Genomic DNA, 72,089 nt, shown 5'->3' with positions numbered 1-72,089 from the left:
TTTTTTTTTTAAAACGGTTATGTCCTCTCATTACCATTCTCATTAATTAATGGGAGAATCACAATAAAGACTCTCGAATTAGCAAAATCACTCTATGGTCACCTGAATATGCCAAATTACCATGAGGGACTTGGTCTCAAATTGTAATTATAAAATCATGGCCAAATTACCAAAATACCCCTCTTCATTTTTTTTTTAAAAAAAGAAAGTCACTGCCTCACCGGAATCCGGCCACCGTGCCGGAGCTCCGGCGGCCGCTTCCGGCCACTGTTGACGGCCGGACGCCGAGGTCCGACCGCCGGAGCTCCGGCACCGGCGGCCTTCCTTTGTTTTTTTTTTGCAACTTTTTTTTTTTAAATAGTGGAGGAAGTGAGGTTGGGGGGATTTGATCCCCCAACCTAATGCTTCCCAAAATAAAGAATGACCATTGAACCAACAAATTTTTGTTAACATTATGATGCAAAAAAAAAATATAAGTTAACTCATTTACTCTTGTTACAGGTGATGACACAATACATTAAAATAACAAGTTCTGATTATAAAATAACAAGTTTGGGATTAATTTTAACAACATGTTTTTTTATAACAAACACTTTGTTTCAAGTGATAACAACAATACATTTAAAATAACAAGTTCTGATTATAAAATAACAAGTTTGGGATTAAAATTTAACAACACGTTTTTTTTATAACAACACACTTGTTTCAAGTGATAACAACAATACATTTAAAATAACAAGTTCTGATTATAAGATAATAAGTCTGAGATTAAAATTTAACAACATGTTTTTTTATAATATAAAATTTATACTATGATTAATAGATTAAAAATGCCTTATTATAAATACTTTATAATTTATAAGAAGTAGTTTGATTTATAATGAATTGTATACATCTACAGATTAAAAGTATTTTTTAGAGAAATAAATATATTTAAAATATTTTTTATAAGTTATAAATAATTTATTTTTTAAAAGTATAAATAATTAATTGTTATAAAAAAACGTGTTGTTAAATTTTAATCCTAGACTTATTATCTTATAATCAGAACTTGTTATTTTAAATGTATTGTTGTCATCACCTGAAACAAAGTGTTTTGTTATAAAAAAAACGTGTGTTAAATTTTAATCCCAAATTTGTTATTTTATAATCAGAACTTGTTATTTTTAAATGTATTGTTGTTATCACTTGAAACAAAGTGTTTTGTTATAAAAAAAACGTGTTGTTAAATTTTAATCCCAACTTGTTATTTTATAATCAGAACTTGTTATTTTTAAATGTATTGTTGTTATCACTTGAAACAAAGTGTTTTGTTATAAAAAAAACGTGTTGTTAAATTTTAATCCCAACTTGTTATTTTATAATCAGAACTTGTTATTTTAAATGTATTGTTTGTTATCACTTGAAACAAAGTGTTTTGTTATAAAAAAAACGTGTTGTTAAAATTTAATCCCAAACTTGTTATTTTATAATCAGAACTTGTTATTTTTAAATGTATTGTTGTCATCACCTGGAACAAGAGTAAATGAGTTACTTATATATTTTTTTGCATCATATGTTAACAAAAATTTGTTGGCTCAATGGTCATTCCTTATTTTGGGAAGCATTAAGTTGGGGGATCAAATCCCCCCAACCTCACTTCCCTCACTATTTAAAAAAAACAGTTACAAAAAAAACAAACAAAGAAGGCCGCCGGAAGCGGCCGCCGACAGTGGCCGGAAGCGGCTGCCGGAGCTCCGGCGCCGGTGGCCGGATTCCGGTGAGGCAGTGGCCGGATTCCGGTGAGGCAGTGGCTTTCTTTTAAAAAAAAAAATTAAAGAGGGGTATTTTGGTAATTTGGCCATGATTTCATAATTACAATTTGAGACCGGGCCCCTCATGGTAATTTGGCATATTTAGGTGACCATAGAGTGATTTTGCTAATTCAAGGGTCTTTATTTGTGATTTCCCCTTAATTAATATTAACATGTGGGGTATAAGTTATTTGTCCTTTTTTTATTATTTAATCTTTAAAAGTGCTATGGCAAAATGTCAAAATTGTAAAACTAAATAATTGCCTTATCTCGAATTTGAAAATAATGATGAAATATTCTTTGAAAGAGTTAATGAGAAACTAATTCGCACGTCCTTATAATTTATTTCAATTTTAAATCAAGTTATTGTATTTGTTTCTTTTGAATCAAGTCCTTGTATTTTGATCTATTAAGCCATCCTTTACTGAGGTTAACAACCGTTAACTTTTGATGTTGTGGCTAACATTATACTTGTATGGCTTGTTGACATGTTAAAAATGAAATATTAAAATTATTTCACTTTTAAAATTAACAGTGTTAACCTCAGAAATGGATGGATTTAACTAACCAAAATATAATAACTTGCTTAAAAAAAACTCTATGGACTTGATTTAAAATTGAAGTAAACCATGAGAACCTGCAAATTAGTTTTCTCAAAAGGTAATTATTAACTAAGAGATAAATATTTTATTTAGGTGACACAATATGCTATGTTTCTTCGCTAAAAAAAAAGGCAGCAACCAAGAGGCCCAGATTCCTTTTACACAGAAAACGTTGTCATATGTTGCAGGTAATTAGTGGGTACGGTTACTAATGGGTCATGTTTGATTTTTATAAGTGTTAAATGTAATGTTTTTCTTACTGGGTAGGCATACACGATGAGATGTGAATTTCATTTCAATTAATAGGTAAAACATTTTTAAAACATTAATTATTGGGGTAGGATTTGTTAGGTTTGCCAATCTAGTTTGAGATTTTCCCATTTTAGGTGGCTTTATATGGGATCTTTTTTTCCAAATCAAATGAAAAATAATTAGAAAACAGAACAGCGGTGCAATGAATAAACTTTTAACTTTTCAACAACTAACAGTGGCAGGGTCAAGTAAATAAAGATAAGAACAGAACAAAACAGACCTTACATATAATTTTCTTTATTTACACATATTTAATGTATTAGCGGCCGGAGGAGGCAAATGGTTCTGTAAAAGTCAAAGAAGCAATAGAAGTTTGGGCAGTAGGAAAATTAGAGGATAATGAAGAACTGGCTTGACCAGACCAACCACTGAAATTTCTGGACTTGATTAAATCCAATAAGTTATCAGGCAACTGAGAATCTCCATCTAAGAATTGCACATACTAGAATAGTAGGCCTAGCTGAAGCAATAGGATGTGAACAAAGCAAGCCAAGTGTAAGCACCAATTTAGCTTCATCCACCACATATTCACCCCCCAATCTGCTATCCACTGCTTCACAAATGTCTCCTTTATCCCAGCAATCCAAAACCCATTCGATCAACAACACTTTCTCCGGCGAAGTCTGAGTTTCGACCGGCCTTCTTCCACAAGCACCTCTAACAGCAAAACCCCAAATGAATAGATATCAGTACCTGTGTTGATTTTCCACTATGTACAATTTCTGGGTCTATGTAGCCTGGAGTTCCTGCAACATGAGATGTTTGAGGATCATTTCCATGGTCACATAGCTTGGCGAGGCCAAAATCTCCAAGTCTAGCATTCATGTCATTGTCAATCAGTACATTGGCTGATTTGATGTCCCGGTGGACGACAACTTGAACCCATTGGTGGTGAAGATATAAGAGTGCAGATGCCACATCTTTGATGATCTTGAATCTGTGTTTCCATTTGAGTATGCTGTTGTTGGGCAATCGGTAAAGGAACTTGTCTAGACTTCCGTTGGGCATATAGTCATAGACTAAGAACAGTTCTTTTCTTCTTTTGCAGTAGCCAAGAAGTCTTACCAAGTTTGGATGCCTGAGACGGCCGATGGTTGAGATTTCTGCCACGAATTCTTTCATCCCTTGTTTTGAATCATGAGAAATTCTTTTCACAGCTATTTGAACATTGGAAAATGGTAGAATTCCCCTGTATACCCTGCCAAAACCACCTCTACCAAGAAGTTGGCCCTCTCTAAACCCTTTTGTTGCAATGAATAAGTCCTTGTAAGTGAACCTATGAGGCCCATACAAGACTTGCCAATCTTCAAGGACTTGAATAAATTTTCTTCTCCTTACAATCATAACCACACCATAGATCAGGAGTAGAAGGATAACAGCACCCACTATTGATGATATAGCCATCAACATTTTCTTGTGTACTTTCCCTCTTCCACCCCTTTCATTTGGATCTAGAAGTCCAGGAATGTCAGGAAGGCGAGAAAGATGAATCTCCTGAGCTTGACCGTTCATCCTGAAACTCCAACCCAATATATAATGAGATGAACTTGGCCCGGTAGAGGATGTGAATCCAACATACATAAAGTCAAAGAAATAAGAAGAAAGATCTCTTTTCAGCGTGAGAAGAGGCATCTTAGTTTAGGCATGTTTATTGGATGAATGGTGACACTGAGTTTTCTGATCTGTACTATCATATTCAACCCAACCTGCATCGGTTTGCCACTTGAGAGATCTAGGTTTCTGAAACGACCACGATCAGTATAGTAACCTGCAGAAGAATGATTGGCAGAGTGCAACCCATTGATATCAATCCCGAGATGGTTGTCATCAATATCACGAAACTGAAAATCCTGGTCAGTGTCAAGCTCTATTGCCACGACATGATTGGAACTTTGACCATTGGAGGTGGCATTGAAGAGGCCAAGATATTGGTTTGGCTGAGCTCCAGGAATTCCTCTTTTAGGCGAGATAGCGAAGGCGAGTCCATGGCCGTGAAATGTAGGATCGGTGGCTACTACTGCAAAGATGAAAGTGGTGGAGAAAGAGAAGACAGAAGTAGTATTGGAATTCTTGAATTGAAGAGGAAGATTGTAAAAGACTTGCCCGGCTTCACTTAGGCCGCCATCAGTATGTATTTCTTGTGCTGACATGTTGGAATTTTTGAGCTCCTGATCACTGGCTGCTCCCAACTTGAAGAATCCATCAAACATGAATCCGACATCACTCATGTTCTTGTCGGAATAAGCTGTGTTCAGGTACAAACACAGCACGAAGATGGTGATAGACATGGTCGGTTTCCTCAACACTGTGGAAGTTTCTGTTTTCTGGTTTGAAGAGAAGGATGCAATGTTTATTTTCAACAAAAGCTTTCATATATAAGAAATAAATAAAGAAGAAAATGATTAATTTCTGATTCTTGGTGGATACGTGGGTACCGGGTTTAATGGCGGTGACTTGAGTGGCTGTGACTCGCTGTTGACTTGAATATGGATAAGCTCTTTCTTCTTCAATATCAGCGTCTTATAAAAATCAACCCGTTCCTTCACCCAAAAAAAAAAAAATCAACCCGTTCTGTCTGACTAATTCAATTGATTAATTTAATAAAGGATCATATCTACATGAGGTTGCGTATAGGATGTCTTGTTAACGTTAAAAAAAGAAAAGAATATCTTGTGTTTCAAAAAAAAAAAAAGATTAGACTAAACAAGTGGTTACCTGGATGACCGCTCAAATCTCATCTGAACGGTCCAAATGAAATTTTTTTAGTTAATTATTTTTAAATAAATAAAATTATTTTTTAAAAGTGATAGTCAAGAAATTATTTTTATTCCAGATTATATGTTTATTAAAATAATTATTTCAAAGAAATTAAAATAAAAGAATATTAAATCTACACTGTCTAGATCACATTAAGATGATTTAAAGAGAATGAGTTTTGGGCGCTTTTCCACGAGTTCTGTTACTAATGAGTCTTGTTTAATAGGTATAACAGTATTAAATGCAATGTCTTTTTTTTCGCTGATGATGTAATGTCTTTTTAATTGGGCATGTAACGTGTATGCTGGAACATTTTTTTTCCCCTCAAAAGACTTGGGGAGTCAATTATGATCTAGAACATATATACATAGAGAATATATAAAATATTGTTGAAAGTGGTTTTATGTTTTAAAATTAATTTTACATTTTAATAAAATATTTTTAAAAAATTGTAAACCATCATCAAATGAAATGCCTTACTAAAAGAATTGTTTTGGATGTGTGTGGTAATATTAGAGTAAATAATAAGTAAAAACTTTTAATAACCCCATGAAATGATTTGGATATTAGCTATATCTAATCAAATTTTAATACTTAGATCACTTTTAAAATAAATACATCTAAGTTTTGATTTTATAAAACAAACAAAATATCATTCGAAAAATATTTTTAATAACTTAAAAAAACGGGTTAAGATGTAAATTTATCCCACGCAAAAGTCTTTTTAGATGCAAATTTATTATAAAAATTTAAAATTGTAACAATTTTGTCCCCTACTGCTGAAAATGCTAACGGTTAACGTCACTATTTTAAAGGTTAACGTTAATTTTTTAACAGTAGGGAGACAAAATTGCTATGATTTTAAATTTTTAGGATAAATTTATATCTAAAATTAAAAATTTTCAGGCGTCCAACACTCATACATGAAAACTTTTAAAATAAATCTGTACCTTGACTTTAAAAAAAATCTAAATGTAGATTTATATTTCTTTTACTTCTCTCCCACGCATGAAGCCGCCTCTTCCTCTTGGTTTTATTTCCCTTTTCCTTCATCTGCCTCTCACGTCACATTATCCACCATTTTTCCTTTTTGGCTTCTTGCTCTTGCCTTCTGCGTGCTACAACGTCCTTTACCCACCACAATTTTGGTTTGAATCACTATCGGACCAACAATGGCCACACCTTGAAAGGGATAATCTAGTCTCATGGGTTAGTTTTTGTTAAATCATGTACTACCTCCGGTTCTAATTATAAGAGCTAGTTGACTAATTTGAGGAGATTAAAAAAATAAGTTAAGTTAGGTATTTATAGTAAATAGGTGTTGTCTTTCCTAAAATATCCTTACTAATCAAGTGTATTGGCTAAAATTAACATTGTTAGTCAGACTACCTTGAAAAAAATACATATATATGAAAGAAAAAGTGGATTGGGTTCTTATATTTAAGACTAAAATAAATGTCAAATAAGGTCTTATATTAAGGACCAAAGGTAATATTAGCTTATAACTTCAGTTAGCAAAAACAAGAATGAATAATATATAAGAGAGGTTTTATATTACTTACATTTGTTCATATGTAATGTAGATTGCAAGTGAAGTCTGAGGATTTGATATGTTGTTGAATTAAGAATGAAGTTGAGATATATGCAAGGCCCATAGAGTATATTTTATAAATATAATTATAATAGGTTTGACTTTATACACTTTGTGGTTTTACATTTATGCTTTCTTTTAAAGTAATAATGATTTAAAGAAGGCTTTCAATGTTTTCCAATTGGTTACTTACAATTCTGTACTATTTGGATTATATTTTTCCGTGAATTTTTTATAAAGTATTTCTGTTTGGATTAATATTTGAAACCAAGCCTCCAAATACATGTATTTTAGAGAGGAAAAAAATACCACTTCTTTTATATATATATATATATATATATAAGTTCTATTAAAAACAATTTTGTTTGATACACTCTATGGTACTAAATGTGCACAACCCTAGTTTGTTACATGTTGAGGAACTAGCCTCTTCCACTGATTAAAGGTGGAGACTATTTAATGTAGTAGGAATTAATATTTTCATGATTTGCCAAATACAACTTTTTCCAACGGGAAAAAAATATAAAGTATTACATTAAAAATAAACTAAAAAGCGAATGCAACAAAGTCAAAGTCACAGATATATGTATTGTTCTTAGTGAGCCCCACAAAAATTTGAAATCATTTTGCACGTCATTAGCACCAAAGCAGAGTCGCGTGACATACATCATCACGAAGACTTTGGATCAAGGGGATCAATAAAAGAGAAAAAAACAAACGCCTATTCTGCTTCATTAATGTTACTTATTTGGACTATTTTATACAAACATACACAACACACACACACACACACACACTCCCTCCCATTTACAATATGTCACTTTAACTAATTATCAAAACCAAAATAATAGTTAGCTCATTAAATTTATTTCACAATGATTTTTTTAAAAAATTTAATCATTTTAAATGAGATTGTGAAGAAAAGGGAAAAACACAAAAGTTGTATTTGAACATTAATTACAAAAATAAATTAAAAAAGTACTAATTACCTTTTAGATGAATTATACCTGGAATCAAATTATTCTTCTAAAATTAGTTGTGATATTGACTATATGAGTGTTTGGGCGGAGACGAAATTATAGTTTTAAAAATAATTTTACAGTATATGAAGTAAATATGTAGAGAAATTTACCTGAATTTACAAAAAAGTATTTTTTTAAAGTATTTTTATGATTTTCCAAACACTTCGGCGGTGTTGAATTTAATTCTGAAAGGTGCACACACCCATGAACGCGTGTTCCATTTTTTTGGGGCCTGGGGTTGTTATCTTTCTTAGGGTTTTGGTCTACGTGTTTGGGCTTGGCCCCTTTGCATTTCATCATGATGGATAGGGGTGTTCAAGGCCGGTCCATCCCTGTCAGTCCGTTCCGGTCCCAGTTTTATTAGGACGGGACGATTCTGTCTCAAAATTTTTTAGAACGGGACAAACCGGGACAAAACAAAAAAGGGGACTGGGATGGGACAGGACATGGGACGGCCGTCCCATCCCATCCCGATCCCTTTTATTTTCTATTTTTTATTTTCTATCCTATTTACATAATATCATTTTTTTTTATTTTTTTAAGATTTGAGACTATTGTATGGAACTATGGATATATTTATTTAGAGTTTTTATATTTGTTGATGATTTGAGACTATTGATGATTAAAATTTCTAGTAAGTTTTTATTGTGTTAAAAACTTTTCTTTAGAGTTTTTAATGACTACGATATGTAATATTTTGGGCTTTTGTTTAAGGATGCCCCAAGAAATAGAAAAGAAAACAAAAAGATGTTTTTACATGGCCTAAGTCTAAAAAACTACAATTAGAAAAAAAATCAGATTTTATTAAAAAAAAAAAAAATTGAGACGTCTCGGTTCAATCCAAGTTCTGTCTCGTCCCGACTGGGACTGGAACAACACCGGGACAGGACGGGACATGGAACAAAAAATCTGTCTTGTTACTGTTCATCAAGACGGAACCGAGACGGGCTTGTCCTGATCACGATCCGTCCCGTGAATAGTCCTAATGATGGACTAGTTTAAGCACACAATCACACAGCACATGCTTGAACTTTGAACTCAAAAGAATTCATTTTGTTTTAATGTGCCTTTAAAGTGTGCCTAGGGACCTTCATGGAGCTTGACTGAAACTATAGGACCCATAACATAGTTTGCCTAATCAAGAACTGCATAGAACCAGCAATTTTATCTTTGTTCTTTAAGTTAGTGTAACTGTAATCAATTTATATGTGGCGTCAATTGATGTTTGGAGATGCTGTTTCATACTAGCTTTGAGAGGATAATCACTGTATTCAATTTATGTGGTTCTATGCATGATTGTGGGGGCAGTCTATATATATGCTGTTTAAATTTCCTTATGTATAGTTAATTATTTAGTTATTTTTTTGGACCCATTAATTTAGTTATTGATAGAATTATTTTGTCACTTGATGCAGCAATTGGGTTTAATGTTGAAACAGTTCAAGTATGGGATTGAAGTGGGGACTTAAACAATTTATTTACTACCGCCTCAATTCTTTTAGTCTTTAGCATAAGAACTAGATAAATAATTTGTGAGTATTAAAAAAATTAGTTAAGTTAGTTATTTGTAATAAATAGGTATTTTTCTAAACTATCCTTGTTATTCATGTGTATTACAATATAAATCTTTTAACATATACAATTACCATATGGACTATTTTGGAATAAATGAATAAATATGTGAGATAAAATAAATTAAAGACGATCAAATTAAATCTCTAATTAGCTTTTATATTTATGACTGAAGGCAATAATATTAATGGTGATGATGATAATATAGAGTTGGCAATCGTGGAAAGGTGATCCCAATAATGAGTAACAATAGTATAAGTAATATTAATATTATAATTTTGAAAATAATTGAAGAATAAATCTTTTGACATATATACATAAATAGCGATATGGGAATCTAGCATTTCTACTCCTTAGACTAAATAAGAATAAATGTGGCCAAAAATTAAGAATAAATATATAAGAATGCAGTATTACCTACCATGAGAATCTAACAGTTTGAAACGAATATAAAGACAGTCTATCACAATTCCTTGGAGATTCGTTCTGCATTTTGATGAACGAAGTCCAACATAACGCAACTCAAAGAACATATTCTCGTCATGAAGCACATCGATGTTGAAATATCTTATTTATTTATGGTTGAATTAATAATTGTATAATAACACTAGACTATAAAGAATAAAGGAAAAATACCTACAAATATTGTTAAGAATAATATAAGATGATTCATCCCCCCTTCCACTCCCGCTTTCACTTCTATTTTTATTATTCTCAGAAATGCTCCAATGCCTTATGCCTCCACTAGGAGTCTGAGAAAGACATTGCATCCTATAAGCCTTCATTTTCTAGGCAAATATTGGCAAGTACATATCCATGAACATTGATGTTTTATATACAATTTTTTTTTTTTTTTGGTTTCTAGAATGTTTGTTACGCAATTTTTATAGTCATGATAATCTGAATAATTATTATATTCTATATGTTTTAATTTTATATTAATTTATATTAATATATTTAAATAATTTATTATTAACAATAACAAACTATGACTATATATATTACTTATCTATTCACAAATTTACTTTAACTTATAAGTGGACATATACGAACATATTAATATTTGTTTTTATCCATTTGATCAAGATTTGTTTTGTCTAGTAACTTGGACCAACTCTTTGTTCCTAATTTGTTATAACAAGCATGCTCAATTTGCCTGATTGCCTCCCGTGGAGGCCGAGTCTGCTCCAAACAGGAATCTTTAAATTGGATAACAACTAGAATCTAGCCAGTAATGAGGCATCATGGATCATAAAAAATTTTCTAAATCAATTTTCACTTTTTAATAAAAATTGTGATTGTTTTGTGGATTTCTTGATGGTGGTGTTCTATACAAAATTCCAAACAATTTATTTATTAACTAAGGTCCCGGGGGATTTTTTTTTGTTGGCATCATTGTAGGGTAGATCCTATTAGCAAAAACTAAAAATTATTAAATGATATATTAGAAAACTTAGCCTGTAATCTATGTACTACCTCCGGTCCTTAATATAAGACATCATTTGACTTTTATTTTGATCCTAAATATAAGACTCCAATTCATTTTGTCTCTCATATTTATTTATTCTTTTTTCAAGATAGTCCTTCTAATAATAATAGTTCTAGCCAATAAACTTGATTAGTAAAGATATTTTAGGAAAGACAACATATATTTATTACAAAAAAATAACTTAACTTATTTTCTTAATCTACTCAAGTTAGTCAACTGACTTTTATATTTAGGACCGGAGGTAGTATAATACTACCTCCGGTTCTCAATATAAGATCTCATTTGACTTTTATTTTGGTCCTAAATATAAGATCCCAATCTATTTTGTCTCTCATATTTATACATTTTTTCCTAAGGTAGACTTTCTAATAATGATAGTTTTAGCTAATATACTTGATTAGTAAGGATATTTTAGGAAAGACAATACCTGTTTATTAAAAATAACTAATTTAACTTATTTTTTAATCTCCTCAAATTAGTCAACTAGTTCTTATAATTAGAATCGGAAGTAGTATAAAATATACCCAGAAATCTCGCTGTGCATGAGTATAATGTATTTCATTTCCCGGGGGCAAATATATATATGTGTGTGTGTTATTTCCCAGCCTCTTAACAACGTACAGACATGATATTATGTTCTTTAAATGGCCCATTACCCCATGGACACTTTAGAAATGTTTAATATGTGTTTGCGGGTAAGGATGGACCGCAAAATGTGCTTCGGTGGCAAAGTTTTGAACCTTAGTTATCAACAGATGTAAAATTTATTAAAAACTCGAAAATATAATTATAAAAAAATAACATACTGTTTTGAAAGTGATATAATATATTTTAACTATTAGTATAATAATCTTTCATTTCTTGTGGAATAAAATTTATTTCTATCTTTTGTAAAATAGTGAAATTCTTTATTATAAATTTTTCAGTATATCTTTTGAGAAAAAATATGTTATATAAAACTGAAAGTATGACCAAATTCAAGTCAAACAAGAAAATAATTTTTTTGGACAGAAATAAATTTTTATTTGTGAATATTAAACGTAAATAATCATGTATTGTTTTTTTTTTTTTGAAAATATAAAGACTAGAATTTTATTTGACAAGCTTAAAAATATTTATTAAATTTTTTTTATTTGATAACATCTATTTTTATATTGAATATAAGTTAAAATTCATGTTTTTAAATATAAATGTTTGGCTTTTTCAAAAAATTAACTGCATGCAAATGAAAATTTTCTAGAATGTTGGAATGAAACATATTTAATAATTTGACAAAAACAGATGGGGGGACACACCCAAACGCGGGATATTTGCCTAATTTTTTAAAATAAAAAAGTAGTTTTTTTCCTGAAGTCAACTATAGATGACTTGTTTCCTTTTTATTTTTACTTCTTCTTACAAGTTTGAATTTGTTTTTAATAAATATATTTTTATTTTTATTGTTAAAGGAGTAAATTCCCTTGTTAATCATCATGTTGGAGAGCACTACATATTAAACGTCAAGTAAGTTTGAAAATGTATGATAAAATATTAAAAATATATAGTTTACTTTTACTTCTGTATCTTTAAGACTCAACTTCCCCATAAATTTAGCCCTCTAATGATGAATCGATCAATTAGAATGGATTCACTTTAATATTTTGCAATTTCATGGAGAATGACATTTGGGTCTTTTGCAAGAGAATTATTAATACTTTTTTGCTTTAATTAAAAAGGCTATTAATACAATATATATTATACTTGTCAATTTCAAGCAGATCATATGCTTAATGAACCAAAATATTAATAATTTATTTTACATGGAAACCAAATGTCATTCTCCCCCAGATATTTCCCCTAAGTGACTTTTTTTTTAAATAGTATTTTTAAAATTGAAAAAAAATTAAACTTTAAAATACTATCTAGATCATTTAAGTGAGTGTGTATTTTTTTAATACACCAGGGGCCTCCGTATTTCCATTAATTTTTTTTCAATTGACTAATGACTAGAAAGAATTGAATGATAAACAACAATAGTAAATAACAATTTTTTGTGTGGAGAATGTGAGTGCAAAATATTTGTTTAATTAGAAGAGATTCCCTAATCCAAAACGCGTGATATTTTATGCTGATTCTGACATGGTTCTTTGTTGAGTTTATGATGCATAGGTTGGAGTGGCCATTTTGTATGACCCTTGTACATTCAAATCCTTGGTTTTTCTTTTGTTATGCCCTAAATCTGGGCACTGAGTCACGAGAGCCGCTTCGCCTTTGAAAATGCACAAAGTCGGCAGATCAAAATTGTACTCTCTTCCACTTAGGCAGTTAAAAAGATAATCCTAGTCATGTAATAATGTAATACAAAGTGCATAAGACACCCAACTTAAATTGTTAGGTTTTTAGTTGTATATGAAGCAACCTTCCATCCCTAACATAAGAGCGAATTTAGGATTCGTTTGGTATCCTTTATCCCAAAAACTTCAATCTGCTATCCACTGCTTCACAAATGTCTCCTTTATCCCAGCAATCTAAAACCCATTCGATTAACAACACTTTCTCTGGCGAAGTCTGAGTTTCGACCGGCCTTCTTCCACAAGCAATCTCTAACAACAAAACCCCAAATGAATAGATGTCAGTACGTGTGTTTGATTTTCCACTATGCACAATTTCTGGGTCTATGTAGCCTGGAGTTCCTGCAACATGGGATGTTTGAGGATCATTTCCATGGTCACATAGCTTGGCGAGGCCAAAATCTCCAAGTCTAGCATTCATGTCATTGTCAATCAGTACATTGGCTGATTTGATGTCCCGGTGGACGACAACTTGAACCCATTGGTGGTGAAGATACAAGAGTGCAGATGCCACATCTTTGATGATCTTGAATCTATGTTTCCAGTTGAGTATGCTGTTGTTGGGCAATCGGTAAAGGAACTTGTCGAGACTTCCGTTAGGCATATAGTCATAGACTAAGAACAGTTCTTTTCTTCTTCTGCAGTAGCCAAGAAGCCTTACCAAGTTTGGATGCCTCAGACGGCCGATGGTTGAGATTTCTGCCACGAATTCTTTCATCCCTTGTTTTGAATCATGAGAAATTCTTTTCACTGCAATTTGAACATTGGAAAATGGTAGAATTCCTTTGTATACCCTGCCAAAACCACCTCTACCAAGAAGTTGGCCCTCTCTAAACCCTTTTGTTGCAATGAATAAGTCTTTGTAAGTGAACCTATGAGGCCCATACAAGACTTGCCAATCTTCAAGAACTTGAATAAATTTTCTTCTCCTTACAATCATAACCACACCATAGATCAAGATTAGAAAGATAACCGCACCCACTAGTGATAATATAGCTATCAATATTTTCTTGTGGACTCTCCCACCTCCGCCCATGTCATTTGGATCTAAAAGTCCAGGAATGTCAGGAAGGCGAGAAAGATGAATCTCCTGAGCTTGACCGTTCATCCTGAAACTCCAACCCAATATATAATGAGATGAATTTGACCCGCTAGAGGATGTGAATCCAACATACATAAACTCAGAGAAACAAGAAGAAAGATCTCTTTTCAGCGTGACAAGAGGGGTCTCAGGTTTAGGCATGTTTATTCGATGAATTGTGACGCTGAGTTTCTGATTCGTACTATTATATTCAACCCAAACCTGAAACGGTTCTCCACTTGAGAGATCTATCCTTCTGAAAACACCACGATCATTATAGTAACCTGCAGAAGATCGATTGGCGGATTTCAGGCTATTGATATCAATGCCAAGATGGTTATCATCAATATCACTAATCTCAAAGTCCTGGTCAGTGTCAAGCTCTACTGCCACAATATGATTGGAACTTTGACCATCGGAGGTGGAATTGAAGAGGCCAAGATATTGGTTTGGCTGAGCTCCAGGAATAAATCTAGTAGGCGAGATAGCGAAGGCGAGTCCATGGCCGTGAAATCTAGGATCGGTGGTTACTACTGCAAAGATGAAAGTGGTGGAGAAAGAGAAGACAGAAGTAGTATTGGAATTCTTGAATTGAAGAGGAAGATTGTAAAAGACTTGCCCAGCTTCACTTAGGCCGCCATCGGTATGTATTTCTTGTGCTGACATGTTGGAATTTTTGAGCTCCTGATCACTGGCTCCTCCCAACTTGAAGAATCCACCAAACATGAATCCGACATCACTCATGTTCTTGTCGGAATAAGCTATGTTCAGGTACAAACACAGCATGAAGATGGTGATAGACATGGTCGGTTTCCTCAATACTGTGGAAGTTTCTGTTTTCTGGTTTGAAGAGAAGGATCCTCTGTTTATTTTCAACAAAAGCTTTCATACATAAGAAATAAATAGAGAAGAAAATGATTAATTTCCGAGTCTTGGTGGATACGTCATACGTGGGTACTGGGTTTAATGGCTGTGACTTGCTGTTGACTTGAATATGGATAAGCTCTTTCTTCTTCAATATCAGCGTCTTATAAAAATCAACCCGTTCCGTCTGACTAATTCAATTGATTAATTTAATAAAGGATCATAGCTACATGAAGTTGCGTATTAGAATGTCTTGTTAACGTTTAAAAAAAAAAAGAATATCTTTTGTTTCCAAAAAAAAAAAAAAGATTAGACTAAACAAGTGGTTGCCTGGATGACAGCTCAAATCTTATCTGAACGGTCCAAATAAAATTTTTTAGTTAATTATTTTTAAATAAATAAAATTATTTTTTAAAAAGTGATAGTCGAGAAATTATTTTTATTTCAGATTATATGCTTATTAAAATAATTATTTCAAAGAAATTAAAATAAAAATATTAAATCTACACTGTCTAGATCACATTAAGACGATTTAAAGAGAATGAGTTTTGGGTGCTTTTCACGAGTTCTGTTAGTAATGAGTCTTGTTTAATAGGCATAACAGTATTAAATGCAATGTCTTTTTTCCCTGATGATGTAATGTCTTTTTAATTGGGCATGTGACGTGTATACTGGAACATTTTTTTTTTTCGTCAAAAGACTTGGGGAGTCAATTATGATCTAGAACATATATACATATAGAATATATAAAATATTGTTGAAAGTGGTTTTATGTTTTAAAATTAATTTTACATTTTAATAAAATATTTTTAAAAAATTGTAAACCATCATCAAATGAAATGCCTTACTAAAAGAATTGTTTTGGATGTGTGTGGTAATATTATAGTAAATAACAAGTAAAAACTTTTAATAACCCCATGAAATGATTTGGATATTAGCTATATCTAGTCAAATTTTAATACTTGGATCACTTTTAAAATAAATACATCTACGTTTTGATTTTAAAAAACAAACAAAATATCATTAGAAAAATATTTTTAATAACTTAAAAAGGCGGGTTAAGATGCAAATTTATCCCATCCAAAAGTCTTTTTAGATGCAAATTTATTCTAAAAATTTAAAATTATAACAATTTTGTTCCCTACTATTCAAAATGTTAACGGTTAACGTCACTATCTTAACGGTTAACGTTAATTTTTTAACAGTAGAGAGACAAAATTACTATGATTTTAAATTTTTAAGATAAATTTATATCAAAAAAATTTTCAGACGTCCAACACTCCTACATGGAAACTTTTAAAATAAATCTGTACCTTGATTTAAAAAAAATCTAAATGTAGATTTATATTTCTTTTACTTCGCTCCAACACATGAAGCCGCCTCTTCCTCTTGGTTTTTATTTCCCTTTTCCTTCATCTACCTCTCACGTCACATTATCCACCATTTTTCTTTTTTGGCTTCTTGCTCTTGCCTTCTGCGTGCTACACTGTCCTTTACCCACTACAATTTTGGTTTGAATCACTATCGGACCAACAATGGCCACACCTTGAAAGTGATAATCTAGTCTCATGGGTTAGTTTTTGTTAAATCATGTATTAGCTTATAACTTCAGTTAGCAAAATAAGAATGAATAATATATAAGAGAGGTTTTATATTACTTACATTTGTTCATATGTAATGTAGATTGCAAGTGAGTGAAGTATGAGGATTTGATATGTTGTTGAATTAAGAATGAAGTTGAGATATACGCAAGGGCCATAGAGTATATTTTATAAATATAATTATAATAGGTTTGACTTTATACGTTTTACATTTATGCTTTCTTTTAAAGTAATAATGATTTAAAGAAGGCTTTGATTGTTTTCCAATTGGTTACTTACAATTCTTTACTATTTGGATTATATTTTTCCGTGAATTTTTTATAAAGTATTTCTGTTTGGATGAATATTTGAAACCAAGTCTCCAAATACATGTACTTTAGAGATGAAAAAAATATCACTTCTTATATATATATATATATATATACACACACACACATATAAGTTCTATTAAAACAATTTTGTTCGATACACTCTTTGATACTAATAAATGTGAACAATCTTAATTTGTCATGTGTTGAGAAACTAGTCCCTTCTACTAATTAAAGGTAGAGACTATTTAATGCAGTAATGTCAGCTTAAAGGAGGAATTAATATTTTTATGATTTGCAAAATACATCTTTTTCCAGCGGAAAAAAAAATAAAGTATTACATTAAAAATAAACTAAAAAGCGAATGCAACAAAGTCAAAGTGACAAATGAGACGCACAAAAATTTTAAAACCATTTTGTACGTCATTAGCAGCAAAAGCAAGAGTCGCGTGACATGCGTCATTACGAAGACTTTGGATCAAGTGGCTCAATAAAAAAGAAACCTATGTGTGCTCCCTCCAATTTACAATATGTCACTTTAACTAATTATCAAAAACATAAAATAATAGTTAGCTAATTATGATCATTTTTAATTAATGCACATGCTGCTATTTGTTATGTATAAGGAAAAGTTGCTTTGTTAATATCAAATTTAGACTTGTCATCCTCAAATAAATTGTTATCACGAGCTGAAGTCACAGTAAAAGAGTTAACTTATATTTTTGTTTGCATTATAAGGTTAAGAAATCTTTGATGGCCCAATGGCCATCCTTTTGTTGAACCAATATTATCCTATTCCCAAAAAAAAAAATCTTGTCACAAAAATCCTTCACAGGTGGCTGGCGCCGGTGGCCAGAGGCGGTCGGCGGCCGTCGGAGGCCAGTCGCCGGCGATGGTCGTTGGTCGCCGGCCACCGGTGAGGGGCTGGGTTTTTTTTAAAAAAAAAAGAACAAAGGGCATTTTTGTCATTTCACTGAATTTCAAAATTCCAATTTGGGAAGGACTTCCCTATGGGTAATTACATTTCCTTAGCTTCCCAAATTGGCATTTCACATTTTGGAGCTTCTTTATCTGTCATTTTCCCTTAAATATTCCACAATGATTTTTTTAAAAATTTTAATCATTTTAAATGAAACTGTGAAGAAAAGAGAAAAACACAAAAAGTTGTATTTAAACATTAATTACAAAAATAAAATTAAAAAATAAGTATTAATTACCTTTCGGATGAATTATACTTGGAATCAAATTATTCTTCTAAATTGATTGTGATATCGATTACAGGAGTGTTTAGGTGGAAATAAAATCATGGTTTTAAAAATAATTTTATAGTATACAAAATAAATATATAGAGAAATTTAACTCAATTTATAAAAAAAAATATTTTTTTAAAAACACTTTTATGATTTTCCAAACACTGCTTGCGGGGGTCTTGAATTTAACTCTGAAAGCTGCACACGCCTATAAACACGGGTTCCATTTTTGCTTTTTGGGGCCGGGGTAGCGATCTTTCTTAGGTTTTGGGGGTGTTTGGATAGAAACCAAACCATGGTTTCAGAAGTGCTTTTACGGATTACGAAATAAATATGTGGAAGAAGTTATCTCGTTTTGCAAAAAAGTGATTCTGAAACCTTGGTTTTGATTTTTCCAAACACTCCCTTGGTCTACGTGTTTGGGCTTGGCACACAATCACATGGCACAGGCTTGAACTTTTTTGAATGAAAAGGGAGTATTATTAATGACCCGAAAAGGTACAGGAGAGAGAAACTAAAAACAACAGAAAAATACAGAGCACAGGCTTAAACTTTGAAGTCGAATGAATTCATTTTGTTTTAATGTGCCTTTGAAGTGTGCTTAGTGAGCAACTTTTTTAATCCAAACAACTTCCCAATTGCTTAGGCCGTAGGGTTATTAATTTCTAATGCATTTAAAACATTTGCCTCTTATGTTAGGACTGGATCGGGGAGGCCATTTTATTGGGTGGAAGGTCAAGAATAAACTACAAGGACCCATATCTTAAAAAACAAACCCTAGGAACCTGCACGGAGCTTGACTGAAACTATAGGACCCATGACATAGTTTGCCTAATCAAGAACTGCATAGAACCAGCAATTTTATCTTTGTTCTTTAAGTTAGTGTAACTGTAATCAATTTATGTGTGGCTTCAATTGATATTTGAAGATGCTGTTTCATACTAGCTTTGAGAGGATAATCACTGTATTCAATTTATGTGGTTCTATGCATAATTGTGGGGACAGTCTATATATATGCTGTTTAAATTTCCTTATGTATAGTTAATTATTTAGTTTTTTTTTTGGACCCATTAATTTAGTTATTGATCGAATTATTTTGTCATTTGATGCAGCAATTGGGTTTAATGTTGAAACAGTTCAAGTCTGGGATTGAAGTAAGGACTTACCTCTACTCTTTTAGTCCTTAGTATAAGAACTAGATAAATAATTTGTAAATATTAAAAAATTAGTTAACTTAGTTATTTGTAATAAATGGATATTGTCCCAAACTATCCTTGTTAGTCATGTGTATTACAACATAAATCTTTTAACATATACAATTACCATGTGGACTATTTTGAGATAAATGAATAAATATGTAAAATAAAATGAATTAAAGTCTTACGATCAAATTAAATATCTAATTAGCTCTTTTATTTATGACTGAAGGCAATAATATTAACGGTGATGATGATAATATAGAGTTGGCAATCATAGAAAGGTGATCCCAATAATGAGTAACCATAGTATAAGTAATATTAATATTATAATTTTGAAATTGAAGAATAAATCTCTTGACATATATACATAAATAGCGATACAGGAATCTAACATTTCTACCGCTTAGACTAACTAAGAATAAATGTGGCCAAAAAATTAAGAATAAATATATAAGAATGCAGTATTACCTACTACCATGAGAATCTAACAGTTTGAAACGAATATAAAGACAGTCTATCACAATTCCTTGGAGATTCCTTCTGTATTTTTATGAACGAAGTCCAACATAACGTAACTCAAGGAACATATTCTCGTCATGAAGCACATCGATGTTGAAATATTTTATTTATTTATGGTTGAATTAATAATTGCATAATAACACTAGACTATAAAGAATAAAGGAAAAATACCTACAAATATTGTTAAGAATAATATAAGCTGATTCATCCCCCCTTCCACTCCCGCTTTCACTTCTATTTTTATTATTCTCAGAAATGCTCCAATGCCTTATGCCTCCACTAGGAGTCTGAGAAAGACATTGCATCCTATAAGCCTTCATTTTCTAGCCAAATATTGGCAAGTACATATCCATGAACATTGATGTTTTATATACAATTCTTTTTTTTTTTATTTCTAGAATGTTTGTTACGCAATTTTTATAGTCATGATAATCTGAATAATTATTATATTCTATATTTTTTAATTTTATATTAATATATTTTAATAATTTATTATTAACAATATAAACTATGACTATATATATTACTTATATCTTCACAAATTTACTTTAACTTACAAGTGGACATATACGAACATATTAATATTTGTTTTTATCCATTTGATCAAGATTTGTTTTGTCTAGTAACTTGGACCAACTCTTTGTTCCTAATTTGTTTATAACAAGCATGCTCAATTTGCCTGATTGCCTCCAGTGGAGGCCGAGTCTGCTTCAAACAGGAATCTTTAAATTGGATAACAACTTAATTAGAATCTAGCCAGTAATGAGGCATCATGGATCATAAAAAATTTTCTAAATCAATTTTCACTTTTTAAGAAAAATTGTGATTGTTTTGTGGATTTCTTGGTGGTGGTGTTCTATACAAAATTCCAAACAATTTATTTATTAACTAAGGTCCCGGTGGATTTTTTTTGTTGGCATCATTGTAGGGTAGATCCTATTAGCAAAAACTAAAAATTATTAAATGATATATTAGAAAAGTTAGCTTGTAATCTATGCACTACCTCGGGTCCTTAATATAAGACCTCATTTGATTTTTATTTTGATCCTAAATATAAGACCCTGATTCACTTTATCTCTCATATTTATTCATTTTTTTTCAAGATAATCCTTCTAATAATGATAGTTCTAGCCAATAAACTTGATTAGTAAGGATATTTTAGGAAAGACAACACATATTTATTATAAATAAATAACTTAACTTATTTTCTTAATCTACTCAAGTTAGTCAACTGACTTTTATATTTAGGACTGGAGGTAGTATAATACTACCTCTGGTTTTTAATATAAGGTCTCATTTGACTTTTATTTTGATCCTAAATATAAGATCTCAATCCACTGTCTCTCATATTTATACATTTTTTCCTAAGGTAGACTTTCTAATAATGGTAGTTTTAGCCAATACACTTGATTAGTAAGAATATTTTAAGAAAGATAATACCTGTTTATTAAAAATAACTAATTTAATTGATTTTTTTAATCTTCTTAAATTAGTCAACTAATTCTTATAATTAGAATCGGAGGTAGTATAAAACATACCCAAAAAGTCTCGCTGTGCATGAGCATAATGTATTTCATTTCCCGGGGGCAAATATATACGCGTGTGTGTGTTATTTCCCAGCCTCTTTACAACATACAGACATAATATTATGTTCTTTAAATGGCCCATTACCCCATGGACACTTTAGAAATGTTTAATATGTGTTTGCGGGTAAGGATGGACCGCAAAAAAGTACTTCCGGGGCAAAGTTTTTTTTTTGAACCTTGGTTATCAACAGATGTAAAATTTATTAAAAACTCGAAAATATAATTATAAAAAAATAACATACTGTTTTGAAAGTGATATAATATATGTTAACTATTAGTATTATAATCTTTCATTTCTTGTGGAATAAAATTTATTTCTATCTTTTGTAAAATAGTGAAATTCTTTATCATAAATTTTTCAGTATATCTTTTGAGAAAAAATTATGTTATATAAAACTGAAAGTATGACCAAATTCAAGTCAAACGAGAAAATAATTTTTTTGGACAGAAGTAAATTTTTATTTGTGAATATTAAACGTAAATAATCAAATACTGTATTGTTTTATTTTATTTTTTGAAAATATAAAGACTAGAATTTTATTTGACAAGCTTAAAAATATTTATTAATTTTTTTATTTGATAACATCTATTTTTATATTGAATATAAGTTAAAATTCATGTTTTTAAATATAAATGTTTGGCTTTTTCAAAAAATTAACTGGATGCAAATGAAAATTTTCTAGAATGTTGGAATGAAACATATTTAATAATTTGACAAAAACAGATGGGGGGCACACCCAAAAGCGGGATATTTGCCTAATTTTTTTTTAGGGATAATTAATATGCAAGTCCTTATTGTTTCAACTAATTTTGAATTAGGTCCCTATAATTTTTTTCCTTTTTATTAAGTCCTTATACTTTCGCCTGTTTTTAATTAGGTCTTTGCATTTATTTTTCTTTTAATCAACCTCCTTATAAGTTCATCTTATTTTTAATTAAGTCTTTGAATTTTTTATTCTTTATTTTATAAATTCCAATAGTACTATTCTATAAACATAAAATAGTATATATTATTTAATATTAGTTTATAAATAATAATATTCTACGAATGATAATAATTTTATTTTTTTTGGGCAAAAGAATTAATTGTTCTAAAAAAAATTTCCTAAATTAATTAATTATATTACTATTTTTATTATATAATTATTAATTTAATTTAATTATTAATATTTATATTTCAATATTAATCGATTTAATTAAGTTTATATTTAATTAACAAATAAAAATTAAAGCTAGATGGACCTGATTAAAAATTTAATGAAATTATCAGAATTTAATAAAGAGAAAAATAAATGCGATGACCTAATTAAAAACAGATGAAAGTATAAGAACCTAATAAAAAGAAAAAAAAAACTATAAGGATGTGATTCAAAATTGGTTAAAACTATAAGGACCTACAGATTAATTAACCCTTTTTTTTAAAAAAAAGTAGTTTTTTTTTTCCTGAAGTTCAATGATAGATGACTTGTTTCCTTTTTGTTTTTACTTCTTCTTACAAGTTTGAATTTGTTTTTAATAAATAAAGTTTTATTTTTATTGTTAAAGGAGTAAATTCCCTTGTTAATCATCATGTTGAAGAGCACTACATATTAAACGTCAAGTAAGTTTGAAAATGTATAATAAAATATTAAAAATATATAGTTTACTTTTACTTCTGTATCTTTAAGACTCAACTTCCCCATAAATTTAGCCCTCTAATGATGAATCGATCAATTAGAATGGATTCACTTTAATATTTTACAATTTCATGGAGAAGACATTTGGGTCTTTTGCAAGAGAATTATTAATACTTTTTTGCTTTAATTAAAAAGGCAATTAATACAATATATATTATACTTGTCAGTTTCAAGCAGATCATATGCTTAATGAACCAAAATATTAATAATTTATTTTACATGGAAACCAAATGTCATTCTCCCCCAGCTATTTCCCCTAAGTGCCTTTTTTTTTTAAAATAATATTTTTAAAATTGAAAAAATTAAAGTTTAAAATACTATCTAGATCATTTAAGTGAGTGTGTATTTTTTTCAATACACCAGGGGTCTCCATATTTCCATTAATTTTTTTTTCATTGACTAATGACTAGAAAGAATTGAATGATAAACTACAATAGTAAATAACAATTTTTTGTGTGGAGAATGTGAGTGCAAAATATTTGTTTAATTAGAAGAGATTCCCTAATCCAAAACGCGTGATATTTTATGCTGATTCTGACATGGTTCTTTGTTGAGTTTATGATGCATAGGTTGGAGTGGCCATTTTGTATGACCCTTGTACATTCAAATCCTTGGTTTTTCTTTTATTATGCCCTAAATCTGGGCACAGAGTCACGAGAGCTGTTTCGCCTTTGAAAATGCACAAGGTCGGCAGATCAAAATTGTACTCTCTTCCACTTAGGCAATTAAAAAGATAATCCTAGTCATGAAATAATGTAATACAAAGTGCATAAGACACACAACTTAAATTGTTAGGTTTCTAGTTGTATATGAAACAACCTTCCATCCCTAACATGAGAGCGAATTTAGGATTCGTTTGGTATGAGGAAAATGAAAGGGGAGAGGAGAAAAAAATTTAATGAGTTTGATTTACGAAATTGAAGTGGGATTAAAAGTTTTTTAATTAATTTTTATTTTTATTTTTATTTTACATCCTCTCTTTCTTAAAAGAAAAAATTTCAATAAACCCTCTCGGCAGCCAAATTTATATTGTAAATCGCTGAATTCTTGTTGCAAACCGTCAAATTCTTGTTGTGAATTGTGAAATTTAAGTTGTTCATTCATTTGCCGATGAAATTTGTAAAAATTTAACTATTTATAACAAGAATTTAATGATTTACAATCCAAATAAAGTAAGGATATTTTTGTTTTCTCATACAATAAATTTTAGTCAAGGGGATACAATGAAATTTTAGAATTTTTTAGGATTTGGCTGATATTAATTCTTTATTGAGAGAGTTTATTGAGATTCTTCTTTATTAAAATTTTAAAACTCTAATTCTCTAATTTTTTAAATCAAGCTTATTAAAATTTTCTTTCCTCTTCATTTTCCCCGTACCAAATATAATTTAAATACAAAATTTCAATCTATTTTATACCATATACTTGTTCTGTTTTTTTTTAAATTATCCATATTGATTATACATATTAAGAGAGTTTATATAAATGGGTGATTTCAGTGTAAATAATTTTTTAAAAAAAATATTTTATTTCCTTTTAATTCTATTATTGGGTTTTTTTTATGGTAGTCAATTTTCATTGTTTAAAAAACTCTATCATTATTCAAAATTTTAATTATATACTCCTTCCAGTTTTATTTATAATTATTAAATTTGGGAAGGGGTGTGGTTCAGTTTGAGCTTTAATTTGGATTTATCTTAATATTTAAGACTTTTTTTAATTTTTTAATTATTTATTCTCTCTCATTTGCCGAACTCTCTCTTATCTCATTTCACTATGCATTCTCTTTCATCATTTTTATCATTTATTATAAAGGCATAATCTAAGAACAAAAATATATTTTTAACTTATTTATTACTTTTAACCAATTTCAACTCATTATTTATTACCAGCAAATTAATTCTTTGAATTTATAATAAACGCAGGAGGCAGTATTAGAAATGTAACGAACACCATTTCATATATAGTACATATCATAAAGTGTCGTTCACTTGAAAAGAAAAGGGAATGGTAGTTGAACGCTCTGACGAAGGTGGAGGATCGGAAGAAGTGAACAAAGCGAATCGAACGTGGAAGAAATTCAAGCGATACCCTCAAACTGGGGAAGTTGATCAACAGGAGGATGCTGGTAACAATGAAAAAGAAACGTCTTTTAAGGACAAGCTATGTGGTCTAAACATTCACCCTACGTCAAAAGATGAAAAGGGAAGAAGTGTGTTTGATGAAGCTTGGGCTAAATATATTGCGGGGTTACAATGTTTCTTTAGCAATGACAAGGTCACGGGCGTTGAAGCTGGCACTGAAAATATTGCAATGGAAGATGATGAGGATTGCCCTACCCTTAGGGTCTCAAGGGAAGAGTATGAGTTGTGGTGCGCTCCATGGAGAAAATCCTTGATTGTGAAGCTGCTCGGAAAGAACGTTCCTTTATGGGTTATGAGAGACAATTTGAACAGGCTTTGGAAAACCTCAAGGGAGTTCTCAGTCAGGGATTTGGACAATGGTTATTTTGTCCTCTCCTTTGAGGATGAGGATGATATGAATTGGATGCATTAGGAAGGACCATGGATGATCTCTGATAGGTAGCTGGTAGTCCAAAGATGGAGACCGAATTTTGACCCGTCAAGTATGTCCTTCATCATACGTGGGTTTACGGTCAGTTTCTTTATTTGTTTTCCTTAATGCATAATGTGAGTGTTTTTCTAAATCAACTCGTTTCGTCTGACTAATTCAAATGATTCGTTTGGGAAGGGATCATAGCCACGGGAAGTTTCATGTGTGAATGTCTTTTTAAGGTCAAAAAATTTCCACAAAATAGGAGTAGACTAAACAAACAGCGCCTGGCTTTTCCCCTCTACCATTTCCCTCTGCTGCTTCTCCTTCACCGGCAACACGACACCGTTTTCCGTGTAAATAGACTGAGTTTTCGTTAACAAACAACATCATATATTTTGCTCGCTGACCTGTAATAAAATATTTTATTGATATTATATCCTAGGGTTTTTTGTTAATATTTAGTTTTTTTAAAACAGTTCTGTCCTCTCATTACCATTCTCGTTAATATTAACATGCGGGGTATAAGTTATTTGTCCTCTCTTTTTTTTTTCCCCTTAAATCTTTACAAGTGTTAAGGCAAAATGTCAAAATATGTAAAACTAAATAATTGCTTTATCTTAAATTTGAAAATAATGATGAAACGACAGAATATAATTGTTTGAAAGAGATAATGGGAAAACAGATTCGCAGATCCTAATAATTTACTTCAATTTTAAATCAAATTATTGTGCTCATTTCTTTTGAATCAAATCCTTGTACTTTGTTCTGTTAAGCCCATCTTTCCCTGAGGGTTAACACCGTTAACTTTTGGATGATGTGGCCAACATTATACTTACATGGCTGATCGACATATTAAAAATGAAATATTAAAATTATTTCGCCTTTAAAATTAACAGTGTTAACCTTAGGAATGGATAGGTTTAACATATCAAAATACAAGGACTCAATTGGAAAAAAAAACTACAAGGATTTGATTTAAAATTGAAATAAACCACAAGGACTTACAAATTAGTTTTCTCAAAAGGTAATTATTAACTAAGACCGTAGGATATATTATTAATAATAAACATTTTATTAAGGTGAGCACAATATGCTATGTTTCTTGGCTAAAAAAATAGCAACCAAGCGGCCCAGATTCTTTTTACGCAGAAAACGTTGTCATGCGTTGCAGGTAATTAGTGGGTGCGGCTACTAGTGGGTCATGTTTGATTTTTCTAAGTGTTAAATGCAATGTTTTTTTATTGGGTAGGAATACACGATTAGATGTGAATTTCTTTTTTAATTAATGGGTAAAACAGTTTTAAATCATTAATTATTGGGTAGGATTTGTTGGATTTGCCAATCTAATTTGACATTTTCCTATTTTAGGTGGCTTTATATGGGATACGTTTTTCCAAATCAATCAGATATAATTAGAAAAGAAAACAGCCATGCAATGAATGAACTTTTAGTGCCCGTTTGGTTCAATGCGTTGCATTAAGATTCCCTGTAATGCGGATGCAATGACCTCTTTCATGCGTTTGGTTGGCACATTTAAATGGTAAAGGGGATTACGATTTGCATCATGATTACTTTATATGAGGTAATAGGGATTACACTTATATTAGTAAAGAATGAGGATTACAACGTGTGTGAATCTGAAAAAGACATTAATTGCCCTTGCTTTCTTCGTCATCTTCCTCAACCATGTCTACCCGTACGCTAGTGACGCTCCTCCATTGGCGACCTTTTCTCCTCCTTCCTCTACCAATGAACTGGGCATCTTCATCTTTCCTATTCGCTTCATCATCACAAAGATGAAAACGAAAAATGTACTAGCGCTAGCAAAAAGTAAAAGCAAAAGAATGAAAATAGAGATATAGACAGTAGGAGATTTCTGATGTGGCTGGAATCTTCGCCAAAAATGACGAAGATGAGTAGGGAGAATGGTAGAAGTAGAAGGGAGGAATGATCATTCCCATTTGAGGAGAGGGAGGATGAAGGGTGATAGAGGGGTCATAGTGACGGGTGAGTGTTGCCGCAGTGGTTGAGGACAATGAAATAAGCAGTGAACTCAAGAAATTTTTATTTGTGCAAGGGCATTTTTGTCCTATCAATTTTATTTCTATTTAATTAAATATAAGTAATCAATTTAATGTTATCATTCTTAATATGGTACCAAACAATTTCATTGTAATCCTTTTTGCATTACATCCCATTCCCAGCTATTACATTACATTACATTCTCATTGATTCCATAAACCAAACGGGCGATAAAGACTTTTCAACAAATAATAGTGGCAGGGTCAAAGTAAATGAAGATAAAAACAGACCGTACCTATAATTTTCTTTATTTACACATATTTAATGTATTAGCGGCCGGAGGACGCAAATGGTTCTGTGAAAGTCAAAGAAGCAATAGAAGTTTGGTCAGTAGGAAAATTGGAGGATAATGAAGAACTGGCTTGACCAGACCAACCACCGAAATTTCTAGACTTGATTAAATCCAATAAGTTATCAGGCAACTGAGAATCTCCATCTAAGAATTGCACAACACTAGAAATAGTAGGCCTAGCTGAGGCAATAGGATGTGAACAAAGCAAGCCAAGTGTAAGCACCAATTTAGCTTCATCCACCACATATTCACCCCCCAATCTGCTATCCACTGCTTCACAAATGTCTCCTTTATCCCAACAATCCAAAACCCATTCGATTAACAACACTTTCTCTGGCGAAGTCTGAGTTTCGACCGGCCTTCTTCCGCAAGCAATCTCTAACAGCAAAACCCCAAATGAATAGATATCAGTACCTGTGTTTGATTTTCCACTATGCACAATTTCTGGGTCTATGTAGCCTGGAGTTCCTGCAACACGGGATGTTTGAGGATCATTTCCATGGTCACATAGCTTGGCGAGGCCAAAATCTCCAAGTCTAGCATTCATGTCATTGTCAATCAGTACATTGGCTGATTTGATGTCTCGATGGACAACAACTTGAACCCATTGCTGGTGAAGATATAAGAGTGCAGATGCCACATCTTTGATGATCTTGAATCTATGTTTCCAGTTGAGTATGCTGTTGTTGGGCAATCGGTAAAGGAACTTGTCGAGACTTCCGTTAGGCATATAGTCATAGACTAAGAACAGTTCTTTTCTTCTTCTGCAGTAGCCAAGAAGCCTTACCAAGTTTGGATGCCTCAGACGGCCGATGGTTGAGATTTCTGCCACGAATTCTTTCATCCCTTGTTTTGAATCATGAGAAATTCTTTTCACTGCAATTTGAACATTGGAAAATGGTAGAATTCCTTTGTATACCCTGCCAAAACCACCTCTACCAAGAAGTTGGCCCTCTCTAAACCCTTTTGTTGCAATGAATAAGTCTTTGTAAGTGAACCTATGAGGCCCATACAAGACTTGCCAATCTTCAAGAACTTGAATAAATTTTCTTCTCCTTACAATCATAACCACACCATAGATCAAGATTAGAAAGATAACCGCACCCACTAGTGATAATATAGCTATCAATATTTTCTTGTGGACTCTCCCACCTCCGCCCATGTCATTTGGATCTAAAAGTCCAGGAATGTCAGGAAGGCGAGAAAGATGAATCTCCTGAGCTTGACCGTTCATCCTGAAACTCCAACCCAATATATAATGAGATGAATTTGACCCGCTAGAGGATGTGAATCCAACATACATAAACTCAGAGAAACAAGAAGAAAGATCTCTTTTCAGCGTGACAAGAGGGGTCTCAGGTTTAGGCATGTTTATTCGATGAATTGTGACGCTGAGTTTCTGATTCGTACTATTATATTCAACCCAAACCTGAAACGGTTCTCCACTTGAGAGATCTATCCTTCTGAAAACACCACGATCATTATAGTAACCTGCAGAAGATCGATTGGCGGATTTCAGGCTATTGATATCAATGCCAAGATGGTTATCATCAATATCACTAATCTCAAAGTCCTGGTCAGTGTCAAGCTCTACTGCCACAATATGATTGGAACTTTGACCATCGGAGGTGGAATTGAAGAGGCCAAGATATTGGTTTGGCTGAGCTCCAGGAATAAATCTAGTAGGCGAGATAGCGAAGGCGAGTCCATGGCCGTGAAATCTAGGATCGGTGGTTACTACTGCAAAGATGAAAGTGGTGGAGAAAGAGAAGACAGAAGTAGTATTGGAATTCTTGAATTGAAGAGGAAGATTGTAAAAGACTTGCCCAGCTTCACTTAGGCCGCCATCGGTATGTATTTCTTGTGCTGACATGTTGGAATTTTTGAGCTCCTGATCACTGGCTCCTCCCAACTTGAAGAATCCACCAAACATGAATCCGACATCACTCATGTTCTTGTCGGAATAAGCTATGTTCAGGTACAAACACAGCATGAAGATGGTGATAGACATGGTCGGTTTCCTCAATACTGTGGAAGTTTCTGTTTTCTGGTTTGAAGAGAAGGATCCTCTGTTTATTTTCAACAAAAGCTTTCATACATAAGAAATAAATAGAGAAGAAAATGATTAATTTCCGAGTCTTGGTGGATACGTCATACGTGGGTACTGGGTTTAATGGCTGTGACTTGCTGTTGACTTGAATATGGATAAGCTCTTTCTTCTTCAATATCAGCGTCTTATAAAAATCAACCCGTTCCGTCTGACTAATTCAATTGATTAATTTAATAAAGGATCATAGCTACATGAAGTTGCGTATTAGAATGTCTTGTTAACGTTAAAAAAAAAAAGAATATCTTCTGTTTCAAAAAAAAAAAGATTAGACTAAACAAGTGGTTGCCTGGATGACAGCTCAAATCTTATCTGAACGGTCCAAATAAAATTTTTTAGTTAATTATTTTTAAATAAATAAAATTATTTTTTAAAAAGTGATAGTCGAGAAATTATTTTTATTTCAGATTATATGCTTATTAAAATAATTATTTCAAAGAAATTAAAATAAAAAATATTAAATCTACACTGTCTAGATCACATTAAGACGATTTAAAGAGAATGAGTTTTGGGTGCTTTTCACGAGTTCTGTTACTAATGAGTCTTGTTTAATAGGCATAACAGTATTAAATGCAATGTCTTTTTTCCCTGATGATGTAATGTCTTTTTAATTGGGCATGTGACGTGTATACTGGAACATTTTTTTTTTCTTCAAAAGACTTGGGGAGTCAATTATGATCTAGAACATATATACATATAGAATATATAAAATATTGTTGAAAGTGGTTTTATGTTTTAAAATTAATTTTACATTTTAATAAAATATTTTTAAAAAATTGTAAACCATCATCAAATGAAATGCCTTACTAAAAGAATTGTTTTGGATGTGTGTGGTAATATTATAGTAAATAACAAGTAAAAACTTTTAATAACCCCATGAAATGATTTGGATATTAGCTATATCTAATCAAATTTTAATACTTGGATCACTTTTAAAATAAATACATCTACGTTTTGATTTTAAAAAACAAACAAAATATCATTAGAAAAATATTTTTAATAACTTAAAAAGGCGGGTTAAGATGCAAATTTATCCCATCCAAAAGTCTTTTTAGATGCAAATTTATTCTAAAAATTTAAAATTATAACAATTTTGTTTCCTACTATTAAAAATGTTAACGGTTAACGTCACTATTTTAATGGTTAACGTTAATTTTTTAACAGTAGGGAGACAAAATTACTATGATTTTAAATTTTTAAGATAAATTTATATCAAAAAAATTTTCAGACGTCCAACACTCCTACATGGAAACTTTTAAAATAAATCTGTACCTTGATTTAAAAAAAATCTAAATGTAGATTTGTATTTCTTTTACTTCGCTCCAACACATGAAGCCGCCTCTTCCTCTTGGTTTTTATTTCCCTTTTCCTTCATCTACCTCTCACGTCACATTATCCACCATTTTTCTTTTTTGGCTTCTTGCTCTTGCCTTCTGCGTGCTACACTGTCCTTTACCCACTACAATTTTGGTTTGAATCACTATCGGACCAACAATGGCCACACCTTGAAAGGGATAATCTAGTCTCATGGGTTAGTTTTTGTTAAATCATGTATTAGCTTATAACTTCAGTTAGCAAAATAAGAATGAATAATATATAAGAGAGGTTTTATATTACTTACATTTGTTCATATGTAATGTAGATTGCAAGTGAAGTATGAGGATTTGATATGTTGTTGAATTAAGAATGAAGTTGAGATATACGCAAGGGCCATAGAGTATATTTTATAAATATAATTATAATAGGTTTGACTTTATACGTTTTACATTTATGCTTTCTTTTAAAGTAATAATGATTTAAAGAAGGCTTTGATTGTTTTCCAATTGGTTACTTACAATTCTTTACTATTTGGATTATATTTTTCCGTGAATTTTTTATAAAGTATTTCTGTTTGGATGAATATTTGAAACCAAGCCTCCAAATACATGTATTTTAGAGAGGAAAAAAATACCACTTCTTATATATATATAAAAGTTCTATTAAAACAATTTTATTGGATACACTCTTTGATACTAAATGTGAACAATCTTAGTTTGTCATGTGTTGAGAAACTAGTCCCTTCCACTAATTAAAGGTAGAGACTATTTAATGCAGTAATGTCAGCTTAAAGGAGGAATTAATATTTTTATGATTTGCAAAATACATCTTTTTCCAGGGGAAAAAAATAAAGTATTACATTAAAAATAAACTAAAAAGCGAATGCAACAAAGTCAAAGTGACAAATGAGACCCACAAAAATTTTAAAACCACTTTGTACGTCATTAGCACCAAAAGCAAGAGTCGCGTGACATGCGTCATTACGAAGACTTTGGATCAAGTGGCTCAATAAAAAAGAAACCTAGGTGTGCTCCCTCCAATTTACAATATGTCACTTTAACTAATTATCAAAAATATAAAATAATAGTTAGCTAATTAAATATTCCACAATGATTTTTAAAAAAATTTTAATCATTTTAAATGAAACTGTGAAGAAAACAGAAAAACACAAAAAGTTGTATTTAAACATTAATTACAAAAATAAAAATAAAAAATAAGTATTAATTACCTTTCAGATGAATTATACTTGGAATCAAATTATTCTTCTAAATTGATTGTGATATCGATTACAGGAGTGTTTGAGCGGAAATAAAATCATGGTTTTAAAAATAATTTTACAGCATACAAAATAAATATGTAGAGAAATTTACCTCAATTTACAAAAAACTATTTTTTTAAAAGCACTTTTATTATTTTCCAAACACTGCTTGCGGGGGTCTTGAATTTAACTCTGAAAGCTAGGACTGAACAATGGGCGGGCTGGGCTAACCCGAAGGTTAGCCCATAGCCCGCCCATTTATTCATAAATGGGCATGGGCTAACCCATAACCCGGTAGTAGCCCATTTAGCCCATATTAAATGGGCTACGGGGCAGCCCGTTTGGGCTGACCGGGTTATGGGGTAACCCATTTATTTTTTTAAATTTTTTTCAGTATAATTATTTTATATATGTAACCTTATGAAGCTGTCAATAAATTTTGCATGCCAAATAGCAAATCAAATATGAAATAACATTAACCATATTCAATCACACAACCTCACTTAGATTCGCAAACAATTAAAGTCTGATAAAATCATAAAAATAGTCACCAATCATAAAGTCTCATAAACTTTGAAAGTTCCAACTTTTACCTAAAGGATAAAATAAAAACTTAGACAAGTATGAAGGTTTGATAAAATATGAATGAGAAACAATATCATCAATTAAATGAAGAATAAAAATATTTTAAAAAACTTAAAACTTAAATGGGCGGGTATGGGCAGCCCAATACCTTGCCCATAGCCCAACCCGTTTAATGGGCTACCCCGTCATTTAAGCCCGCCCGTTTATAATCTCTTATTTGGGCTAATTGGGCGGGCTTAAATGGGCAAAAAATTCATGGGTTATGGGCGGGCTAGCGGGTAATGGGTTTATTGCTCACCCCTACTGAAAGCTGCACACCCCCATAAACACGGGTTCCATTTTTGTTTTTTGGGGCCGGGGTAGCTATCTTTCTTAGGGTTTTGGTCTACGTGTTTGGGCTTGGCCCCTTTGTATTTCATCATGATGGAGTGAATTTAAGCACACAATCACATGGCACAGGCTTGAACTTTGAAGTCGAATGAATTCATTTTGTTTTAATGTGCCTTTGAAGTGTGCTTAGTGAGCAACCTTTTTAATCCAAACAACTTCCCAATTGCTTAGGCCGTAGGGTTATTAATTTCTAATGCATTTAAAACATTTGCCTCTAATGTTAGGACTGGATAGAAGGTCAAGAATAAACTACAAGGACCCATATCTTAAAAAACAAACCCTAGGAACCTGCACGGAGCTTGACTGAAACTATAGGACCCATGACATAGTTTGCCTAATCAAGAACTGCATAGAACCAGCAATTTTATCTTTGTTCTTTAAGTTAGTGTAACTGTAATCAATTTATGTGTGGCTTCAATTGATATTTGGAGATGCTGTTTCATACTAGCTTTGAGAGGATAATCACTGTATTCAATTTATGCGGTTCTATGCATGATTGTGGGGACAGTCTATATATATGCTGTTTAAATTTCCTTATGTATAGTTAATTATTTAGTTTTTTTTTTGGACCCATTAATTTAGTTATTGATCGAATTATTTTGTCATTTGATGCAGCAATTGGGTTTAATGTTGAAACAGTTCAAGTCTGGGATTGAAGTAAGGACTTACCTCTACTCTTTCAGTCCTTAGTATAAGAACTAGATAAATAATTTGTAAATATTAAAAAATTAGTTAAGTTAGTTATTTGTAATAAATGGATATTGTCCCAAACTATCCTTGTTAGTCATGTGTATTACAACATAAATCTTTTAACATATACAATTACCATGTGGACTATTTTGAGATAAATGAATAAATATGTGAAATAAAATGAATTAAAGTCTTACGATCAAATTAAATATCTAATTAGCTCTTTTATTTATGACTGAAGGCAATAATATTAACGGTGATGATGATAATATAGAGTTGGCAATCATAGAAAGGTGATCCCAATAATGAGTAACCATAGTATAAGTAATATTAATATTATAATTTTGAAATTGAAGAATAAATCTCTTGACATATATACATAAATAGCGATACAGGAATCTAACATTTCTACCGCTTAGACTAACTAAGAATAAATGTGGCCAAAAAATTAAGAATAAATATATAAGAATGCAGTATTACCTACTACCATGAGAATCTAACAGTTTGAAACGAATATAAAGACAGTCTATCACAATTCCTTGGAGATTCCTTCTGTATTTTTATGAACGAAGTCCAACATAACGTAACTCAAGGAACATATTCTCGTCATGAAGCACATCGATGTTGAAATATTTTATTTATTTATGGTTGAATTAATAATTGCATAATAACACTAGACTATAAAGAATAAAGGAAAAATACCTACAAATATTGTTAAGAATAATATAAGATGATTCATCCCCCCTTCCACTCCCGCTTTCACTTCTATTTTTATTATTCTCAGAGATGCTCCAATGCCTTATGCCTCCACTAGGAGTCTGAGAAAGACATTGCATCCTATAAGCCTTCCTTTTCTAGCCAAATATTGGCAAGTACATATCCATGAACATTGATGTTTTATATACAATTCTTTTTTTTTTATTTCTAGAATGTTTGTTACGCAATTTTTATAGTCATGATAATCTGAATAATTATTATATTCTATATTTTTTAATTTTATATTAATATATTTTAATAATTTATTATTAACAATATAAACTATGACTATATATATTACTTATATCTTCACAAATTTACTTTAACTTACGAGTGGACATATACGAACATATTAATATTTGTTTTTATCCATTTGATCAAGATTTGTTTTGTCTAATAACTTGGACCAACTCTTTGTTCCTAATTTGTTTATAACAAGCATGCTCAATTTGCCTGATTGCCTCCAGTGGAGGCCGAGTCTGCTTCAAACAGGAATCTTTAAATTGGATAACAACTTAATTAGAATCTAGCCAGTAATGAGGCATCATGGATCATAAAAAATTTTCTGAATCAATTTTCACTTTTTAAGAAAAATTGTGATTGTTTTGTGGATTTCTTGGTGGTGGTGTTCTATACAAAATTCCAAACAATTTATTTATTAACTAAGGTCCCGGTGGATTTTTTTGTTGGCATCTTTGTAGGGTAGATCCCATCAGCAAATACAAAAATTATTAAATGATATATTAGAAAAGTTAGCTTGTAATCTATGTACTATCTCCGGTCTTTAATATAAGACCTCGTTTGACATTTATTTTGATCCTAAATTTAAGACTCCAATTCATTTTGTCTCTCATATTTATTCATTTTTTTTCAAGATAGTCCTTCTAATAACGATACTTCTAGCCAATAAATTTGATTAGTAATGATATTTTAGAATAGACAACACATATTTATTATAAATAAATAACTTAACTTATTTTCTTAATCTACTCAAATTAGTCAATTGGCTCTTATATTTAAGACTGGAGGTAGTATAATATAAAACATACCCAAAAGGTCTCGCTGTGCATGAGTATAATTTATTTCATTTCCCGGGGGCAAATGTGTGTGCGTGTGTGTGTGTTGTTTCCCAGCCTCTTTACAACATACAGACATAATATTAGTTTTCTTTTAATGGCCCATTACCCCATGAACACTTCAGAAATGTTTAATATGTGCTTGTGGGTAGGATGGACCGCAAAAAGTACTTCGGTGGCAAAGTTTTGAACCTTAGTTATCAACAGATATAAAATTTATTAAAAACTCGAAAACATAATTATAAAAAAATAACATACTGTTTTGAAAGTGATATAATAAATGTTAACTATTAGTATAATAATCTTTCATTTTTTGTGGAATAAAATTTATTTATATGTTTTGTAAAATAGTGAAATTCCTTATCATAAAATTTTCACTATATCTTTTGAGGAAAAATACGTTATATAAAACTGAAAGTATGACCAAATTCAAGTCAAACAAGAAAATAATTTATTTGGACAGAAATAAATTTTTATTTGTGAATATTAAAAGTAAATAATCAAATACTGTATTGTTTTATATTTTTTCTAAAATATAAAGACTAAAATTATTGTTGAAAGCTTAAAAATGTTTATTAAATTTTTTTATTTGATAACATCTATTTTTACAATGAATATAAGTTAGAAGTAATGTTTTTAAATATAAATGTTTTGCTTTTTCAAAAAATTAACTGGATGCAAATGAAAATTTTCTAGAATGGTGGAGTGAAACATATTTAATAATTTGACAAAAAACAGATTGGGGGACACAACCAAAAGTGGGATATTTACCTAATATAAAAAAAAAGGTAGTTTTTTTTTTCTGAAGTCAACGATAAATGACTTGTTTCATTTTTGTTTTTAGACGTCAAGTAAGTGTGAAAATGTATAATAAAATATTAAAAATATATAGTTTACTTTTAGGGAAAATTGCAAAAAAAGACCTTGGAATTGCAAAAACGCAGATAGGGACCCTTGACAACTTCACTTTGGGTTTTGACAATTTCAGGGCATATTATTCTTATCAAAACCCAAAGTGAAGTTGTCAAGGGTCCCTATCTACGTTTTTACAATTCTAAAGTCTTTTTTTGCAATTTCCTCTTACTTTTACTTCTGTATCTTTAAGACTCAATTTCCCCGTAAATTTAGCATTCTAATGATGAATCGATCAATTAGAATGGATTAACTTTAATATTTTACAATTTCATGGAGAATGACATTTGGGTCTTTTGCAAGAGAATTATTAATACTTTTTTGCTTTAATTAAAAAGGCTATTAATACAATGTATTATACTTGTCAATTTCAAACAGATCACATGCTTAATGAAGCAAAATATTAATAATTTATTTGACATGGAAACCAAATGTCAATCTCCCCCACCTATTTCCCCCAGTTGCCTTATTTTTTTGAAAAAAAATAATATTTTTAAAATTTAAAAAAATAAACTTTAAAATACAATCTAGATCATTTAAGTGAGTGTGTATTTTTTTAATACACCAGGGGCCTCCGTATTTCCATTAATCTTTTTTCATTGACTAATGGCTAGGAAGAATTGAATAATAAACTACAATAGTAAATAACAATTTTCTGTTTGGAGAATGTGAGTGCAAAATATTTGTTTAATTAGAAGAGACTCCATTATCCACAAACGCGTGGTATTTTATACTGATTCTGACATGGTCCTTTGTTGAGTTTATGTCGCATAGGTTGGAGTGGCCATTTTGTATGACCCCTGTACATTCAAATCCTCGGTTTTTCTTTTATTATGCCCTAAATCTGGGCACTGAGTCACGAGAGCCGTTTCGCCTTTGAAAATGCACAAAGTCGGCAGATCAAAATCGTACTCTCTTCCGCTTAGGCAAGTGAGAGTGGTTCACGTCCCACGTGAGTGCAATAAATGTGCTGATGCCTTGGCTAACCTGGGCATGTCTCTTGATGATGATATTCGGATATGGTCTCAAGTTCAAGAAAAGGTTCGCTGGTTGCATTTTGCGGATCGTACAGGAATGGTTTATGAGAGGGGTAGATAGTTTTCTTTGTCTTTTGCTGTAATTTTTGTTTGTTTTGGGCTTTAAGCCCCTTTCCTTACCAAAAAAAAAAAATCGTACTCTCTTCCACTTGGGCAATTAAAAAGATAATCCTAGTCATGTAATAAAGTAATACAAAGTGCATAAGACACACAACTTAAGTTGTTAGGTTTCTAGTTGTATATGAAACAACCTTCCTTCCGTAACATGAGAGCGAATTTAGGATTCATTTGGTAGGAGGAAAATGAAAGGGGAGAAGAGAAAAAGATTTAATGAGTTTGATTTACAAAATTGAAGAAGTGGGATTAAAATTTTTTTAATTAATTTTTATTATTTTTTATTTTACATCTTCTCTTTCTTAAAAGAAAAAATTTCAATGAAATCTCGGCAGCCAAATTTATATTGCAAATAGTTGGATTCTTGTTGCAACCGTCAAATTCTTATTATGAATCATGAAATTTAACTTGTTCATTCATTTACCCATGAAATTTATAAAGATTTACAACTCAAATTTGACTATTTATAATAAGAATTTAGTGATTTACAACTCAAATAAAGTAAGGATATTTTTGTTTTCTCATACAATAAATTTTAGTCAAGGGGATACAATGAAATTTTAAAATTTTTTAGGGTTTGGCTGATATTAATTCTTCATCGAGAGAGTTTATTGAGATTCTTCTTTATTAAAACTTTAAAATTCTAATTCTCTAATTTTTTAAATCAAGCTTATTAAATTTTCTTTTCCCTTCATTTTCCTAGTACCAAATATAAGTTAAATATAAAATTTTAATATATTTTATACCATATACTTGTCCTGTTTTTTTTCTAAACTATCCATACTGATTATACATATTAAGAGAGTTTATATAAATGGGTGATTTCAATGTAAATAATTTTTAAAAAAAATATTATATTTCCTTTTAATTCTATTATTGGGTTTTTTTAATGGTAGTCAATTTTCATGGTTTAAAAAAATCTCTCAGTATTCAATTTTTTTAATTATATACTCCCTTCAGCTTTATTTATAAGTATTAAATTTGGTAAGGGGTGTGGTCCAGTTTGTGAGCTTTAATTTGGATTTGTCTTAATATTTAAATTTTTTTTATTTTTTAATTATTTATTCTCTCTCATTTGCCAAACTCTCTCTTATCCCATTTTACTATGCATTCTCTTTCATCATTTTTATCATTTATTATAAAGGCATAATCTTGGAACAAAAATATATTTCTAACTTATTTATTACTTTTAACCAATTTCAACTCATTATTTATTACCAGAAAATTAATTCTTTGAATTTATAATAAACACAGGAGGCAGTATTAGAAATATAACGAAGTGATCATTGTAGAGAATGCTATGATTTAAAGGGCGAAAGAGAATTAGAAATAAGAGAGGCAAATCCTTGGATTGGACATGAATTGAATCAAGCTGGAAAAAGAAAAAGCATTATTATAATGGAGGAATAGGTTTCGCTTCAATTAAAAGTGGAGGATAAATTAAATTAAAAATTGAGTAACCACCTTTTTCTCCGCATTATCGGTAGGTAATTGGTAACGAAGCCATAATAAGGTAGAACAATTAATTAATAATTAATGCATAATGATCCCCATCCCCAGCTCCCATTCATAAGGACCACACATTAAAACACACATTCTTGCCAATCATTTTACCCTTCAATATAATATGGGAAGATGATTCTCTGTCTAAATTTAATTCAAATATTACCCCAATAAGCTTTAATATTTCTTTATCATCCGATTCTAAACCTATCAAGTTATTTATCATATCCTACCTCCGGGGACACACACATATAAAAAGGACAATAGTTATATGGCAATTGCTCCAGAAATGCTTCTGGCCCCAAACCAAGGTTTGGATTTAATGATTGCCAAACACCCTGATTTTTCTGAAAACCATGGTTTCAGCCAAAACCTTGGTTTTAGCCAGCCAAACCATGGTTTTTGTATAAGCTACACTACGTCACTTCTGAGATGCAAAATATGATCATTTAAATAATAATTACTCCCGTCAAAGGCTCCCAATGGTGAAAAACAAGAACACTCTTCTGCCTCACTCCTTCGCCATCGCCCCTTCACTCGACAGATCTTGTTGACCACAGTGAGGTCATTGAGCGCACAAATTTTGACACTGATGAGGACTCGACTTGCCAAAACAAGATCGCGCCCCAAGTTTCCCGATCCATCCAGGACCCATTTCCTTCTTCTTCGGTGTTCAGTTCGTCCGGTGGTTGTTTACTCAGGTCGTCTTGTTCAGTTCTGTTGATTAGATCTAGCGTTTCAGGTAAGCTGTGTCCTGTTGAATAATCATTTTCTTCATTGATGCATTTTCTTCATTCACACATTGCATCCATCTCTCCATTTTCCTCCCTTCCAGTTCGGTCCCTCCTCTTTATTCAGCATATGTTCATTGCATATTTCAAAATCTATTTTTTTTGTGTTGCTCTTCCTTGCTTCGTGGCTGGTTGTGGCTGGAGACAGAGGATCTGTTGTGTTTTCAAATTTCCTCCCAACGTCGTTTTTTTCTTCAAACAAAGGTTGGTTTCACTGGTTGGTTATGATGTGTTCACTTCTACTGGCTTCATTTCGTTTTCCTCCCACCTTCATATATTGCTTGCTTAGTTGACACTGATTGATTTTGTTGCTTGCTTTTGTTTCATGGTAATCTGTTGACCAATATGGGAAAATGGGAGAGATAGAGCAGTCTTGTGTGTGTATACGAATATGGGAAAAATCAACATTGTGATGGGTTGTGACTGGAGAGGTGTTTCGTTTTTAATTTCTACTTGTGGCTGGATCTTTGTTTTGTTTTCAAATTTCCTTGCAGCTTCGTTTCATGGAAATTTTTTGATGAAATCTGGGTTTTGGAGACAAAGCATTCGTTTTTGGTTTTGGGTGCTTGTGCTGCTCAAATTGTTCTTATTATTTTATCTTATTTTCCCTTTGTGGTTGTGCTTTTGGAGACAGAACACTCGAAAACTCTGTGTGTGTGTATCGTTGGATTATGGGTGCTTGTACTGCTCAAATTGTTCATATTTCTCTAATCAAAATCCCATGAATCAGTTAACCAATTTCTCTATTCCAAATTTTGGTCAGTTAACCAATTCTAATTTGAAATCCCATTGGTCAGGGGAATTCTTTTCAGTATTCGAGTGGTTAACCAAAATCTGTTTGGGATTTTGATTAGTTGGTTGTACTCAAATTTTAGTCAGTTAACCGAAAAGAATTCCCCTGAATGCTGGAAAAAAAAGTCATCATTAATTTTGGGATTTCGATTATTAATGAGACCTCATTTTGCTGGAAAAAAAAGAAAGTAATTATTTGTGGGTTATTGGAGACAGAAGATCTATTATTTTGACCTAAATGTTGTACTTCAATTAACTTGACATGAATGGCATAGAACATGCGACTATACTTGTTAAATACTATACTTGTTATATCATATCTCCTGGACTGAATGGCATGCTTTTTGGGTTGAACTTGTGATGATTGAAGTGTTGTAATTGGTCTATAGCGTAATGAGTAAACAAAATGTCAAAGTTTCGTGGGATATAAGAACCATAAAAGTCTTTATTGACTTGTGCGTTGAAGAAGTTGAAAAATGGGGAAGAAAAGGAACTAGCTTGGCAAAGCCTACTTGGGCAAGTCTTGGGAATAGCTTCACTACAAAGACTGGGAGAGTCTATACAAAAATCCAATTTAAGAACAAATTTGATGCCTTGCGAAAGGAGTGACAGTTATAGGATAGGCTGCTTCGTGAGACAGGGTTGGGGTGGGATGCTGAAAGAAATACTGTTAGTGCCCCCGATGATTGGTGGGAGAAGAAATTAGTGGTAATCATTTAACTTTATTTGAGCTTGCAATTTCTCCCATGTTACAATTTTTTGTATAATGTATAATATTTTTGTGTTGAATGTGCAGGAAGTTCCAGACTATGAGAAATTTAGAGAAATAGGGCTTCAATTTTGAGCTGAATTGACTCAACTCTTTGAGACTGTAGCTGTAACTGGACCAGGGTGATGGGCACCTTATTCCATGACACTTCCAAGTGAAGGAGTACTTGAAGTTGATATGGAAGAAGGTCTGGAGATAGTGATGAAGTTTTAGGGGCATCAACTAGCATAAGTGGGGAGTTTAATTCGTCACATTCAATGACAATAGGGGAGGAAGTGGAGGCAACACTGGATGAGACAGGAAACCATTCGTGGGGGTAGAAGTACAGGTAGGGGTCGACCTAGTAGCCTATTAGGGGTTAGAAAAAAGGGTGAATTCATGAAGAAGAAACCAATTTCCACTATGAAAATAGTGGATGCACTAAGCAGGATAGCTCAAGCAGATAAAATTAATTCTCAGAGTGAACATGAAGAAATTTCGGAAGCACGTACTAGGAGGTTAGAAGAAGAAGCACGTGCTTATGAGACATCAATTGCGGAAATCATAGAGCACCTTAATGAAGCTGATGAAGTTGCTGATGATCCTGATCTATTTGGCTGGTGCACAACACTCCTTATGAAAGAGCCAACTGCAAGGGAAATGTATGTGGCTCTAAAGAATAAGAGGGAGAAACTTCTGATCTTCTTCAAGCGCGCAACTAAGGATTGAGACTTCATTTATTTTGCTTATCATAGTATTTAACTACTATTTGTGTTGCTTAAAAGATGACTGTGATAATTTGCATATGTTTTTGGGAATGATGTAACCAGCACTGTTGTGTTATGTGACTACTAAATTGCTATAGGAATTAAACAACTTATTTCCTTGTTAAATGTTTAGTAATTTCATATCAAGGTTTCTGAATTTTATGTCTATGTGCACAGGAAGACAAAAAATGGCTGATGAAATTAAAATTGCAGAAGAGTATCGTAAACAACAGAACAAACAAGTTAATCAAGTTGCAACAGTGGTTGGTGGATATGCTTCTCTTCATTTGTGTAAAGAGCCCCGGCATACAAGTATTTATCCAGGTAGAGCATGGGTAAGGGATGTTTCTGTCTCCTTTAGAATCTATTTTTCATCTTCAGTCAATCTAATATAGTTGTTGAGACAATTGAAAACGGTATTTACTTGTTCCACGATCCGTTAGCTTTTCCTTGAGCGCCTTCTACTTCTAATAGGCCATGAACTAGATCAAAATTATTCTCAACGAGTCCATAAGAAGTGATCCCATCTTTTTCATCAGGTTCGGGTAGAGATTTAATCTATTGAGGACTGGAAGAGTATAACATATATTTCTATTATTTTGAAATATATAATTTTATATTATATATATTTCTTATATATTTCTATTTTTTATATATTTTCTATATATTTATTTTTCTATTTATTTGCATATTCGATCAAACGGGTGATTTAGGACCAAAAGTGAACACAACCCAGATTGCACTACTATAATTATATATTTAAGACTAAAATCAACTCAATAATTAGGTTCTATATTGAGGACTGGAAGAGTATAACATATAATTTGTAACTTAAATTAAAATACAAACAAAACTTATACTAAAAACTAAAGGTAGTATTAAAATACAAACAAAATTAATGAGTTGAAATATTTAATAAGAGGTTTTATGAACTAAATATAATTTAAATTTAAATAATCTAGATATTAGAAATATATGATTTAATTTAAAAAGTTTGAATCTAAATCATATTTAAATCAGGATTTAATTAATTATCAGATATTATAGAAATATATAGTTTAATTTATTTTGTTTAAATTCAAATAATTTATTATCTCATTAATTGAGATATTGAGATAATAGATGGCACATCATGACAACTCGTGAATATCTTAGGACGCTTTGGCTTCATATTCTCTACCACCTTTTCATGTATAGACATAGAGTCTCTCTACATCAATTATGTTAGCAATGTTGTTTGGTTTTTCAATCATCCCTCCTCCGCTTCCTCTCTTAGCTCTAGTAGTCTATCTGGCAAACCCTTTCAAACCCTGTAAGTTGCTCTTTCTTGCTCCTTTATTTTGGAACACAAAATTTCATGTAGTGTGACTCTTTCATTATGTTTTGTGCAATACATAAAACCACACTGTAATTTGTATTTTCGTAATACAAATTGTATTATAAACTAAATATGATATTTAAGATCGGATGCAGTATTTGTTTTGTCTACACTACCAAAAAAAAATCAAATTAGTGACGGAATTTAGTGACGGAATTTTCGTCACTAATCAAAAAAACAACTTTATTCATTTACAATAATAAAGTGGTACTTTTTAATAAATCTTTGTTGTTATTCAATTACAAGAAAGGTTTATGAATTAATACACCTTTGCGTTGTTATTCAATTACAAGAAAGGTTCTAACCTTCGAGATAATAGCAGAGGTTGTGAGATTCTCATCCTGAAATGCCCTCATGATGTTCCTAGCGAGCCATAGTTGATCGCACGACAGAGCAAACCATAATTTTATATTACTTCCGATATTTAATATAAGAGTTTGTTTGATTTTTATTTTGATTTTAAATATAAGACTCTAATCAATTTTGTTTATCATATTTATCTATTTTTTTTCAAAGTAGTCTTTGTAATAATTATAGTTATAGCTAATACACTTGATAAGTAAGAATATTTTAGGAAAAATAATATCTATTTATTACACATAACTAATTTTCTTAATCTACTCAAATTAGTCAACTAGCTCTTATATTAAAGATCGGAGGTAGTATAAAGTTTCATCCTAATCCCTTAATTTTATATAAAGTATTATTTTAATCCTAATATCATTAAAAAATGTTAAAATTAAAATTTATGTGTCGGCAAAATGACATTGAATATTCTCATATCAAGTTTAATTTTTAAAATAATAATGATTGTCACACAAAAAAAAAATCATTTGAGGTCAATGATGTCGTAATTAAAGGAATAAAAAGATGTTGATACTTTTTTAAAGTTAAGGTTCAAATTGGTATGAGAGGATGACATGTAATCTCTTGCCTTTAATTCTCGTCCGTTGTCCATCTATACTTTCCAGCTGCAAATTTCTTCCTCCTCACAAAGTCCATTTAAGTGGGAAATAATTGACCTATACTAACAACCAGAGGCTTCATCAACGTAGAAAAGTCGTCCAAAATAATTACCCTATTTAAGATTTTTTTAGTACTACGTTTGGATTTGATTTCATCAACACGTAATAAAATATCCAACGTTCACAATCCCCAAATTAGATTCATGGACCAATTAGAAATTTGTTGAATTTACCAACTTGATTTGGAATATTCCTATTTCAGGTGGCTTTATATGAGATTTTTCCTTATTAATTGGTTAAAGCCACCTCGATCCGCGGTTACAACCCTGACGACAAAAGGTGGCCATAGCACCGACAACACGTTCATTACAAAAATTTTGCCATAAATAACTAATGAGGACTTGTGAATCCTTTAATTAAACTTGTCAATCTATATGTGATTGACATACAACACCAAAACTTCTGTAATAAAATTGTAATTCTTGATAAATGTTCATTGTGTTATAAATAAAGAAGAGATAGAGAAGAATCACACAGAGGAAGAGAGGATCAACAAGAGAGAGTATTTCTCATTCCATTGAAGAGTGCTCAATACATTATACATGGCCTCTATTTATAGGCACAGCTTTACACCTTTGATAGAATCTACAAATTACATGATAATATGAGATAATTGAGGGATAGAGATAATGGGAGATATTAGAGATTATAGGAGATAGTGGGAGATACATGGACATCCACAAAGATATTATTATATTCATAACACTCTCCATTGGATGTCCAATATATATGAATGTGCCTCGTTAAAAAATTTCAACTAGGAAAAACCCTGTGAGATAAAAACCCTGTGAGATAAAAACCTAATGAAAGAAAAAGAGTACATCATTCATTGATACACTATGCAATGCTACCTCATTAAAAACTTTGCTAGAAAAACCCAGTGGGACAAAACTATAGACAAGAAAAAAAGAGTACAGCATGTATCAACTCCCCCTCTTGGCAACATCAGTTGACATCTTGGAGCCTGCAAAGTCTAATATAACGAACAACCCTTCCAAATATTGTAACGAGGTAAAAACATCGAATATGAATTTCATAATCTTCTGAAAATTATGAGACAAATAGTCCTTTTATGGTTTACCCACACGTAGATCATGCTATGATCTCTTGACATGAGGATCAAACAAAAATACTTTATATATATAGCCATTAAGATTAGTCTTGGGTACCTTCAAATAAAATAATATTACCTCCGTGGCACCCTTAAAGTAACGAAGAATATTTGTAATTCTATTCCAACATCTTCATGTTGATAAAAAACTATATCATGCTAATCAGCAAACGATATATCAGATTTTGTATGGCTAGTGTTCACCAAATAACTTGACCGCAAGTGGACGGGTCGCAAGTAATATAAAAAGTATCGTTCCTTCAGAGACTAAGACTAGACGAGTTGAAAAATCATAATTGTGTATTTGATTAGGTTAAGTGAAATAATTGTTGTAAAAGAGTTTGTGAAATGAAATTAAGAAAACAATGGTTTAAAGCAGTATAAAATCAAATTGACCTTGAAACAATTAAGAGACTAGGGTTATTCTTCACTAAAGTACTTCATGAAACTGGGTTAATTACTTCTCAAGTAGCTTTACAATAAGTTCAGTTAGCCTGGGTTTACAGAATTGATTAAGTTTTCTCAAGTCAAAACCAAATGTTTGCAAACACAATTAAAACACAGCAATCTCTTGCATTTGTTTGAAAAGGTTGCACTTTAAAAACCAAAACCCATTTAGTCTATGCTAGGTCAACAGATACATCTATGATCCATCGACAAACCATCTATTCACCCAATTAAATTTCTGGACTAGCATGTTTTTACCTAAGTTCACGAATTAGTTTAACTTTCTCAAGTTAAACTAATCAATCAATCAATCCAAATGATGGCCAAACAAAAGGAAGCATTAAGCTCAAAGTAAAAACGACTGAATATTATCATTAACACTCAAGATATAGTAAAACCAAGTCTCAATCCATACAATAGATCAAAATAGCCCTAGAAAAATGGATTTAGCTATACATATCAAGTAAAGAACTACAACTATAAGAGTATCTAGTAGTCATAGCAGAAACAAGAAGGGAAGAAGAAAGAAACCCAGAAAATTCAAGTTACAAGCTTTGAATCTCTTCTAGCTTCAAGCCCAAAGGTTCCAAGCCTCCAAAACTCCAAACCCTAGCAGAGCCAGCCTCCAAAATTGCTTCAAAAGTTGAACTCTCCTTAGAAAACCGAGTATCCACCTCTATATGCCCTAATTTTTTTAGTTAGCAAGTAAAACACATAGCTGCGAGGGGCCAGGCGCCGCAGCAAATTCCTTCAGGCGCCGCGGCGCCTATTACAGAATTACATTGTGGCTCAGGCGCTGTGGCTCACGTGATAATTAGCCGCAGCGGATTTCACCGAACAGGTTTCCTCCGAGATAGCTTGGGCGTCGCGGCAGATTCAGCAAGGCGCCGCAGCGGATTTCACAGAGGCGCACTCCTCCCTTTCTGTTTGATCCGCCGCGGCGTTTTCTCCTAGAGACTGCGGCGGATGACTTCTTTTCAGCCTTTCTCCATTCTTTACTCTCCTCAGGCTTTGTTTCCTGCAAAATTGACTTATAAACCCAATAAAAGAGCGTTAAATCAGCTTAATTCAGTAGGAATTTTGAAAGGTTATCAGCTAGATATATAAATACTTTAGTGATACTAAGATATGGTACTTCTAGACCAAGTGTTTATTCATTACGTTCTGGAGGTCTAAATCGATCTTTAGTCCATATCTAAAGATCTTACAACTAATGAAACATATAATAAATGTTGCTCATCCACTTAATAGATGTGACTTATCTATATGTATTCTTCTGAAAGGTTTCATTTCAAATTTTTTCCTTCAAGTAATTCACAACTATTGAAAACTTATCAGGAGTTCTGATATTATCATTATAAATAGTACTGATAACAGACTCATTTTAAATCTTTTCACAAACAGACAAGTTGGAATAAGCTTACATCATTCCTTCAGTTGATATTAACCACATATGTCTCATATAAAGACTTATTTCAATAGTGTTCTTGAGAATATAATTGTATGCTTCTAGAAACTTAAATCCTTCAAAGATTTTCATACATTATGATCCATATCTATTCATGTATTGGATCATTTATATTTATACAAAGATTTGAATCCTTCTGGGATTCACATATAATTTCACTACATAGTGAATAACTGTATTTTCTAGACGAATATGAGATATTTTTATAAATTATGAAACAGCCAGATTGATGAGATACATAAAAATTTTAATTCACCACAAGATTGTATTTCTCTTTTCTTGTACAAATGCCCATTACACTTCAGGTGCTTGGGTTAGAGATACACAAATCTCCTGTTATAATGTTGTGTCTTTTCTTTTCTATTGGCCAACCATTTTTTTGTCTGTATCTCATAACAGGTTTATATATAAGATCCTCACTTTGTCATGTGATATCATCAATCAAATTATTGTCGATAATTTTATTCCTTTATCGATCCTATTTTCTTTTATGACATAATATATCGAGATCTTTTTGTTGCTTTCAGACACTTAAACCTCTTCAGGGGGTCAAAGAGTTATGTCTTAACCTCTTTTGCAATTCATGCATCCTTAGTATGATCATCATGATCATTTGCTCCTTTTTCTTTTCTTTTGGAACCGATCATAATCTCATGCTTTTAGCATATCTTCAAGAATGGGAGCATTTTTAACTGGAATATAAGAATTAAAAATTCTCATTTGGGTCAGTAATTGTATCTGGCATACATTAGTAATGTTTTATAAATGCAATACTTTATGAACTTCTAGTTCATACTACTATATTTGAGGGTCTACATTTGATAGTGAAAGTGCATTCTATGTGCTCTCTTTTCCAGCTATACATTTTCTCCCCCTCATATTGGAAATATGCAATGTAGATCTCCCGAATCCATAAATCTCTTTTAGAAACATTATTTTGTTTCATTTAGAGGCAAACAAGAATAAGAAGGTTCTTATCCAACATTGATCCCAACTTACTTTTAATATCTATCTATGTGCATTATTACGGTAGAATAATAAATATTGCACATTCTAAGATAAAAATATCTATGTGCATTATTACGATAGAATAATAAATATTGCACATTCTAAGATAAAAAATGTCTGGCTCCTAACCAAAAGCCAATTATAACGGGAGAATTCACAATACATTGTTGGATTGAGGCATTTATGTGCAAAAATATATAAAATCAATTATCCCAACACTCAAATAGGAATTCTGTTCTCATAAACTCTGATCTAGCTACTTATGGAAGCTTTTACAAAGCATATAATCATCAGTAACATGAGGAACAATCACTAGCAATCTCAACAAGAATCATATTGATTTCATTATCAAGAACTTGTGTACTCAATGTAATTATCTGAACATATTTGCAAACTTTAGGTTGCAAGTTGATCATAAACACATGTGACCATTTTATAGATGCATCTTTTAATTACAGAGTATTACTTTGGTCCACATGGTGTCTAAATAGGCCCATATATAAAGTTGATACATTATAAATCTGTACGGATCCGATTTTGAGCATAGCTAGTGATGTTCTCTTTGAGAACAAACAACACATAAAAATTCTTGAATCATATATCATTTTTAAAGAATCTTCTGGTTTTTTAACAAATGACAATGCATATTTTTCATGATATTTTGCATCACTATGATTCGGGATGATCTGACCTGTCATGCCAAACTATAAATGCATAAACTTCTGGTTTATTGTAAAATTATTCTCAATTATTAGTAAACTTCTTGTTACCATGTCATATTATTCATTTTTCACCTTAATATTTCATAAGAAATATGCTATCAATTATGGATTTTATCTTCAGGATAATAAATTATGATATAGCTCTTCTAGAGTATTATTTTTCATCTTTTACCTACTGGTAAAAACTTGTGTACTCATAGAAGGTTGAACACTACTAGCTCTTCTAGAGCCTTTTTCAAAAAGAATATGAGATATAAGGAATGAAATTAATATTAATAATAACAAATTCTATCCAACATAATTCATATTTGTATTTCAACAATCTCCCCCTCAAGTGTGAGTCATATAAATATATTTTTCTTATTTCTATATTTCAAATAAAGTGAATAGCATATAGCAAGCTAATAACATATCTTTAACTTGAAAATCCAAATGCTTTCTAATTTAGATATAATAATAAATTTCAATCCAATTACGCTATTACCTTAAGACCCTTTGATAAACAAATCTTCTAATATATATAGTTGTTCAAGAACTAACATATATTATTTTTTTCACTATATGATGTACTTTACTTTTAGTTATGCTTTTTCAAACTATGAAGTATATTTTTTTTTTCAAAACATAAAATTTTATGGATATTTCATTATTCAAAAACTTCACTTCTTTGTATATACTATATAATGCTTCAAAACTTATTCATAAAATTATAAATCCAACAAAAATTTGAAAAGATCTACAAGGACTAAAATCAAACTATATAGTTATGAAGATTTAATTCACAAGCTTTCAGGGCTATTTATAAGTTATTAGTCTTCAAGACTCTATATAGTAAATATATATTTTAAAAATCATCTGTGTCCCTTAATATTTGAACTATAAGCCTTTGGGGCTTTAAAAACATCATAAGTTGTTATTTTCATGTCATTCAATAACATGAATATAATGGCTGATGGCCATTTAGTAATAGGAAATTATAATATTAATAAATATCAAATTGAATGTGAAGAATATATGAGAATAAGATAAGAATAAAACTTAAATTTTAAATTAATTAAATGTAACATGAAATAAAGAGAAAAAGGTAAACTCTTTTACTAATACATCTTTCACTATATAGTCATTAGTTTTTTGGGCTACATTATTTATAGTTCTAATTGTCATAATTTTTCTTTTATAAACAAACCATATAATGATCCTTCTCATAATCAAAACTATATGGTTTCAGGCCATTTAATAAAGAAAATAAAGATACATGGCATCTAGCTGTTTAATTTCAAAATAAAAAAATTAAAGATATATGGTTTCTAACTATAAGATAAAACTTTGATGTTATATGGCTTCAAGCCAATTAATAAAACAACAAAATTAAATATTTATGATTTCTAGTCATAAGATAGAAAATCAAAATTATATGAATGCGAACCATTTAATAAGATAAAATAAAAATTATATATATAAATGGCTTGTGGCTATAAAATAGAAAATTCAACATGATATATATAAATAAAAAAAATAAATATATATATGGCTTCTGGCCATAAAATAGAAAATACAAATTATATGGCTTCTAGCCTTTTAATGAGATAAAAAATTTTTAAATATCTATGGCTTCTGGCCATAAGATAAAAAATCAAATTTATATGGCAACTAGCCATTTAATAAGATAAAACAAAATTATATATATATGGCTTCTGGCCATAAAATAGAAAATTCAAATTACATGGCTTCTAGCCATTTAATAATATAACAGTAATTAAATATATATGGCTTCTAGCCATAAGATGGAAAATTTATACCTAAATACTTCTAGTTATTTAATAAGATAAAGTATCAAATATATATGGCTTCAAGTCATTTAAAAAAATAGAGAATTAACCCCATATATATATATGGGGCTTCTAGCCATAAGATAAAAACTCAAAGTTGTATAGCCAGAAAATCAAAATCATATGGCTTTTAGCCATTTAATTTGAAAAGAATGGAAAATCTGAGTTATATGGCTTCTGGCCATTTAATTACAATGAGATGAAAACTTAGAATTATATGGCTTCTGCCCATTTAACTTTAAATGGTAAATCTTTACGGATACTGCTAGTATCTATTGGAACTTCGGGTTCTATCAAAATAGTGACATCATGTCAATAAGAAATAGAAGGGGGAAAAATCTCCAATCATAACCATGGAACATGATGTTTAAAACAATGGTAGATAATCCTTTTAATTCCATATAATGACTTAGATTATCCTAGATAAATTGAATAGGAATACAGATACTCTGAAACACCATATATATGATGCTCGAGGTATTTTTATTTGAATAGAGCAAATGATACCCTAGAAAAATAATAAAGATGATGCTCTGAAATTATGATGGGTAGAAAAGTATATCATACGCACCTTGGTTAGAACTTCGTGCGGATAACGTGTTATAAATAAAGAAGAGACAGAGAAGAATCACACAGAGGAAAAGAGGATCAACAAGAGAGAGTATTTCTCATTTCATTGAAGAGTGCTCAATACATTATACATGGCCTCTATTTATAGGCACAGCTTTACACCTTCAACAGAATCTACAGATTACTTGATAATATAAGATAATTGAAGGATATAGAGATAATGGAAGATATTAGAGACTATAGGAGATATAGGAGATAGTGGGAGATATATGGACATCCACAAAGATATTATTATATTCACAACACATTGTTAATTCAATCACAAGAAGTACTTATATATAAATTAACGAGTTCTATTTGGCAATTCACAAGTTTTCATTAACTATTTATAACAAAGCAGTTACAACAATAAAGTTGTACTTTTTTATAAATCTTTGTTGTTATTCAATTATAAGAAAGGTTCATGAATTAATACACCTTTGTGGTTATTCACTCACAAAACTATTGCAATAAAGTTACACTTTTCAATAAATTAATATACGTTATTCAATCATGAGATAGGTTTGAAGAATAACGCATTCAATTTAGCAATTCACAAGTCCCCATTTACTATTCGCAACAAAACATTCACGATAGAATTGCATTATTCAATAAATCTTTGTTAATGTTCAGTCACAAAACAATCTTAAAAATATACAAGTCAAATTTAGTGATTCACAAGTTGTCATTAACTATTCATAAAAAAATTGATATAAACTTGTCACCAGATTACTGACCATTGTATGACTATCGCTATCGGATCTCTTCCAGTGCTTGGTAGAAATGGCTTTAAAGAAAACAAAGTGGTGACTTGGAACAGGGAAACAATATGACAAAATACCCTGCGCACGCAAATCCTGAATTAGATCTATAAATTAATTAATACTTTGTTGAATTTGCTAACCGGTTCAATTTTTTTCTATTTTGGGTGCCTTTAAAGGGGATTTTCCCTTTCTTTGCAAATCAAAATATAATAGAAAACTAGATGCAATAAAGGGGCCCTCAAAGTTGAATAAACTCTAGACTTTTCAACATATAATAGTGGCACGAGCAAAGTAGATACATTAATTTTCTTGATTTACACATATAGTCAATGTATTAATGTCCAGAGGAGGTATATGGTTCTATTAAAGTTAAAGAAGCAATAGAAGTTTGACCAGTAGAAAAATCAAAGAATGATGAAGAACATACTTGACTGGACCAACCACTTAAATTTCTAGATTTGATTAAATCTGATAAGTTATCAGGCAACTGAGAATCTCCACCTAAGTATTGCACCACACTAGAAATAGTAGGCCTAGCTGATGCAATAAAATGTGAACACAGCAAGGCAAGTTTGAGAACCAATTCAGCTTCATCCACTTCATATGCATCCCCCAATCTGCTATCAACTGCTTCACAGATGTCTCCTTTATCCCAACAATCCATAACCCATTCTATCAGCAAAACTTTTCTCCGACGACGTCTAAGTTTCAACCGGCCTTCTTCCACAAGCAGTCTCCAGTAATAATGCCCCCAATGAATATATATCAGTATATATGTTTGATTTTCCACTCTGTACAATTTCTGGGTCTATATAGCCTGGAGTTCCTGCTACAAGAGATGTTTGAGGATCATTTCCATGGTCACATAGCTTGGTGAGACCAAAATCTCGAAGTCTAGCATTCATGTCATTGTCCATCAATATATTGGCTGGTTTGGTGTCCCTGTGGATGACAACTTGAACCCACTGCAGGTGAAGATATAAGAGTGCAAATGCCACATCTTTGATGATCTTGAATCTTTATTTCCAACTGAATGTGTTGTCGTTGTTGGGAAGGCGGTAAAGAAACTTGTCTAGACTTTCATTAGACATATAGTCATAAACTAACAAAAGTTTTTTTTTTCCTTTTGCAGTAGCCAATAAGTCTTACCAAGTTTAGATGCCTGAGACGGCTGATGGTTGTGATTTCTGCGATGAATTCTCTCATCCCTTGTCTTGAATCATGAGAAATTATTTTTACTGCAATTTGAACATTGGAAAATGGCAGAATCCCTTTGTATACTCTGCCAAAACCACCCTCGGCAAGAAGTTGTGCCTCTCTAAATCCTTTTGTTGCAATGAACAAGTCCTTGTAAGTGAACCTATGAGGCCCATACAAGATTTGCCAACCTTCAAGAACTTGAATGAATCTTCTCCTCCTTACAATCATAATGGTACCACAAATAATCAAGAGTAGAAGGATAACAGCACCCACTATTGATGATATAGCTATCAACATTTTCTTGTGTACTTTCCCTCTTCCCACCCTTTCATTTGGATCTAGAAGTCCAGGAATGTCCGGAAGATGAGAAAGATGAATCTCCTGAGCTTGACCGTTCATCCTGAAACTCCAACCCAATATGTAGTGAGATGAATTTGACCCACTGGAGGATGAGAATCCAACATACATAAACTCAAAGAAATAAGAAGAAAGATCTCTTTTCAGCGTGAGAAGAGGCATCTTAGGTTTAGGCATGTTTATTGGATGAATTGTGACACTGAGTTCTTATCTGCACTATTATATTCAACCCAAACCTGCATCCGTTTGCCACTTGAGAGATCTAGCTTTTTGAAATGACCACGATCAGTATAGTAACCTGCGAAAGAATGATTGACAGAGTGCAACCCATTGATATTAATGCCAAGACGGTTATCATCAATATCGTCAAACTGAAAATCTTGGTCACTGTCAAGCTCTATTGCAACAATATGATTGGAACTTCCACCATTGGAGTTGGCGTTGAAGAGGCCAAGATATTGGTTTGGCTGAGCTCCGGGAATTCCTCTTGTGGGCGAGATAGCGAAGGCGAGTCCATGGCCACGAAATTTAAGACTGGTAGCTACTACTGCAAAAATGAAAGTGGTGGAGAAAGAGAAGACAGATGGAGTAGTATTGGAATTCTTGAATCGAAGAGGAAGATTGTAAAAGACTTGCCAAGTTTCAGAGGCCACTATCTGCATGCATTCCTTGCGCTGACATGTTGGAATTTTTGAGCTGCATATCATTGCCTGCTCCCAACTTGAAGTATTCATCAAACATGAATCCGACAGTACTCATGTTTTTGTCTGAATAAGCCACGTTCAGGAACAAACACAGCTTGAACATGGTGATAGACATGGCCGGTTTCCTAAAGACTGGAAGTTTCTGTTTTCTGGGTTGAGGAGAATGGATCCCACGTTGGTTTTCAACTAAAACTTTCATACGTGGGGTTTTGCGGTCGGTTTCTTTATTTGTTTTTCTTAATGCATAATGTGAGTGTTTTTCTAAATCAACTCGTTTCGTCTGACTAATTCAAATGATTCGTTTGGGAAAAGATCATAGCCACCGGAAGTTTCATGTGTGAGTGTCTTTTTAAGGTCAAAAAATTTCCACAAAATAAGAGTAGACTAAACAAACAGCGCCTGGTTTTTCCCCTCAACCATTTCCCTCTGCTACCTCTGCTTCACTGGCAAGACGACACCGTTTTCTGTGTAAATAGACTGAGTTTTCGTCAACAAACAACATCATATATTTTGCTCACCGACCTGTAATAAAATATTTATTATTGATATTATATCCTACGGTTTTTGTTAATATTTAGTTTTTTTTTGAACAGTTCTGTCCTCTCATTACCAGTCTCATTAATATTAACATGCGGGGTATAAGTTATTTGTCCTCTCTCTGTTTTTTTTTTTTTTAATCTTTACAAGTGTTAAGGCAAAATGTCAAAATATGTAAAACTAAATAATTGCTTTATCTTAAATTTGAAAATAATGATGAAACGACAGAATATAATTGTTTGAAAGAGATGAATGGGAAAACTGATTCGCAGATCCTAATTGTTTAAATCAAATTATTGTGCTCATTTCTTTTGAATCACCTCCTCGTACTTTGTTCTGTTAAGCCCACCGTTCCCTGAGGGTTAACACCGTTAACTTTTTGATGATGTGGCTAACATGATACTTACATGGCTTTTCGACATATTAAAAATGAAATATTAAAATTATTTCGCCTTTAAAATTAACAGTGTTAACTTAGGAATAGATAGGTTTAACATATCAAAATATAAGGACTCAATTGAAAAAAAAATACAAGGATTTGATTTAAAATTGAAATAAACCACAATGACTTACAAATTAGTTTTCTCAAAAGGTAATTATTAACTAAGACCATAGGATATATTATTAATAATAAACATTTTATTAAGGTGAGCACAATATGCTATGTTTCTTGGCTAAAAAAATAGCAACCAAGCGGCCCAGATTCTTTTTACACAGAAAATGTTGCCATGTGTTGCAGGTAATTAGTGGGTGCGGCTACTAGTGGGTCATGTTTGATTTTTCTAAGTTTTAAATGTAATGTTTTTTTATTGGGTAGGTATACACGATTAGATGTGAGTTTCATTTTTAATTAATGGGTAAACAGTTTTAAATCACTAATCATTGGGTAGGATTTGTTGGATTTGCCAATCTAATTTGAGATTTTCCTATTTTAGGTGGCTTTATAGAGGGAGAAATTCTTATATGAACTTGGAATGCCACCTCATTTGTGGACTGGCCAATCAATCCTCAACAGCGCAAGAGCATTTTAATCTGACGTGGCAAATTTTTGTGTAAGGCAAAAATAGAAAAATAAATAAATAAAACAATTCACTAAAAAAAATCACGCAGACCCTGTTAACTTTGTCCTTTCCCGTGCTGTGATGTCTCCATCTCCCCCAAACCCCATTTTGCCGCCACATCATTGAGAGTGAACGATTGCTTGTGGTGGGCACCAACGCTGCTGCTACCGGAATCGACGTTCCTAAAAGCATCGGAATTCCATTTCAATTTGTGTTTGAGTTTTTAAAACTATGAATTTTAAATGGCAGGAAGAACCCAGATCTGTTTGATGAACTTGCTAAAGGCCAAAGCCCCACTGAACTACAAAAAATAAATGCAATTAAGAATGTGATATTGATTTGACAGGTACTAGAGATTTTGGTGATTCGCACCAGAAGTGGGTGGAATCAAAAGGCTTATGAAATATCTAGAGGATGGTTCTCGTCCCTTGTAAGTCCAAAGCCTTGAACTATACTTAGATAAGTATTGATGAGGAACCAAGCAAAACCAAGGTGAGGAGAGAATATGAATATGATCCCAAGAAGAGGAATAGATGACTTCGACACCATGGATTTTTCGCTGCCGATGATGATGCGGCGAAGTTGGGCTGGGGCAGGTTCAACGGGTTTCGAAAACAATTCTTGAGAAGTTTTTCTTTTCAATTAAGAGCTTTATTTTGGAAAAAAAAATTCGAATTGCTTGAGATGAGTTAGGCTGCCAGCTAAGATAATAATGAATTGAGTTGTTGAGTTGTGACTGCCCAGACCACAGATGAGGCGGCACTCCAGGTTCATTCGAGAATTTCTCTTATAGAGGATACTTTTTTCCAAATCAATCAAATATAATTAGAAAAGAAAACAGCCATGCAATGAATGAACTTTTAGACTTTTCAACAAATAATAGCGGCAGGGTCAAAGTAAATGAAGATAAAAACAGACCGTACCTATAATTTTCTTTATTTACACATATTTAATGTATTAGCGGCCGGAGGAGGCAAATGGTTCTGTAAAAGTCAAAGAAGCAATAGAAGTTTGGGCAGTAGGAAAATTAGAGGATAATGAAGAATTGGCTTGACCAGACCAACCACCGAAATTTCTAGACTTGATTAAATCCAATAAGTAATCAGGCAACTGAGAATCTCCATCTAAGAATTGCACAATACTAGAAATAGTAGGCCTAGCTGAAGCAATAGGATGTGAACAAAGCAAGCCAAGTGTAAGCACCAATTTAGCTTCATCCACCACATATTCACCTCCTAATCTGCTATCCACTACTTCACAAATGTCTCCTTTATCCCAGCAATCCAAAACCCATTCGATCAACAACACTTTCTCCGGTGAAGTCTGAGTTTCGACTGGCCTTCTTCCACAAGCAATCTCTAACAGCAAAACCCCAAATGAATAGATATCAGTACCTGTGCTTGATTTTCCACTATGCACAATTTCTGGGTCTATGTAGCCTGGAGTTCCTGCAACATGAGATGTTTGAGGATCATTTCCATGGTCACATAGCTTGGCCAGGCCAAAATCTCCAAGTCTAGCATTCATGTCATTGTCAATCAGTACATTGGCTGATTTGATGTCTCGGTGGACGACAACCTGAACCCATTGCTGGTGAAGATATAAGAGTGCAGAAGCCACATCTTTGATGATCTTGAATCTATGTTTCCAGTTGAGTATGTTGTTGTTGGGCAATCGGTAAAGGAACTTGTCCAAACTTCCGTTAGGCATATAGTCATAGACTAAGAATAGTTCTTTTCTTCTTCTGCAGTAACCAAGAAGTCTTACCAAGTTTGGATGCCTGAGACGGCCGATGGTTGAGATTTCTGCCACGAATTCTTTCATCCCTTGTTTTGAATCATGAGAAATTCTTTTCACTGCAATTTGAACATTGGAAAATGGTAGAATTCCTTTGTATACCCTACCAAAACCACCTCTGCCAAGAAGTTGACCCTCTCTAAAACCTTTTGTTGCAATGAATAAGTCCTTGTAAGTGAACCTATGAGGCCCATACAAGATTTGCCAATCTTCCAGAACTTGAATGAATTTTCTTCTCCTTATAATCATAACCACACCATAGATCAAGATTAGAAAGATAACAGCACCCACTAGTGATAATATAGTTATCAACATTTTCTTGTGGACTCTCCCACCTCCACCCATTTCATTTGGATCTAAAAGTCCAGGAATGTCAGGAAGGCGAGAAAGATGAATCTCCTGAGCTTGACCGTTCATCCTGAAACTCCAACCCAATATATAATGAGATGAATTTGACCCGCTAGAGGATGTGAATCCAACATACATAACCTCAAAGAAATAAGAAGAAAGATCTCTTTTCAGTGTGACAAGAGGGGTCTCAGGTTTAGGCATGTTTATTCGATGAATTGTAACACTGAGTTTCTGATCTGTACTATTATATTCAACCCAAACCTGAAACGGTTCTCCACTTGAGAGATCTATCTTTCTGAAGAGACCACGATCAGTATAATAACCTGCAGAAGATTGATTGGCAGATTCCAAACTATTGATATCAATACCAAGATGGTTATCATCAATATCACCAAACTGAAAGTCCTGGTCAGTGTCGAGCTCTACTGCTACAATATGATTGGAACTTTGACCATCGGAGGTGCCGTTGAAGAGGCCAAGATATTGGTTTGGCTGAGCTTGAGGTATAAATCTAGTAGGCGAGATAGCGAAGGCGAGTCCATGGCCATGAAATTTAGGATCGGTGGCTACTATTGCAAAGATGAAAGTGGTGGAGAAAGAGAAGACAGAAGTAGTAGTGGAATTCTTGAATTGAAGAGGAAGATTGTAAAAGACTTGCGCAGCTTCACTTCGGCCACCATCGGCATGTATTTCGTGTGTTGACATGTTGGAATTTTTGAGCTCCTGATCACTGGCCGCTCCCAACTTGAAGAATCCATCAAACATGAATCCGACATCACTCATGTTCTTGTCGGAATAAGCTATGTTCAGGTACAAACACAGCATGAAGATGGTGATAGACATGGTCGGTTTCCTCAATAATGTGGAATTTTCTGTTTTCTGGTTTGAAGAGAAGGATCCTATGTTTATTTTCAACAAAAGCTTTCATATATAAGAAACAAATAAAGAAGAAAATGATTAGTTTCCGGTTCTTGGTGGATACGTGGGTACCGGGTTTAATGGCTGTGACTCATTGTTGACTTGAATACATATGGATAGGCTCTTTCTTCTTTAATAATCAATATCAGTGTCTTATAAAAATCAACCCGTTTCGTCTGACTAATTCAATTGATTAACTTAATAAAGGATCATAGCCATATTTTTAATAACTTCAAAAGAGTGGGTTAAGATGCAAATTTGCCTCACCCACAAGTCTTTTTAGATGCAAATTTATCCCAAATATTTTAAAATTATAACAATTTTGTCCCCTACTATTAAAAATATTAACGCTTAACGGCACTATTAACAGTTAACGTTATGGAAAGGGGACAAAATTGCTATGATTATAAATTTTTAGAACAAATTTATACCCAAAAAAAATTTTCAGGCGTCCAATGCTCTTACATGAAAACTTTTGAAATAAATTTATGCACCTTAACCTTAAAAAATCTAAATCTAGATTTATATTTCTTTTACTCCTCTCACACATGAAGCCGCCTCTTCCTCTTGGTTTTTATTTCCCTTTTCCTTCATCTACCTCTCACATCACATTATCCACCATTTTTCTGTTTTGGCTTCTTGCTCTTGCCTTCTGCGTGCTCCACTGTCCTTTACCAACCACAATCTTTGTTTCAAGCACTATGGGACCAACAATGGCCTCACAAGGGATAATCTAGTCTCAATGGTTAGTTTTTGTTAAATTATATGTTAGCCTATAACTTCAGTTAGCAAAATAAGAATGAATAATAATATGAGAGAGGTTTTATATTACTTACATTTGTTCATATGTAATTTAGATTGCAAATGACGTATGAGGATGTGATATTTTGTTGAATTAAGAATGAAGTTGAGATATATGCAAGGGCCATAGAATATACTTTATTAATATAATTATAATTGGTTTGACTTTATACACTTTGTGGTTTTACATTTATGCTTTCTTTTAAAGTAATAATGATTTAAAGAAGACTTTGATTGTTTTCCAATTGGTTACTTACAATTCTGTACTATTTGGATTATATTTTTCCGTGAATTTTTTTATAAAGTATTTCTGTTTGGATGAATATTAATTTAAAACCAAGCCCTCTAAATACATGTATTTTAGAGAGGAAAAAAATACCACTTCTTTTATCCATATATAAGTTTATTAAAAACAATTTTGTTTGATACACTTTTTAGTACTAAATGTGGACAACTTTAGTTCATCACGTGTTGAGGAACTAATCCCTTCCACTAATTAAAAGTAGAGATTGTTTAATGTAATAATGTCCGCTTAAAGGAGGAATTAACATTTTCATGATTTTCAAAATACATCTTTTTCCAACCAAAAAAATTAGAGTATTACATTAAAAATAAACTAAAAAGTGAATGCAACAAAGTCAAAGTCACAAATAGATGTGTTGTTCTTAATGAGACCCGCAAAAATTTGAAATCATTTTGTGTCGTTAGCACCAAAGGCAAGAGTCGCGTGACGTGCATCATCACGAAGACTTTGGATCAAGTGGATCAATGGAAAAGAAACAAAACAAACTCCAATTCTGCTGCGTTAATATTACTTATTTTGACTATTTGATACAAACATATATATATATATATATATATATGTACTCCCTCCCATTTACAATATGTCACTTTAACTAATTATAAAAACAAAAAATAATAGTTAGCTCATTAAATTTATTTCACAATGATTTTTTTAAAATTTTAATCATTTTAAATGAAATTGTGAAGAAAAGGGAAAAGCACAAAAAATTGTATTTGAACATTAATTACAAAAATAAAATTAAAAAATAAGTATTAATTACCTTTTAGATGAATTATACCTGGAATCAAATTATTCTTCTAAAATTGGTTGTGATATCGACTATAAGGGTATTTGGGTGGAAACGAATTTATAGTTTTAAAAATAATTTTACAATATACGAAATAAATATGTAGAAGAGTTTGTCTGAATTTACAGAAAAGTACTTTTAAAAGTATTTTTATGATTTTCCAAATACTTCGGTGGTGTTGAATTTAATTCTGAAAGGTGCACGCAACCATAAACACGTGTTCCCATTTTTTTGGGGGCTGGGGTCGCTATCTTTCTTAGGGTTTTGCTCCAATGTGTTTGGGCTTGGCCCTTCATGGAGTTTGATTGAAACTGCATATAAGACCCATAACATAGTTTGCCCAATCAAGAACTGCATAGAACCAGCAATTTTATCTTTGTTCTTTAAGTTAGTGTAACTGTAATCAATTTATGTGTGCAGGTTTCAATTAATGTTTGGAGATGCTGTTTCATACTAGCTTTGAGAGGATAATCACTGTATTCAATTTATGTGGTTCTATGCATGATTGTGGAGTCTGTATATATGCTGTTTAAATTTCCTTATGTATAGCTAATTATTTAGTTATTTTTGTTAGACCAATTATTTAGTTATTGACAGATTTATTTTGTCATTTGATGCGGCAATTGGATTTTGTGTTGAAATTAACAGCTCACGTCTGCGATTGAGGTAAGGTCTCAAACAACTTATTTACTAGTACCTCTCCTCATCTAGTTTTTAATATAAAAACTAAATAAATAATTTACGAATATTAAAAAAATTAATTAAATTAATTATTTGTAATAAATGAGTATTATCTTAAAATATTCTTGTTAGTTATATGCATTAGAACAGAAATCCTTCAACATATACAATTACCATGTGGACTATTTTGAGATAAATGAATAAATATGTGAGATAAAGTGAATTAAAGTCTTAGATCAAATTAATCTCTAATTAGCTCTTATATTTATGACTGAAGGTGATCCCAATATAGAGTTGGCAATCATGGAAAGGTGATCCCAATAATGAGTAACAATAGGATAAGTAATTTTAATATTATAATTTTTGAAAATAATTGAAGAATAAATCTCTTGACACACACACACATATAGCGATGTGGGAATCTTACATTTCTGCTGCTTAGACTAAATAAGAATAAATGTGGCCAAAAAAATAAGAATAAATATATAAGAATGCAGTATTACCTACCATGAGAATCTAACAGTTTGAAACGAATATAAAGACAGTCTATCACAATTTCTTGGAGATTCCTTCTGTATTTTGATGAAGGAAATTCAACATAACGTAACTCAGAGAACATATTCTCGTCATGAAGCATATCGATGGTGAAATATTTTATTTATTCATGGTTGAATTAATAATTGCATAATAACGCTAGACTATAAAGAATAAAGGAAAAATACCTACAAATATTCTTAAGAATAATATAAGCTGATTCATCCCCCCTTCCACTCCCCCTTTACTTCTATTTTTATTATTCTCAGAAATGCTCTAATGCCTTATGCCCCACTAGGAGTCAAATTTCTCAGAAAGACATAGCATCATTAGGCTTCATTTTCGAGCCAGATGGCAAGTGCATATACATGAACTTGATGTTCTATATACAATTCTTTTTTTGTTTGTTTCTAGAATGTTTGTTGCACAATTTTTATAGTCATGATAATCGGAATAATTATTATATTCTATATTTTTTAATTTTATATTAACTTCTCAAAATTTTAGTAATTTATTATTAACAATAATAAACTGTGACTTTATATATATTACTTATTTCTCCGCTAATTTACTTTAACTTATAAGTGGACATATACGAACATATTAATATTTGTTTTTATCCATTTGATCAAGATTTGTTTTGTCTAGTAACTTGGACCAACTCTTTGTTCCTAATTTGTTTATAAAAGCATGCTCAATTTGCCTGATTGCCTCCAGTGGAGGCTGAGTCTGCTTCGGACAGGAATCTTTAAATTGGATACCAACTTAAAATCTAGCCAGTAATGAGGCATCATGGATGATAAAAAAATTCTGAATCAATTTTCACTTTTTTAAGAAAAATTGTGATTGTTTTGTGGATTTCTTGGTGATGGTGTTCTATACAAAATCCCAAACAATTTATTCATTAACTAAGGTCCTGGTGGATTTTTTTTTTTTTTTTTGGCATCATTGTAGGGTGATCCTATTAGCAAAACTAAAAATTATTAAATGATATATTAGAAAATTTAGCTTGTAATCTATGTATTACCTCCAATCCTTAATATAAGACCTTGTTTGACTTTTATTTTGATCTTAAATATAGGACCCCAATTCACTTTGTCTCTCATATTTATTTTTTTTCAAGATAGTCCTTCTAATAATGATAGTTTTAGCTAATAAACTTGATTAACAAGGATATTTTAGGAAAAACAACACATATTTATTATAAATAACTAACTTAATTTATTTTTTTAATGTATTCAAATTAGTCAACTGGCTTTTTTATATTTAAGATCGAAGGTAGTATAATATAAAACATACCCAAAAAGTCTCGCTGTGCACGAGTATAATATATCTCATTTCCTGGGGGCAAGTGTGTGTGTGTGTTATTTCCCAGCCTCTTCACAGCATACAGACATAATATTAGTGTTCTTTTAATGGCCCATCACCCCATGGATGCTTTAGAAATGTTTAATATGTGCTTGAGGGTAAGGATGGACCGCAAAAAGTACGCATCCGCATTCAATGCTCACCAGGTGATAAGCGCCCATCACCTGCTGAACAATCTGAGCCTTCCAGATCTAATATAGATGGTTCAGATTTAATATTTTTAAATAATTATTTAAAAAATAATAGTTAAGAGATTATTTTATTTTTATCCTATACCTATTAAAATAATTATTTTAAAAAAATAAAATTAAAATTAAAATTAAATCTGAACCGTCCAGATCTCTGATGAGCACCCAATACAAATCTCAAAAAGTACTTTGGTGACAAAGTTTTGAACCTACTTAGTCATCAACAGATAATTTATTAAAAACTCGAAAATATAATTACAAAAAAATAACATACTGTTTTGAAAGTGATATAATAAATGTTAACTATTAGTATAATAATCTTTCATTTTTTGTGGAATAAAATTTATTTATGTCTTTTGTAAAATAGTGAAATTCCTTATAATAAATTTTTTGGTATATCTTTTGAGAAAAAATATGTTATATAAAACTCAAAATATGACCAAATTCAAGTCAAACAAGAAAATAATTTTTTTGGGCAAAAATAAATTTTTATTTGTGAATATTAAACGTAAATAATCAAATAGTGTATTATTTTATATTGTTTTAAAAATATAAAGACTACAATTTTATTTGACAACCTTAAAAATATTTATTAAATTTTTTTATTTGATAACATCTATTTTTATAATGAATATAATTTAAAAGTCATGTTTTTAAATATAAATATTTGGATTTTTCAAAAAATTAAGTGGATGCAAATGAAAATTTTCTAGAATGTTGGAGTGAAACATATTTAATAATTTGACAAAAACAGATTGAGGGACACAGCCAAAAGTGGGATATTTACCTAATTTAAAAAAAAAAGTAGTTTGAAAATGTATAATAAAATATTAAAAATATGTAGTTTACTTTTACTTCTGTATCTTTATTCTTTAAGACTCAACTTCTCCGTAAATTTAGCCTTCTAATGATGAATTGATCAATTAGAATGGATTCACTTTAATATTTTACAATTTCATGGAGAATGACATTTGGGCCTTTTGCAAGAGAATTATTAATACTTTTTTTCTTTAATTAAAAAGTATATTAATACAATATATATACTTGTCAATTTCAAGCAGATCATATGCTTAATGAACCAAATATTAATAATTTATTTTACATGGAAACCAAATGTCATTCTCCCCCAGCTATTTCCCCTAAGTGCCTTATTTTTGTTAAAAAAAATAGTATTTTTAAAATTTTAAAAATTAAACTTTAAAACACAATCTAGATCATTTAAGTGAGTGTGTACTTTTTAATACACCAGGTCCGTATTTCCATTTTGTTTTCATTGACTAATGACTAGGAAGAATTGAATAATAAACTACAATAGTAAATAACAATTATTTCTGTGGAGAATGCGAATGCAAGATACTTGTTTAATTAGAAGAGATTCCCCAATCCACAAACGCGTGACCCTTATACATACAAATCCCTGGTTTTTCTTTTATTATGCCCTAAATCTGGACACAGAGTCATGAGAGCCGTTTAGCCTTTGAAAATGCACAAAGTCGGCAGATCAAAATTGTATTCTCTTCCACTTAGGCAATTAAAAAGATAATCCTAATCTTGTAATAAATTATTATCTCCAGTCTTTAATATAAGAGCTTATTTGATTTTTATTTTGGTTATAAATATAAGACCACAATCCACTTTGTCTTTCATATGTATCCATTTTTTTAAAAAATAATCATTGTAGTGATGGTAGTCCTAGCTAATACACTTAATTAGTAAAGGTATTCTAAGAAAAAAATATTTATTTATTATAAATAACTAACTTAACAAACTTTCTTAATCTACTCAAATAAGTTAATTAACTCTTATATTGAGAACAGAAAGTAGTAATACAAGTGCATAAGACACCCAACTTAAATTTTCAGGTTTCCAGTTATATATGAAACAACCTGCCATCCCTAACATGAGAGCAAATTTAGGATTCATTTGATGAGAGAAAAATGAAAGGGATGAGAGAAAAATGAAAAGGATGAGAGAAAAAATTTTAATGAGTTTGATTTACAAAATTGAAGAAGTGGAATTAAAAGCTTTTTAATTAATTTTTATTATGCTTTTATTTTACATCTTTTTATTAAAAGGAAAAATTTCAATAAACCCCCGGTAGCCAAATTTATATTACAAATGGGTTACAAATTGTCGAATTCTTGTTGTAAATCGCAAAATTTAGGTTGTTCATTCATTCACCCATAAAATTTACGAGGATTTACAATTCAAATTTTCCTATTTATAATAAAAATTTAGCGATTTGTAACTCAAATAAAGTAAAGATATTTTTATTTTCTCATACAAAAAATTTTGGTGAGGGTGTAGTGAAACTTCAAAATTTTCTGAGGGTTGACTGATATTAATTTTTTATCAAGAGAGGGCATTGAAATTTTCTTTTATTAAAATCTTAAAACCCACTTCTTTAATTTTTTTAAATTAAACTTATTAAAATTTTCTCTCCTCTCCATTTTCCTCGTACTAGACATAAGTTAAAAGGTTAAGTGTTTTTATCGACAACATTTATCCCAAAGAGCACTATGCACTATAAAGTTTACTTATGTGTAAAAATATACATGAAATTATCAAAAGGTTGCATCTGGCACCATACCGTTAAAATCTGTTAGTTTATTGTTAGTGAGGGACATGAAGTCAGTTTTAAGATACATTTATAACAACAAAGTTTACATTAAGGGACACTAGCCACATAAAGTTTATTTAAGTGCAAAAATATACTTGAACTTTCTAAAAGGAAAAAAAACAACAAAATTCATTAACACCCATAAATATCAGTTAACTTTATTTTTTTAGGTCCCACCAAATATCACATTTTCTCTCTATTCATTTCCACACTTCCTCCTCTCCTTAATATAATGGATTAATTTGAAAATATTAAAAAGGTAAAATTACTTAATTATAACATATATTATATGATCTCTTTAAATATTTATATATTATTAGATTACATATTAGTTTATGAGCGAAACAAATTAATTTGGAGAAAAACAATAAATATAATATTTTAAAATAATTATTTAATTCATTAATCTCTTAAAATAGAGTGGATGATTTTGTCATTTTTTCCCCTCTTTTTAGAAAGTTCATGTATATTTTTGTATCTAAGTAAACTCTCTATTATCCCTTTTGCCACTTGATGTAAACTTCATTATTAAAATTCACCTTAAAACTGACTTTATGAACCCCATTGACGATAAACTAACAAACATTAACGGTATGGTGCAAGATATCCTTTTTGATAACTTAATGTATATTTTTACATCTAAGTAAATTTTATGGTGCCTAATGTCCCTTAGAAAAAACTTTGTTGTTAAAATTACATCTGAGCCCTAAGTTAAATATAAGACTTCAATCTATTTTATATCACATACTTGTCTTTTTTTCTCCCCAAACTATCCATACTGATTATACATATTAAGAAAGTTTATATGAAATGGTAATTTCAATGTAAATGATTTAAGAGAATATTTTATTTCCTTTTAATTCTATTATTGGGTTTTTTTTAATGGTAGTCAATTTTCATGGTTTAAAAAAAATCTATCATTTTTCAATTTTTTAATTATATACTCCTTCCAGTCTTTTTAATAAGTTTGAAATTTGGGGAGTAGTGTAGTTCATTTTATGAGTTTTAATTTGAGTTTATCTTATTTGGACAAAAAAATTTGAATTTATCTTAACATTTAATATATTTTTCAATTTTTTAATTATTTATTCTTTTTTATTTGTCATACTCTCTTTTATCACATCTCATTATACATTTTTCTTTCATCCTTTTTGTTATTTATTATAAAGGCATATTTAAGTACAAAAATATTATATTTCTAACCGATTTATTATTTTTAAGCTAATTTTAATTCATTGTTTATTATCGGCAAATTAATTTTTTGAAATTTATAATAAACACAGGAGGGAGTATTAGAAATATAATGAATTGCTCATTGTAGAGAATACTATGATTTAATTAAAGGGGGAAGGAGAATTAGAAACAAGAAAAGCAAATTATTGCATTGGGACATGAAGGAGTGGTTTAGATGAAAATAAAATCATAATTTTAAAAGTAATTTTACGACATACGAAATAACTATATGAAAGAGTTTATTTCAATTTATGAAAAAATATTTTCTTACTTTTGATAATATCCAAACACCTTCAAAATCGAGCTGGAAAAAGAAAAAGTAATATTATAATGGAGGAATAGGTTTCAGTTCAATTAAAAGTGGAGGATAACTTAAAATTGAAAATTGAGTAACCACTAACCACCATTTTCTCCGCATCAACGGTAGGTAATCGGCAACGAAGCCATAATAATGTAGAAACAATAATTAATAATTAATGCATACGAAGCCCCATCTCTAGCTTCCATTCATAAAGACCACACATTAAAACTTAAATTCTTGCCAATCATTTTACCCTTCCTTATGATATGGGAAGATTCTCTGTCTAAATTTAATTCATATACTACCCCAGTAAGCTTTAATTTTCTTTATCGTCTGATCCTAAACCCATCAAATTGTTCATCATATGCTCTCTCCAGAGACACACAGATATGAAAAAGAAGTAACTTACTTAAACTTTTTATATCCATCACGTCAAGTTTTTTAATCCCATACGACTGTGTATTTTATTTTTAAAATATTAATAACATTTAATAGTATTTAATTATAAATTTATATGGAACAAAAAAAACACATAATCATATGTGATTAGAGAATTTAACGTAATAGATATGAGTAACTTGATATAAGTTTTTTTTATATGAAAAAAATACTCACATTAAATATTTATCTATTATGTCAACTTTTTCATCTAATGCAATTAATCTGCAGCACAATCACTTTATAGGATTTAAGAGATGAAACGAAGATGCTTGGCTTGCCGAGCAAGTATGGAATCTCGGAGGCTCACACATGCACACTTACTTCTAACTAATCTGGATGCCTTCCTTATCCCTCTTTTGGCAGCAATCGTCCCTTGCCACACGCCGCCGCAAAAGTTGCCTCCCCGCCTCCCCGCCTCCCCGCCTGGTCTCATCTCAACCCTTTGGAATTTACCGTCCCCTTGTCGCCACGTGCATCTCCCCATTTGGTGACGTGTCATTCAACCCGCATCTTCTCCTTTGAATTTTTACCCCATTCACGTCCATCATCATTTTGACCCCAAAAAAAAATTAAAAAAAAAAAGTTCATCATCATTCTCTCATACAAACCTCATTCCTCACATTCACCTCCACCTTCGCATGCCCTCTGCCCCTTTTTGTTCCTTAATTAATTAATACTATTTTATCCCTTAATACATATTATATTATCTCTAGTTTTAATATAAGTACAAGACAAATAAATCTTATATTAAAATTAAACACTAAAGATGGTATTATATATATGTATAATATTTTATGAACTTGCTCTTCATGAGTTGAGATATTTAATAAGAGGATTTTGAACTAAATATAATTTAAATTTAAATAATCTAGATATTAGAAATATATGATTTTAATCTAATAAGTTTGAATCTAAATCATATTTAAAACAGGATTTAATTAATTATCAGATATTAAAAAACATATGGTTTAATTTAATTTGTTTAAATTCAAATAATCTATCATCTCATTAATTGAGACATTGAGATAACAGATAGTACATCATGATAAATCTATTTATGGTGAAGATCTTAGTATGCTTTGGCTTCACAAAATATTCTCTACTACCTCTTCATATATAGAGTCTCTCTAGATCAATTATATTACTAATATTGTTTGGTTTTTCAATCATCTTTCCTCCTCTTCCTTTCTTAGCTCTAGTAGTCTGCCTGGTAAACCCTTTCAAACCCTGTAAGTTCCTCTTTCTTGCTCCTTTATTTTGGAACACAAAATTTCATGTAGTGTGACTCTTTCATTATGATTTGCGCAATACATAAAACCACACTATAATTTGTACTTTCGTAACACAAATTGTATTACAAACTAAATATGATATTTAGGATCGAATGAAGTATTTGTTTTATATATATGGCTTTAAAATCAAACCTTTGAGCACTTAGCTTGGAAGATAAAGAAAAACCCACCAAACAATCCGCACTGAATTGATACTCACAACCTATTTTGATTTTTAATTTTACAGTATATAGTGGTGATATAAATATCATGTGCGGTAAAGAAAAAACAAAAATCCTGCCATGCCATTTAATTTATAGTCCTTGAATGGTCCGATCCCTTCTTAATTTTAAATGATTATTTAATTTTCCTACAATCATGCCGATGCAATACAATTTCCATGTTTAACAAACAAGAGTTCAGTGGCCCCTGCCCCTCGCCCTTCGATTGCTCCTGCTATAAATAGGCCCTTACAGCTTCTTCCCTGTCCACAAAAGCAATCGATCCATTCCTGTGTCCTTTCAGAATCTCAGTCTATTACTTTCACTTTGTTTCTCTCCAGGTGTTTCTTCTTCTTCTTCTTCTTCTTCCACCGCCGCCGGAGATAGATTATTGGAGGCGAAGTAAGTCTTATATTTGTAGTGCTTCCTTGTTTTCCTGTTCTCTCTTTTGATTCATGGCCATAATCCCGGCACGTCCGTTTTAACATTTCTACAGAGTAAAATACAATTCTGGTGGACCTTCAGAGTTCCCATAGAAAGCCTTTCGTGTTTTGCAGAAGCGTGAATGTTGTAATGGAGATTAAAGGTGGGAAGAAGAAGTCCCGCATTAGTAGTTCTTTACTCTACGAGGTCCCCCTTGGCTACATCATTGAAGACGTTCGACCCAACGGTGGCATTGAGAAGTTCCGATCTGCTGCTTACTCCAACGTAAGTTCTCTTCGCCGAGA

At 31.4% G+C, this 72,089-nt stretch overlaps 4 protein-coding genes and 2 pseudogenes across 4 annotated transcripts; all 6 read right to left on the bottom strand.

The window, feature by feature from the left end:
- Positions 1-2,914: 2,914 nt before the first annotated feature.
- On the bottom strand, positions 2,915-5,020 carry LOC114735034 (L-type lectin-domain containing receptor kinase V.9-like; annotated as a pseudogene).
- An 8,563-nt stretch (positions 5,021-13,583) lies between these two features.
- On the bottom strand, positions 13,584-14,504 carry LOC114735040 (putative L-type lectin-domain containing receptor kinase V.2). Its single transcript, XM_028922688.1, has one exon. The coding sequence runs from the start codon at positions 14,502-14,504 to the stop codon at positions 13,584-13,586; it is 921 nt and encodes a 306-aa protein (XP_028778521.1).
- Positions 14,420-15,408, bottom strand: LOC114735035 (L-type lectin-domain containing receptor kinase V.9-like). The gene is made up of 2 exons (XM_028922685.1): positions 14,772-15,408; positions 14,420-14,577 (listed from the first exon to the last, which is right to left on the bottom strand). Exons 1-2 carry the CDS (start codon positions 15,351-15,353, stop codon positions 14,533-14,535), a joined length of 627 nt encoding a protein of 208 aa, XP_028778518.1. The 5' UTR covers positions 15,354-15,408; the 3' UTR covers positions 14,420-14,532.
- Positions 15,409-28,373: 12,965 nt separating this feature from the next.
- LOC114735038 (L-type lectin-domain containing receptor kinase V.9-like) lies at positions 28,374-30,552 on the bottom strand. The gene has a single exon (XM_028922687.1). The coding sequence runs from the start codon at positions 30,491-30,493 to the stop codon at positions 28,460-28,462; it is 2,034 nt and encodes a 677-aa protein (XP_028778520.1). The 5' UTR covers positions 30,494-30,552; the 3' UTR covers positions 28,374-28,459.
- A 23,468-nt stretch (positions 30,553-54,020) lies between these two features.
- Positions 54,021-56,062, bottom strand: LOC114735036 (L-type lectin-domain containing receptor kinase V.9-like; annotated as a pseudogene).
- A 2,306-nt stretch (positions 56,063-58,368) lies between these two features.
- On the bottom strand, positions 58,369-60,577 carry LOC114735037 (L-type lectin-domain containing receptor kinase V.9-like). The gene has a single exon (XM_028922686.1). It carries the CDS (start codon positions 60,534-60,536, stop codon positions 58,503-58,505), a length of 2,034 nt encoding a protein of 677 aa, XP_028778519.1. The 5' UTR covers positions 60,537-60,577; the 3' UTR covers positions 58,369-58,502.
- Between the last annotated feature and the right edge of the window lie 11,512 nt (positions 60,578-72,089).

This window comes from Neltuma alba, unplaced genomic scaffold, assembly GCF_004799145.2.
Source record: "Neltuma alba isolate B1F8T4 unplaced genomic scaffold, ASM479914v2 tig00013174_pilon, whole genome shotgun sequence".
Taxonomy (NCBI): domain Eukaryota; kingdom Viridiplantae; phylum Streptophyta; class Magnoliopsida; order Fabales; family Fabaceae; genus Neltuma; species Neltuma alba.
Note: the sequence above shows the minus strand (reverse complement) of the source record. Positions and strands in the feature narration are given on the sequence as shown.

What these genes read in the sequence shown, in the direction of transcription:
- LOC114735037 (XM_028922686.1), bottom strand. Translation starts at nt 60,536, where the DNA reads ATGTCTATCACCATCTTCATGCTGTGTTTGTACCTGAACATAGCTTAT.
- LOC114735040 (XM_028922688.1), bottom strand. Translation starts at nt 14,504, where the DNA reads ATGGGCGGAGGTGGGAGAGTCCACAAGAAAATATTGATAGCTATATTA.
- LOC114735035 (XM_028922685.1), bottom strand. Translation starts at nt 15,353, where the DNA reads ATGTCTATCACCATCTTCATGCTGTGTTTGTACCTGAACATAGCTTAT. An exon ending in CAAGTGGAGAACCGTTTCAG is followed by an intron (nt 14,578 to 14,771) that starts GTTTGGGTTGAA and finishes TTGGAGTTTCAG; the next exon opens with GATGAACGGTCAAGCTCAGG.
- LOC114735038 (XM_028922687.1), bottom strand. Translation starts at nt 30,493, where the DNA reads ATGTCTATCACCATCTTCATGCTGTGTTTGTACCTGAACATAGCTTAT.